Source organism: Triplophysa dalaica, chromosome 10 (assembly GCF_015846415.1).
Source record: "Triplophysa dalaica isolate WHDGS20190420 chromosome 10, ASM1584641v1, whole genome shotgun sequence".
NCBI classification, from domain to species: Eukaryota; Metazoa; Chordata; class Actinopteri; order Cypriniformes; family Nemacheilidae; genus Triplophysa; species Triplophysa dalaica.
In genome coordinates, this window is record NC_079551.1 from 6,399,003 (window position 1) to 6,456,728 (window position 57,726).

General features: G+C 37.6%; 1 protein-coding gene and 1 long non-coding RNA gene across 4 annotated transcripts; one reads left to right on the forward strand and one right to left on the reverse strand.

Moving 5' to 3' along the window:
* Positions 1–16,413: 16,413 nt before the first annotated feature.
* On the reverse strand, positions 16,414–36,278 carry LOC130430622 (glycophorin-C-like). 3 transcript variants are annotated; one of them, XM_056759781.1, is made up of 5 exons: positions 36,071–36,278; positions 34,867–35,010; positions 20,271–20,309; positions 18,171–18,215; positions 16,414–17,614 (listed from the first exon to the last, which is right to left on the reverse strand). In XM_056759781.1, the coding sequence occupies exons 2-5, from the start codon at positions 34,973–34,975 to the stop codon at positions 17,433–17,435; spliced, it is 375 nt and encodes a 124-aa protein (XP_056615759.1). In that variant the 5' UTR covers positions 34,976–35,010; positions 36,071–36,278; the 3' UTR covers positions 16,414–17,432. The 3 variants fall into 3 exon arrangements, with proteins under 3 accessions (XP_056615759.1, XP_056615758.1, XP_056615760.1); XM_056759780.1 differs by having other exon boundaries at positions 34,867–35,014; positions 36,071–36,272; XM_056759782.1 differs by lacking the exons at positions 34,867–35,010; positions 36,071–36,278 and adding an exon at positions 34,647–34,837.
* Positions 36,279–49,803: 13,525 nt separating this feature from the next.
* Positions 49,804–51,285, forward strand: LOC130430571 (uncharacterized). The gene is made up of 3 exons (XR_008907860.1): positions 49,804–49,870; positions 50,580–50,666; positions 50,788–51,285. It is a non-coding gene; the product is annotated as an uncharacterized LOC130430571 (long non-coding RNA).
* The last annotated feature ends 6,441 nt before the right edge of the window (positions 51,286–57,726 follow it).

Genomic DNA, 57,726 nt, shown 5'->3' on the forward strand with positions numbered 1-57,726 from the left:
GGGGTACAAACATATGCTCATGGAGTTGTGAGTGTCTGCGTCTAACGATATAAAGATGGAAACACATGAACATCTCCGAGTTGCTCTGAGAGTTTCCTTTGAAATGTCTTTGCAGCGGCCCACCGAAAAAAAATTCTGGTGAATTTGAACAAACTATGGCCCACACATAAAGAAACATAGTAGTACACTTGTAGCATAATCTGTATTAGTTACTATTAATATACTGTGGTATATCACAGTGATGGTATTGTATTGTATAGTATAAGTACAACATTATACTATATACAAGAATAATTAAAATAGAAAAAAATACTTTTAGAGAAAATAAATCAATTTAAACAGGTCTCTGCACGATTTATTCGTCGGGGTTTTGTATAGAAACACGAATTGGCTTTATTCCATTATATATTATGCAATTCCATATTATTTTCATCAAACATTAAGAGTTTAGAAACATTTAGGTGGTTTTTATATTTATTTACATGACAGCATTCTTTTAAAAAATGTGATGTTAACTTCAGTTATTTGATAACAGATTGATTGAAAAGTCTATTATACAGAACTGCGGGTCATTTTTACATCAGTTTTATTTATTATTATTTAACAATGTATTTTATTAGTTTGTTAAAAGTCATCATGCATTTATTTAAGCCAATGTTTTATAAGTTCATATAACATTTATAAACATCTCTTGTTAGATGTAAATAGACTAAGTCAAAGTGATATGATAAAAAACTTGATATAAAATGTCCCTTAATTAGTTGGGAGGTGGTGGGGGCCCACCTGAATATTTTTTCAGGGGGCCCAGAATTCTTTAGCTACAGCCCTGCTTGGCACAGTGGTGTTCTGTCAGGTGTGCTCTAAAGTAATATTAGTCTTCTTGCCTTTGATTAAATCTAAAGTGGCCCTGCAGTCCACTGCATAATTGGACATTTGGGTTGCGAGTTATCGGCTCCGGAGTTAATCAAAACAAACACAACCGGACAGGCGAGTTTAATTCTCCTCCACTTTGGGGCTGCTCCCAGCGTGAACATTTCCAAAGTAAATTTTCTCACGGATGCGGGGTGGGCCGGGGTCACAAACTGTTTTGGACTTAAAAACAGTCTCGATAAAAAACAATGTTGGAGTTGAGGGTCTAGATTGGAAATGGTGAGTTTGGTTTTGTATTTTGGAAAGTACAACACTCGCCTCTCTGATTGGCTAAAATAACCTGCAACGTGCATCAAACCATATACTGAAAATCTGGCCATGCAAAACTATAACCTTCCTAACAATGCAACTGACATACATAAAAATCTTTAGGGCTCTCTTTTCGACTTTTGTGAGCTCTATCAAAGTTTATGAGTTTTCAAGGACTTCGTCAGTCTGATGCCTTCAACTTCAAAATCTGCTACTTTTCACCGTTGTTTTATGTGCAAGACTAATGTCTTCCTGAAGTTTGTGAATCTTCCTGAAGTTTGTGAATCCTCCTGAGGTGAGAGACAGCAGTGTTGAGATGTCTCGATGCCTTGAAAATCTTATGTATCCTCTTTCCCTGCTGTGGCTATTAGTCACCTCCTAAGAGGTGATTGCAGAAGACACAACACACGCAACACAAGCTGATGTTATGAGTCGCGTCCCAAAATACCATGCATATATCATGAATGCTAACTCAATGAATGCAATGGAGACAAGAAAAAGGACGCCTTGATGCAAACACCCTTTTTAATGTTTCCAAAAAACTGTTGTAGATACATCTTCAATGAAATACGAATAACATTTTTTCATAACAGAGGTGACAAGTACTACACATATATGAAAAGTTTACTTACATTTAAAAAAAATCACATTTTATGTGATCGTGTTTTTATTGTGTTAGCAAGATGTATTGTTTTGAGTTATTATAACTTAATCGAAACAACCCGAACGCAGTTTGATTGATATTACTTGAAATAAAAATAACGGAGTTAATCCATTTTGCAAATGATCTCTTCATATGGTGTCCGTCAGTTGTAAATGGAATAAATAAACATCTGTAAAGTATTTTTGCAAAACGTTTAAGGCTGTATTGATCAAAACGTTTAAAGTTGTGGGTCCACCAGGCCCCTAATCAATTTTTGTAAATCTAAAAGTTAAAAGACTAAATATGTGTAGATCTAGCTTACTTGATCGTATTTTATCATTTTACACCCTAAACATTACTACCAATAAAGATAATTTACGTACACTTTCTAAATCTGTCTTTCAACTTTCTATGTTCTTTTTAAGGCAACAACAATCCCTCTTTTTTAACCCCCTGACTATTTGTAACACCTCTAGACCCAGTATAACAAACAAGGCTCAAGGCTAGTCCCAGACTAAAATGAATGCGTGACCTGTCTTAACTCAATATAACTTGCCCAGAAATATTTTAAAATATGTCGGTGCCATTGTTTTATCTCAAGATGCACACCAGTAATGTGATATTCTAAGGTATTTTTATAAAAGTGTCAAAAAGATATTAACTCAACAAATAGTCCTGGCTTAAGCTTAGACATGTCTGTGAAATCGGGCCCTTAACAGACAAAATTAAGTTATGTCCTAAATTTCTTGATTCAGAAATAATATCACACAAAATAATTGCAATCGCGGTTTCAATGATATTGCTATTCTGCTGCTTCAAAACAACTGTCAGTGTTTCGTGTCGCGCACCATACGGTGATCCAGGAGAGATATAAACTGTAATTTACCTTCCTGTGGTTAAAATCCCTCTATATTAGTCAGAGTGAAGACTTGCATGAAGGGAAAATGACACATGGCTGCAGGGCTTCATAGCATCACAGCGCCAAACTCCATCAGCCTGAGGTAAACACGCACCTGCGGGTGTCTCGCAGATGTAAACAAGCACCTCTCATACGGCTTTCTAATAATCAACAACAATCTACGCTACATCCTGACGACACAAGAGCCAATGAGAGTAAAGGAGGGAGTGGATAAACCAATGACAGTGAAGCAAGCCATCACTCAACGACATTCGCAGAACATCAAAAGAAAACTCAAGATTGAAGATAAATAGTTTGTTTTCTGCCACAGTAGGTATATTTCACAATTTATAATTCAAAGATCGTAGCTCATCCGACTATAGCGTCTCATCATGATTCAGCTTTCTCATATTCCTCCAGAGTCTCGCACAGGCCTACATTGACACCCGATGAGGCCACTCGTATACTCGAAAGATAAGAGGACATGTTGTAATTTTTTTCTTACAATAGGCAGAGCTAAAATCATTTTAAACCTACACTTATCTCACTCGCGTACTCCAAACTAATCTAGGTGATAAGAATCCGCAATGTGATGAGACCGAATTGAGGTGGCAACAGTAGCGCAGGCTTGTAGGAGTTTTCCACGGTTATTTTTAGATTAACCATAAATCATTAACATTCTGTTAACGTGAGTTAGAGAATCAGAATGTACATATTTGTTCATAACGGGTCGACTTATGAAAAAAAATGACTTTAAATGCTTATTTGCTGCGCATTGAATTCAAGATAAACAAAGGTCTGCTTGGACATTTTTGTATTTGATATATTTTGTACCAATCAAACTAAAGCTGCAAGTTTCAGCCTATGGGCGGGGCTGTGGGTGTGTCATCCAATCTTCTTGTCAACTCTGAAACAAAGTATTTGAAATAGAAATAAAACAAAACATTTCACCTTTTAATACGTTACACCGTTCAATCCATACGAGCTGACACACAATAAAATAATCGCACAAACATGCTAGCTTGTCTCCTTTGACCCTTCACTATGTTGTATTTCGATAGTCCAATCAGGGGCTTTGTTCTCTCCGTTTATGAATACAAAAAGACAGACTCAGGTGGATCGCTCCCAACAGGCCTTCGAAATAATCAGCACAGCAATGCCACGTGAAAATATGTAAATACACAAAACGGGCCAAAACAAGCAACAAAGGAATCGGCTGGGACTACCTGTTCGTATAATTACACACAAACACGAGCGAAACAAAACAGCTCCCAGCCGACAGAGTGAATTTAATCTTAAGGATCTAGCCATTTTGGCTGTCCAAGCTAATGTGGGAGGCGAGTCTGAAAGCATATTGATTAGGATGCTGGCTCCATGGTGGATTATTTTGGTCTTGCATCCTGTTACACTGGCTCAGGTGCACTAAAATGCCAGATGTGCATATTTGAAATATGGTTACGGGCAAAATCAATACGGGAAGGCGAAAAATTCCCTTTCTTGCATATTGTACAGTAACAGGGTTGACCGTTTTAGTTTACCAATACAAGCTTTGGGTTTGAGGTCGTGGAATTACAAAACCAATTTTATTCTGATGTTTTAATTTTTTTTATTATAAATATGATACAAAACTATGATAACACGGTTGACAAAAGTATATACAATAAATACGTATCCTGGATATATCCTTGGACAAGCTTTTTTTTTCTCACCAAAGTGATGATTTGTGGATAATTGCAGTCGTAGCTCGTGGGCGGATGCCCCGTGTTAAAATGCGTTCTCCCCCGGAGAGACCCATCGGCCTGCAGCAGACCCCGCCAAAGTAAAGCAGATTCATTCTTTTTCCCTATAGAGAGATTGGAATGGGTAGTCATGCATTTAAAGCCGTGGAGACAGCTTGGGGAATACGGCACGTTATCTCATTCAGAAAACAGAACAGAGCTGAAAAATGCTTCAGAGGAAATTGGAGGGGGGAGAGAGAGAGAATTTGTTGGAATAGTGACCTTGAAGGTGTGATTTGATAAACTGCGGTGTGAAGAGCATGTTTTCTCGACAACACACGCATACGCTGTGTTTTTTCAACCGTGGACACTTTTGGGGCCTGGGAACTTGCGGAAAATAAACTCCTACACCAGTTTGTTTACTAACAGTGTCCAACATTTTATAGGAGCAGTGCAGTCATTTTGATAGTTTGACTAAAACCTCATCTTCATCATGATGTATCTTCCACCTCATCTGAAGAAGAGGTTCCAAATTGTTAAATTGACATCTTTGATCATGTCGTTCCCAAAAAAAAATGTAAACACAACCTCTATAAATTTCAATAAAACCTCTAATTTCATTAATAACATTTGTTTCTTAGTTTTAGTTGCATAATCAATAAGATTGAATGTTCTTCGTACGTTATTAAATAATACACGATTTTACCCAAATCCTGTTTGATCCAAAAGTATTATTTTTGGTATTATGTCAGCAAGTTTAATTGCAATAACTGATGTGAAGAACTTCTGATCCACATTTAATAAAGATATCGGTCTATAAGATGAACATTGTGCAGGGTCTTTTCCCTTCCTTTAATATTTCGGTTATAATATAGATGTGCTCCATGTCTGTGGCCACTCCTCCTTTTCTAAAAACCAATTAAAAATCTCAAACAGAATTGGGGACAACAATGTTTTAAATTCTTTATGAAATTAATTTGTGAATCCATCACTTCCAGGACATTTTTCTATTTTACTTCCTAGTATAACTCTTAAAATGTCTTCCTGGGGAGGTTAACGCTTTATTTTGTTGACTTGTAATTGTAGGAAGATTTAAAGAATTCAATTTTTTTTATTTAACTAGTATCTAAAGTTTCAAAATCTGATTTGTAAAGAGAATGATAACAATATCCAAATCCTGAAACTATTTCGAACCTTCCCTTTCTTTAAACTAACCCTTCGTCCCTTATACTCAATATTGCAGATTTTTCTTTTTTAACTTAAATGCTAACCTACTTGGATTATAATCATAATGTTTCTGTCTAGTGTACTTTAAATTCTTCTCAATTTTTGCAAACTGTTAAAATAGTTTTAAATCTGTTGTCGTTTCCATTTTATTTGTCTCCTCTGCATGGGACAAAAATGACTGATTGTTATCCGAGATGTAGCGAAAAAAGTTTAACTTCAATTAGTGCATTTGCCCGTTGAGGAATGTCTTCCTCCGGGGTGCTGAGAAGATGGATCAGTCCACCTCTGAGCGATGCAGCCTGTTTTCTTCATCAAGCTGAGGAGGGAAGAGAAGGAGGGGAACTACTTTAAATTTCAAAAGAGCAAAGGTATTCATTAAAACTCCAGGCTCATTTATTTACATTGTTTCCCCTTGTTCGTGCATTTCTTCTCTGCAAATAGATCAACTTAAACTGCCTTTTTGCTTGTTAAAATGAGACCAATTTCAGATTCACTTTAACAATTAGAACCTAGACTAATGACTTATAAGAGTCTGCAGTCAATCCAATTAGATTCAAAAGTGTTATTCCAAAGCAGCAAAACATTGCATTAAAATATCCGAGAACAACACAAACCTTAGGTGTTGTCAAGCAACCAAAGGCAAACCTTCATTATTTTGGATTCCTTATTGTTTTGGATTGTTCATATGGTTCTGAAACTAATCTTGCATGGAAAACGGAAAATCTGCAAACCTAATGTCTCACTGATATATTGTGTGCTTGTTTAGCCACATTTTAGTCACATTAAATAAAAAGAAAATATATACATCCACTAACATTCTACCTATTCTATAATAAAGGTAAAAATAAATAAATAAAAAATCATTACACATCAATTAAGTGCACTGGGTATGATAGCCTATCTAAACTTAGCCTATTGCATCTTGGAGAATGACTTTATTCCAAATGCATAATCATGAATTTTACCATTAAAATTCACTATTATATATTAGAATAGTAAGGTAAATTTACACATAAACCTGGTTTTTTATGTGGGTTAATAACACGACGACCTGTTGCAAAGTCCACTGACTAAAGCCACTTGATGGTTTGCTTTGACAGAACTTAAAAACTCGTGAGAAATCTGGCAACCGGCATTACAATTCATCAGATGCAGATGTCTTAAAATCTTGCATAAATCGCTACACTACGACCCAAAAGTTTGCAAAGTTGCTCCAACTCCTGCCTCGTGAATTAGCTAACATTGATAGAAAATCCAAATGACATGTTGTTTAAAGTGAACATAATTAGGGATTTTTAAGGTCCTACTTTGATGGATTTTCCAACAACAAGTTTATGTACTGTACATAGAAGGTCTTAAAACACTATTATTTCATTATAAAAGGTAATTATTCTTGACTTACTTCTTGACTGACTCAAATGATTGGTTCCGCTATTCCGCTATACCCTCCTTTCCGCTAGCCTATTTTAATGTGATTGGTCAGATGGTCTATTCTGCTGTGATTGTAGCTCGTAAGCCTCATTGGCAATAGACCAGTGTTTGGGAGAGAAGAGTAAAGTTTTCGCGGTCAGACCTAGCAAATCGTAGGCGGGGACTATATGTAGTGACGTAAATCTGCGGCTGTTCCAAAAAACGGACTAGGGACGACTTGTTTGCATGATTCAGAATTGACTCCCTTTTTCCAAGCCAATAACTTTCTAATTCATTCACGTTCAGATTTACAACTTGGCAGACTGCTTTCTTTCAAACACGGCAACATTACACACGGTATGAAATGTAATCTTCTTGATCTCATGTTATGTACTCTTTAAAATCACTCTACCTTAAGTAGCGTCTCTACAGCCGTGAATCGGTATTCACGCTTGCGCATGCCGTGGGCAGGGCTTAATTTTCTCAGCCAATAGCTGTTGGAGGTCACCTGTTGTTCATCCAATCCTATTAGCTAAAACTACCACAGATTTTTTTTTAATGCCAATGAATCCCACTGGAATAACTAACACTAAACACCATTAATAAGCTTTAAAAGCAAGCTGATGGTTTATTATGAACTATTCGGATGTGTATTTTTAATTCTTAAACAGAAATAGCTTTTAATTTCATGGTTCTTGACTAAAATATCTATCTAATACACTTAAAAAAAACACTGGTGGTGAATAGCTTAAAATGCCTTTTAAAGCATGTGCTTCCTTAAAAAGTCTACATTTTCTGTCAAGCATCAGAAAGCCGCCGTTTATATAATACACTATAAAACTGAAAGGATGTATTTGTACTTAATAACAATTGCTCATACAGGAACTAAAACTCTCCCTTGTTTTCGCCGCACAAACACACACTCGACCTCTGTGACATTCAGAAGAGACATGCTGAGAGTTTGTGTAGCGTCTGGCATCCATCTCCCTGTGTGTTTTTCTCTTTGAACGACCACCACAAATATTAAAGTTTATAACCTACTGCCATGCCGGCTACGCTCCACTGAACAAGCGCTCTCTCTGTTGTGCAATTTGCGAAAGGGAAGTGCTTATCCGACACAACCTCGCACCCAGAGCTACCACATATCAAAGGCAGAATGGCTTTTCAAGTGTGGCGGCCGCTCAACCTTCTTTCCTTCAGCGTCATCGTTGCGGGACAATGTCACGGCGGCTCTTTCTGGAGGACGTCTTGATTACCGGAGCCACGCCGGATTCAGGTGAGTAAACGGGCAGCTCCGTGCCAGTCTTTCACCTTTTGTTTTACAATTATGTAAAGCCCTTCAGTGAGGATCCGGAAGGCCACCGAAGAGAACATTTCTAATTTAATGTCTCATCCACTTCACTTTGTTTGAACAGTTTCTATATCCGTTTCCCCCTCTCTTCTTTCTCATGAGACAGACTCACTAAGCCCAGATTACTTTGAGCTCTGGAGTGGAGTATGAAATGAACACATATCTATTCTTTTGATATTTTCAATGGACCCGAAATGGATTTGCTCTATCAGGAAGGCACGCGCTCACTGCAAGCGGGCTCAAAATGAAGTCCGCTGCTTCTTTTTTAGGTTGTATAGTGTTCACTTGCGAGTGGAACGAATTCAGATGTTTTTTCAGGGATTGAATGCATTTCAGCTCTATGTGAATGAGAGTGAATTTACCGGTTAGGTTTCAGAATAGAGTATTAAGGAAATTCCTTTAAGACCCCTGTCATCGATTGAGAGGAAAATGCTATCACCCTGAGGTTTCTCTTAGCTGAGGAGACACATCAGTGATGCTTTAACTTTGGGTATTTTCCCAACGTTATTTACAAGAAATTCCTGTAAAAAACAACATAGTGTCACTACCACAGTGCTGTAAATAAAAAATAAAGGGAAGTCAGCACAGGTGCGTCTGTAAGACGTCTGCTAAAGATCTGGAGATCCAGTTGCATAAGCTTCTTGGACTAGTCTTGGATGTTAGTCATCCAATTTTTTTCTTCAAGACATAACATACATAAAATGGTAGATTGGTCTAATTGTAATGTGAAAAGTAAGACTGATTAGTCCAAACTAAATGCTAGTCAGTGAGACTAGTGGTTAAGACGCTAAGTTTGTGCAACTGGCCCATGGAAACATCTGCGGTGTAAAAATATCTGATAAACGTCTTCGAAAAGGTGGTACATTAAAAATCATCAACATCTAACAGACATCTTCTAGATGTCTTTATGACATTTACGTCTTGCAGATCTAGAGTTCAACTTTATCCTGTTATTCATACATTTTTGTTTCTTGCTCTCATGGGTCATATCGTCCCTGATTTCAAGTTCCACAGTTGTAAGCGTTTTTGCCATTCCTCATGTGCTCATCTTTACGTTTGCTCACAGTCGCTGCTGTCCGAAAGTTGCTCTTGTCCATTAGCTGAACCGCACTGCATCTGTGTTTCCTCACTCAGCGAAACATCGCCGCCCGTGAGTTTTAATTTCCAGCATCCCTCACTGTCGAAGACTCGCGTAGTGAGCGAAGAGATCCATAATAAAAACTTTATTGCTCGTTGGTGAGGAAGGAAAGTAATTACAGACTTCATAAGGTTATCAATTCTTTGGATCTTTATCGATCGCTCCGAGGAACATTTTACACACTGGACAGATAATGGCAAGGGTCTCAAGGGTGTGTTTTGGAGACGTGTGTGTGGAATTCCAGAGACATCTTGTTGAGATATAAAGCCGACTTGCCTTTAATCTTCGCTTTCTTGACAGTGCACTTTCTTGGGCCTCGGACCAGGCGTGGTGTTACAAATGCTGACCGCTAATGACTTTAGAGTAGATGTAAAATGGTCTAGGGATCTATAGGGTGATTGTATCTCAATTAGATCACTGTTTGGGGTGTCACAATATAGCGGAATTGGCGATAACCGTGATATAAAAAAACATGATTATCGATTTTGTGTTAATGCTAACATGATAATATGTAAATAATTTGGCAAAAGATTATAAACTTGCCTTTAAGAGTCACAATAGTTACTCTCTCTCTGCCTCTCTATTTTTATATTTTGAGTGTGATTCATTGACAAAATGAAAGAGAAAACACCAAATAAACTAAAAATCGTTATTTATCAAAAAATATTATCGCGGTAATACCGTTGTTGTAAATTCTTTTGGTCGCGATAACCATGTAGTGAAAATGTGATATGGTCTAGTTTCAACATCAGTCAAAAAGAAAGCTTTTCTTTGAACGGATCACATTCTTATTTTTGCTATTACTCAAATAGTTTGATAAAGTCTGTAAAGATACCTTTGGATAAAGTAAGGGCTCATGGTTCATCTTCCCAACTTGTTGATTTAATTTGAACTTCAGGGAGATTCCTGCTGGTAGATGAGGTTACTACTTATTTAAATAAAGTTCATATTTAAGAGTATTTAATGAATCATAAAAAGAAAAAGAAAAATAAGCCGAATTTTGCAATATTCTTTTTCAATGGCAGCATAAAAAAATCCAAATTTTTAATAATGCAACCTGAAGTTATGACTTTTAAAGTTTGTCCGATGTAAACCAGAGCTGCAAAGCATTCATGACGTGTGTTTCTTGACCTTTTGCAGAAAAAGCAGCGCAGAGCCATAGTCATTACACAGATACACACACTCAATCAAACACATTCAGAATTTTTGTTTTCAATAACTATGATTTCCAAGTTTCAAAAAAGAAAAGCTATTCTTTGAATCGAGCAAGAGACAGCAAAGTACTTTAAAGCAATAGTAAAAAACGTAGAAACCCTGGAGGGATGCTTGCCCTAATAGCACAGTTGATTTTTGCATTATGAAGGTTTTCGCACTGTAATAAAAGGCCAGGGGAGAAAAAGAAACCTTTTCTGCCATTCGTACAAACTACAGACCACCTTGTGCCATTTCAAATGACATTTTGAAAATCCCGGAGCATCGAAGGAAAATCATTTCTGTGACAAAGGGACTGCATGAGGGAAATAATGTCCTTCTCTGAATTTTGCCCTTGATGGACGTACTTTTGCATGGTGCAAAACTGGCCGCAGTTCTCTGTATTACCTTAAAGGTGACTGGTGACTTGAGCAGACTAGCAAAAATAATGTTTGTTTAATCGTTTAATCGTTGTTTAACCTTGATATTTGTAGTTAAAGGGATTCATCCAAAAACTAAATACTGTCTTGAATTACTATTAGTTTTTGGGCAAACTATCCCTTTGAGGTCATACAAAACAACCAATCAGGTTTTGTGTATTTTAGGGGTGGTTCATTTAAAGCAGATTACACCACAATATCTGAGAGGTTCTTCTGCAGATCAGTGGATCGGTGAAATCAAGAATTTACTTCATGACAAATGATGTTTGCTTTTCGTTTCCTGCTGATGTAACCATGAGCCCACTAACTCTACCAGGAATATGAAAAACAGCTTATAGCTCTCTTGTTTATTCCAGCGTATCTAGTTTGAATGATTCTGGTTTTATGAAGAAAACCTCCTCGGAGGACATCAGCTGTTTGAAGACATTTGTGTCCTTTGATCAGCCGTCAAAGAGTCATCATGGAAATGATGGGCTGTATGTCAGAGTGGTATTTAAAAAAGTGCTGGTTTAATCTCAAGAAAACCATGTAAATAACATTTTTTTTTTAAATGACTCTTCGCAAGTAATTTGATTGACAGGCGATCTGACCAATCATAACGCTGATATTATGTGCCCCCGTGACTGACCGCCATTTTGGCGGACAACAGTAGTCCAACAAACCTGGCGTAGTAGAGCTTTGGTGATTAATATGAAAAAAATGCTTTTTAATTATTGTAAACGGAGAGATTTAATGGATGTTCACACTATAACGATAAATGACAATTATATTATAACTTTGAAAAATCATTCTAAATGAAGGAGAATAGCGGAGTTAACATCACAACTAAACCAATATACACACGAGACACGAAATCTTTGGAAGCATTAATGTACGAATTATAGATGAATTATAGGGGGAATATAGGCTTAATACTTATTGATATATTACTTGCATATTATATGTAAGAGCAGGCTGGCAAGATATGCTTTGCGTCCCTGTCATGAGCGCACCATCAGCCTTTAGAGAGCAGCATTTGTAGGGACATTTTAAAGCAAAGACGTTTTCAGCTGTAACTCGTAAAGCAACAGCTGTACTGTGTTTGTTTTATTGAACACAAGTAAAGATTAGGACACTGATGTACTGTTATTCTTTTCTGTACTGAGCTAATATTTAAAAGTTAACTTTTTTTCACAAACAAGGATCACGACCGACCAAAACTCTCCCCGAAGTTACTCTCTCTCTAAAATTGTCATTACTAAAAATTAAATATTACTACGTAACACACCACTTTCAGTTCAGCTATAGATCCATTTGTGTGACAGCCTACTGCATCGTGCAAGTTTGCACGTCTGCTGTGAACGCAAAAAAAGGTATAATTGTTTTACAGTTGTCTCAAATCCTGAATGTATCCCTCGATGGCATATCGCAGACCTTTCTGTTTGAAATCAGCAAGTGATTCAAAAATGATTCACTATTTACTTTTATATGTATTTTGCTTCAGTCTAAATAGTAATTCTCAGTATTGTACAGTAATTTTGTACTGTAATGCAAAGAATTTCAAGTGCAGTACAACAAAGAGTCCCATTTCTTTTCACATTAAATGAAAGTGATCTGCGTTCGGGGAAGCATAATTGTCATGACAATAACATCAATGATTCATTTCCTTTCTAAATATTATTTCTTATTTCAGTTATTAAGAAAGGGCTTACACAACATTTAAAGATGCTTGAATAAATGGAAACAGCATCATCTGCTTTCACAAAGCATCTTACAGCATGAACTTTCAACAGAAGCCCGTGCCAAAGCTTTATCACTAATTCTGCCGATCCTATTTGGGGCATTTTGGAAATGTGGTTGGCTCAGCTCCAGAGCGCAATTGGAGACAATAGATTCCCAGAGTGTGGGAATACTGTCGCCATTTGGATAATGATAAATGATGAGATAAACCAATATTTGCTCTCACCCAAACCTTTCGCTAATATCCGGTTGGCGTCAACTCTTCACCCATGGCGATGCGGGCAGAGATGGTTTTGGGGTGAATTATCTCTGGTTCCGCAGTGCTGGAGATGGAGAAATTGGATTAAATTCATGCCACTCAGAACTGTCCTCCGGACATGTTAACACACACACACACAAACACGCTCAACTTTGGCTTCATGAAAATATAGGACTCAAATCCACGCTAAGCTGCTTTGCGAAATCACATTAAGACATTATTTAAGGCTAAACACATTTAGCTTTTTTATCAACAGCTCATACACCCAGATGCTCTGATGAATAAACAACATCTTCCTTCCGTAAAATGAAAATTAAACATATTTTCCGATGGCTAATTTGTGTTACATTTAAGTCGAGTGACACAAGGCTTTGCGCATTAATAAATTATACACAACAATGACCTGTTTTAAGCCATTTTAACTGCGTTTTACATCATAATTGGGCATAAAGGTCAACATAGTTCTTAAAGGAACTGTTCACTCAAAAGTAAAACAACTCTGTCATTCACTTACCTTAATGTTGCTCCAGATTGATGATTCTTTATAAATACCCATTTACCTGTTTCCCTCATAGCACACATACATCTGGGAGACGTCAGTTTGATGTCTGGATTTACATGTGCAAGACGTATTTTTTATTGTTTGCTCATCTGCAATACGTCTTTGAGGTATTTGCTGTCAGATGTAATATAGACATCTATAAGACGTCTATAAGAAGCTCATGATTTACAATGTATGTAAAACAGCCTTTTCCAAGACGTTTTCGAGATCTTTAGCAGACATCTTACAGACGTACCTGGTTGTTTTTCTTAGCATTTTAGCAATGCAGCTATTGACATAAATCATTGATTGTCTTTCAATATTACAGTGATGTCTTTGTTTCAGAACCTCAGACGAAGCTTGACCTCTATAAACAGGCCTGAAACCGTTCTGTCATAGCTGTCGCTTTTATTCCCCCTAATGGTTTCCTCAGAGACGAGGAATCAATGCGAATTGATGCATTTGAAGATGATTCACGTCCAAGCCGAGATGAATCGCTTGATTCTCAATCATAATAAAGGTCCCATTCCCCCGCGACCCCATTTTCAACCTTTAGTTAGTATGTAATGCAGCTGTTAGAGCACAAACAACACCTGCAAAATGATGAAGCTCAAAGTTCATTGCCAAGCGAGGTATTGTCTTTAGCAGAACTTGCATGTCAAGGACTACAGAGAATGGCTGGATCGGACTACAGCCCTCTACTTCCGGGTAAATGATGTCACAACTCCAAGTGCTTTTAATAACCTCCAACCAAAGGAATACGGCAAAAAGATCAGAGATTGTAAACATTTGACTGAGCTACGCAACTAATCACTCATCACAGTCATACAGCTGGTAATAAGAATTCAGCTACACATTCTAAGATATCCAACGGTCAAATAACAACTTCTTTAACTGTAATATCGCCTGTGAATGCTGTTCTGTGCAGTACACTGATATTGTGTGTGTGTGTGTGCGCGCATACCTCTAAAACACTTCATTGAAACGTCCTTTGAAGTCCTGCATGCAAATGTCTCCTGGTCAATCTGCTTGTTTTATTACCAAGTAGGGTCCAAGAAAAAAAGGCAAAACTATCGCTTCTGTTGTTAGTGTTAATTAATATAACCGGTTTGACGCTATTAGGTACGGTGTCCTTCCCCTCGCCATAGTAGGAAAAATTGTATTAATAGTTGCGATCTCTTACAAAGATTGACGTTTGCACATGCACTAGCAGACCTCCGTTACACTTTGATCGATCCCCATGTTTTTAACTGATGAAGTGAAGTTGACGCCATTGTTACCGTTTATTTCTAAAAGCCAAAGTTTATGAATACACGTGCACTGAGAGGGGCACCGGCCAATCACAACAGCCTGAGAAGCGGAAGCTCGCTGATATGGTATGGGTGGGACATCTTCACACACACACTCTAAGGGGGGAACCAATCACAACAGACATTTGCTTACACATCTGGTTACGTCATTTACGCATGTCATTAGCTACGCTATTAGTTTTGAGACATTCAAATCGTATTCAATAGATCTGACAGGAATTCCCATGATTATACATCATTTCCATATGTTAGGTTCAACTGTGGTCTGGAAGCCGGAGAGCTCAAATGCGGAGTAAATAGCTTAGAAACACCCGGTTTTGTTTGATCATCCACTTTTTTGTTTGAGCGTCTCGGTCCTAAATTATATTTTGCACAGTTTCGAGCTTGGGTACGGGCTAATTCCCCCGGCGCGTATGCTATATCGGAGCTTTCTTTGAAAGTTTCCTGCTGTTGTTGACACTTTATTTCAGCTCAACTCTCGAAGGAGGTGACGCCGTTCACCACTAATTAGAAACTTTTTTCATCAAGCCCTAATCAGGTCACTGGCTTCCGTAGTACCGAGATGTACCAGTTTCCACAAATTGCTTCGGATAGAGAGTCTCGTTGCGTTTGTGCTGATCTGTGGATGTGGGTTTTAATTTGAAGGCTCTGGTTTCTAGTGGCTATTTTTGAACGTCTACAACAACAGTCGCTGTTTGTTTTTCTTTTGTTCCGTACGTGGAACGTCGCCGAAAGCGCGTTGTTTACGTTATTCAGAAGAAGCTATAGGTTGCGTTCTCCTCTTTGTGTATACTTAGAGTTTTGTGATAATACTGTCTCTACATGACATTCTGGTCAGCAAACACATTTAAGATGATTTAAATATGTGATGTGTGAATACAGACTTGAAGAGGAATTTAAAAGGGTTCTGCGCAAGTTAGGCGGTTCAGAAGATATAAATATCAGTGGGTATCAAAAGCCGTGTAGAAAAGATGGGGACTTTTTAAGCAATACACAATTTAGGCTACTTGAAATGCTCCCACATTCATAATCTAGACTCACAACAGTTTCACATATATATAATTAAATGTAATACATATAATTATATTTCAAATAAATGGCACAGAGGATGGGTTACGTTATGTGCCGTTCACTTATAAATATTCAAAAGGATAACCACGTGCGCTGTTGACTGAACTGCAGTGACATGATTCCTATTTTTGGCTTTAGTCAAACACGACACTTGTTCGATATAATATTACGTTTCTGCAACACAATCTGTTGAGGATTTGAATAATTATAAGAGAAGTAATAATTAAACTTCTCGGCATAGCGAAAGGGTCACAAATACATTAATGAACCATCACATCAGTATCTACTCATCTATAGATATTAATAACCATTCACATCTGTGGAAGGAAAACGTTTATTTTATCATTCACTTTCGCTTCTTTGTCTACAGCAAAAGTACATCAGATTGCTTCTAAAAGTAACACAAAACAGAAACTTTTTTATCTTATATACAATGTTGACTCTGCACATTTTAAAAATACACATTCGACATTTTGTAGAATTGACAAAATCAACAAAATGGCTCTTCGAAATAGACACCCAAAAATGACTCACAAGAGTACTTGTGTACTAACAAAGATGAATGTAAGGCACATAGTGAAGTAAAAAATGTAAGACTCGAGACCACTCTACATGGAAATGTGTTTACTTTTTTGGAATGGCTGAGGATGAAGCTGTCAGAAAGAAAAGGACATCTGGAGATGTGGATGTTATATGAGAGTGAAAAGCAAGGGGAGGCATGACAGATCCTTCTGTCTCGCACAATGATGCACTTCACACAAGAAACGTCCCGACAGACGTGCTGAAAGAAGATACTATGATTCCTCTGTAAAACACGTTTTCAACAGCAACATCGCTGTGAAGCAGTGATATGGACGTCTTTGATAACTTGACGCACACAGATTCTGTACAGTTCCACTTTTTCCTTTAATAACAGAAAATATGGGGAAAGGACAAATGGAGGTTGGTAAATATAGTAAACTTAAATGTGTTACAAATATGTTTGTCAATGTAATCTTTCATCATAACTTGTTCCACCCTCTGACACTACTTTTTTTCTGCTGTCACCAAGCTTTTTTATTTTTAGGCCTCACCCTTCCCATCATTGAACGACATCTTTATCCCATCCAATAAGCTCATGAAAAAAATTCAATGCATTCTTTATGGATTTTTTTAATTTGTTTAACTAATATATTATTTGTATATATAATTGTCAAACATCTTAATATATTTTTTATAACAATTTTTAGATTAAAACAAATTAAATATATTAAGTGTATTCATATATTTAACAATAAGTTTCAGGTCTATTTTTTTTCAAAATCTGAACTGAAGTCACAGCTGGAAAACTTCAGAAATTAATCTTCTTCCGAATCCTCCTGGAAGTCTTGGATATCCTGGACTATCTGCACATCGGGGTCACCTTCAAATGTTAAGGCTTGTTCATGAGTGTGGTAGGTGCCTTTCTGATGGGCCATGTACCGGAGAACCACTATCATCAGCAGCAAAATCACCACGACGACAGCTACAACCGAGACTCCTAGTTAAAGGAACAGCCACAATCAAATTAGATCATGTTATTTATTCATTTATTTATATACTAATTTAGGATCAGTCATCAAATTAAAGTTCTGCATGAATTATGAATAGAACGCTTGGGGAAATAATGTGTGCATGTCGAAAAAAGTTGCCATGAGGTCGCTAAGATGTTGCTAAGGTGTTGCTAGGCTAGTTGCTAGGGGGTTACAGGTCCAAATCAAAAGTATTCCCCAATCTTAAAAATAAACTAGTCTCTATAAATTGATTCAATTTATGCCTTCAAAGCAGGTTTAGACGTTTTTTTATTTGCTTGTTTCTTAAGCTCACTTGAAAAAGTCACGTGTGAACTTGTTTAATATTTAGTGTTGGGGTTTCGCTCAAATCACTAAACCTGAATGTACAAAATTGCAACAGTGATGCCCACTTAAACTAATTAAATATCTTTGTTCACTTTGTTCTTTGATAAATGTGATCTTACGTGTAAATGATGTGACTAAATGTATCACGTTTACAGTTGTATGAGAACTACTGTATGTTAGATATGATTGCGGTCTTACCCAACACAGCAGCATCCATCGATTCAAAGATGTCAAGAACCACAACTGAAACATAAGCAAACAACATTCAGATATGTAATTTCGTTGAATCGACTCTGATTGATTTTTTACTGGCTCCAGAAGCGTCTCGCTTTTCTACAGGAAGTGTGAAATCACGCCGTACTTGAAAACTATCCCAGCGCTGTATTTTTAGTGACAGAGCACATGTTGGCTAGGAAGGACCGTGAAGAGGATAATTTAGGCGATGAGTGATGAAGAAGTTGCGTGGAGTGGAGAGCAGATGTTTGCACTTGGTATTAAATAGACACATTGTCGTTCATTGCGGGGCTTTCTCTTTGAAAGACTTAAATCCCCTAAATGATACATTTCATTTACTCTTGTCATTCCAAATCTGTTACTTTCTTTTTTTAATGAAGGAGAAGACAGATTTTAAGGTCAAATTGTGTATTATCGAAATAAAATAGTAAGTGAAAATGAAAAAAACTTGTAGAAATGAAAATTTAAAATATGTATTGAGAAATGTCTCGGTGGTTTTGAGTCCATACGATGAAAGTCAACGGGAGCCAATGTTGTTGGGTTACCAACATTCTTCAAAACAGAAGAAAGAAAGAAAGTTTGACATGATTTGTGGGTGAATAAATGATGAATGAATTGTAAAGTTCTCAGTTATCCGAATGATGTCAGTCACATTCATTTGACTACTTTTGTCAACATCATCATCTCACTTGTGCCAACTTTTATTCGAATTTCATTAGGAACAAAGTCCTTAACTGAAACACAACTGAGAACTCAATTAAGTCTCCCGAATGATTGTAGAACAACCTGAAAGACCTCAGCTGTGTTTTGTCATTATGGGTGACGTGATCTCGGAGTGTGTGTGTGTTTGTACAGCTCCTCAATGCTTCATTACCTTCTACATCTAGGTGTTAGCCTATCATTACAGCATCATTAATCAGAGCTTAAAATGCACTGCCCACTCCAAGCCATTAAAGAGCAAGAGTCAATAACATAGAGCGAGAAGAAAAAAGAGAGCCCGGAGAGGAAATCACGGTAATGAAGCACCTGGAACTAAAGGAGAGAAAATTGAGCGAGGGGTGTCTGTGGCTGCCTTCCAAAAACTAGTGAGTTCCCTACGTAGGCAGCGTTTCAAAGGATACTTGGAAAAAGGTGAATAGCACGATTGTGGTGCCTTTTAAGATACACTTTAGAAAATTAAGGATCCTTAAAGTTTTTTGGTCAGGCATAAGGAACATTCACAAAACTTTTGTTTTATGGTTCGACTATACAAAGAAGACAGCTAACGAAGAACGTTGTCAAAACTTTAGCTAACATTCCCCAAAAGTTCTCTCGAAGTTGTCAAATAATGTACTTGTAGTAACATTAAAAGTGTGTATTATCAACAATATATTGTATGTCATTGCTACACATTCTAAAAACAGTGTAAAATATGTATTCAAATTGTTATTCATACATGGCTAGAGGAAAGTCGAAATATTTAGAAATAACGTTTCTATAACATTATTTATAACATTAATAATTAACATTCTTAAAACACATGGGAAAGAAATGGTTATTTTGATATGGACTTTTTAAGGAACCTACATTTTTTCTTCTATCGCTACAAAACCTTTTTACCAGTTTTATTTTTAAGACTCTACCTTCTTTTGGCAAACACTTGTTTGTGTGATGACAGCTTTGGGTGGCTGATGCCTACGTAGGCAGTAGGCTAGCTTTTGGACCGGAGCCTGTGTGCCTGTTCTTCATATTCCTCTCTCTATCTTCATGTTTCATCACTTGATTCCTTTTTTTTCATTTCGGTTCTATTTAGCATCTCCCCCCACACGCCACTACCCACAATTCCAAGCCTCATTAAATCTCTCGTCAGCGGCTCAACATTACATCAGTCACTGCCTCATTTACACACGTCCATCTGTTTGATACACACACACACTCGATGCATGACAAACCCGGCAGATCGCTTCTCTTCCTTTGCTGTTTACCGTTCCGTAAATTAGTTAACACTCAGCTGTGTTCTGTCGGCTAGGTTACATTATCTATGCATACAGTAGTACGAATTTATAAAATGATTCTTTTTCTTACCGCCCATGTGGTCCTCCGTGGTGACTGTGAGGTTGCTGACTGAAAAAAACAAAAAACAGAAAAAACGTATAAAAATATTGTTTTAATTATTTTATTTATGTAGCCTTAAACGTGTATAGTAATAAATATATTTTATAATTTTGAGTGAACTTTTCTCTCAAAACTATTAACTCTAAATTCACAGCGAGCATTTCCTTCTCTTAAAAAATACAGTAAAAAAAACGCAAAATGTTGGCAGCTGGGGCTCCCTTTAAAAAACATTGAATGACATGTTTTGCAAAGTAGAATTTCATGTATTTAATGTTATTTTAAACCAGACTCTTAAATTTGCTATTTATTTCTATTGGCTTATAATAGCTTACTAAAGGTGAATGTGTGCAAGAGTCCATGAAAAGAAATATATTTAATAGATTTTTGCCACAAGATAAATGTTTTACTTCCGTGTCACCAAAACTTCCCCCCACAACAAAACTTTCCAGTGCACACATACTTAAAAAAAAAACAATAAAAACCTCAAATCCACCATGAAAATCAAAGCAATAAACGTTTCTTTCTTGATTGTCGACTTAAACGTTGTTTTCAAAATCTCTCTGTGATGCAGAGTGACAAATAGGGCCCCAATTGATCCGCGCAATTCCCCTACAGAGTCGAGACCCTTCAGACTGTCAGTCGCTCCATCACTGTAACCCTACCCACCTGCCCCATATTCAGCACAAGTAAGCAATAAGACAAACAAACACCAGGTGCAGATTCACTCCCGGGGTTCCTCGAGGGGCACGGCTCTTAAAAACGGCCCAAATCTGTGGGCAATTTGTCGAAATAACAGCTTTTGTTTGTCAGGCCCGAACAGACCTTGTCTCTTAAAGACTGGCATGCTGATAGACAGCTCGCATGGGTCCTGATGAAGACTCTCTGATGGATTTCTGCTAAATTAATGGAGGCGAGAGGCGGCTGTTTGGACGGACGGCGGACGGTTTCCTCTGATTGTGAAGGCTGTTGGGTGGGATAGATTTTTGAGTGGTTCACAGCAAAAAACAAGGCATTTTTTTCAAGCTTTTCCAATACAAATCTCTCAAAAAAGTCAAGATGCATATTCATACGAAGAAAAATTAAAGATTAAATTAAAATTATTCAAATAAAAATTATTAAAATGATGCAATTTTATGCTTAAAACAAGCGAATGAGATAAGACAATTATATTTTATTTTCTTAAATTTTGTTTTAATATGTTCAATTTAATATCATTCATATTTATTCAATTTTATTCACTTTTATTTCATTTTATTTGAGCAATGTGAGGAAAACTCTCCTGTTTTGAAATATCTTTCACAATTGATCTTGTGATGGTTGATCAATCACTTTGAATACAAAGATTAATACGCAACTTATGACTTTAAACATCTTGTTCACAAGCTAAACACAAGCTAGCACTGCAACAAAATCTTCCTATTAAAGAAAACTATACTGTACAGGTTCTTTTTGGAAAACTCCACAAGCTTAGAGCTCGAGCACGTGACCTCACTCTAAACTTTTGTTATATGCCGCTGATGCAACTGTAGGTTTTGTTTTCCGCCGGCTTGGTTTTAATGGTGCATCAATTTAAAATGACCCAACATTTACAGAATTCGGCTTTCCTCACTGAAATCGGCTGCATCCGATTTTAGCGGGTTTGTTGTATTATTGATGAATTTTGCGGTTACCCTGGAATGATTTTTAAGCCCGGCGTCTTTCCATTTCTGGTTATTCCATTTCTTACATAAGAGTTGAAATGGAAAGACAAGAAAAACATATTTCTTATTTATAAAGTGAAGTAGGAATTGATAGATGTAAGAAACGAGGATGACAGCGGCCGTGCGTTGAGCAGTCGTGAAAGCGGCATGTTTGTTAAAAATATCACGAGAGAGGGCTGCTGACCCATTTGGGGTCTGAACCCGCAGGGGGAGGCCAATTTTTGGGTTTGTTGTCTAATGCACTTTATGGACTTTTTTAGGGGCCTCTTATGATTTTATGTGGGCTACAAGCCAATTATTTGTATTAGCAAGAAATGAAGTCCCTTGTTGCTATTTCCAAGGATATTTACAACAAATAACAGCATTTAAGTCATTATATCATGGTAAACAACAAATTTACACTCATGGTTAAGTTTCATAGAACCAATTAATTGATGTAATGCAAATGGTTCAAGGTCAGCATGAAGTGAAAGTTTTTATTATTGTTTTAAAGCAAAGAGCGCAATGATTGCTGCTTTAAGACGAAGATCGCTGACTTAAAGAGATACTTCAGCCGAAAATCATGTCATCATTTACTCACCCTTACATTGATCCAACCGGTATAGATTTCTTAGTTTTGCTGAAAACACAGGAAGAAATTTGGACAAATGTCAGATTTCACCCACCATTTACTGCCGTGATATAAATACTATGGGAGTCAATGAGGGTGAGATTTGACAATATTCCAGATATCTTTCTGTGTGTTCAGCAGAACAAAGAAATGTATACAGGTTTGTAACAATCTAAACATGAGTAAATGATGACAGAATTTTCATTTTTGGGTGAAGTATCCCTTTAAGCTCAGAACTGCAATGCATCATGCAAAGTCAGTGATGTAAGCCGAGATCTCTGGCACCCCGGGTTGAAACCGCCTGTTATTGCCGTCCAGAGTAATGAAAGTAAACAATCACCCATGAAGAGCACCTATGAATTTTAATGGATATAAAAGTATGACTCAGAGCAAGTGTGTGAGTGTATGTGTGTGTGTCCTACATTATAAAGAACCGTTTATTCTTTTAAATAAATAACTCCAGCATGTCTGGCTGTTGAATACGGACTGAACGAATCACATATGTTATGGCTGTATTGCTCCAAGAACTCTCTGTAAGTTGCTTTGGATAGGAGCGTCTGCTAAATGGCTAAATGTACTGTAAGAAAAAGTACAGTAAAGCAATACAGTATTATATACATAAGCGCTCTTTCAATAAAGCATACTCATTAATTCATATGAAAAATAGTAGCAATTTGTGCTCTGAAGTCAAGTAGTGAAGTAGTTTTCTAGATAAATAAATAAATAAATAAGTGCATTCTTTAAAAATAAACCACTTTATATAACTTTACACATATACAACTTCAAACGTATACAGCATAATGTCAGTCTCAAAACTGTGTATTTCAACCATCAGGTGGAATAACTTCTGCTTATCATCCATTGTAGAAACAATACCATAAAGGTGCATTTTGTTTATTTTTTAACTAAGTGAAAAATAGTTTGTGATAATTTAGTTTAAATTGCCTTTATTAGTGAATGAAAGGGAAATTTTGTACAGCGAGAGACTGCATGCATTTTTAATCAAACATGGATGAAAAATGAACCCGCGTGTGGTAATTGTCAGGTCTTTACCGAAGTCACTGCTTTCATTTAAAGCACATTAACGCAGACTTACTCCCTCTGTCTCGCAAGAAGACGAGAGCCAGAACTGAAATCGAGATGCGAGATCGAGCCATAAGTTCATCACCCTGAAAGTAGTTTGTACCCCTCTGTTCTGCTCATAAAAATCTCACCTAATAGTTTCTCGCTCTCAGACGCACGCGGAGAGATATACACTTCAGATAAATCAAAATGACAAGATGATTGGTTGGGGAAAAAAGCTAAAAGAGCCGTTAATATTTTCCTTGGAGGAACGAAAAGCTTTTTTTCCACACCGGCGCACACAAAGAGACAGCTAGGCAAACGTACGTCGAGCCACTCGCTCGAAAAATGTACGGCGAGGCCGCGGTTGGACGTTTCTGTCAGAGCTTGACTGGAAGAGCATGATGCTAACAACGTCAAGGTCACGGGTTCGATTCCCAGAGAAAGCACATGGCTTGCGAATGTACATCTTCAAACCACTGTACTGTAAATCTGTAATCTAAAAGCATCTGTCAGATTTATAAAGTGATGTCAGTAGAAATGTTCAAAACTTTTAACATCAAATGCTTTAAACAATGAAACACAAGTTTTTTTTTTACTAAAACATTTTTTTTCCATCATTTCATACAACATCTGTCCTATAGGCTATTTTAAATACCCTTAAAAAACCTTTAATACCTAATTTCTGAAAAAATATCCACCATCTATCTATACATCCTTGTTGCCAAGTAACTGGTACTGTACCTGGTTTATCAAGTGACAACAGCAGGGGCTTAGAAGCTGTTAGTGTAGATCCTACAAGTGTGGAGGGTAGGTGTGATGTTTCTTTAGCAGGTTCAGTTCAAATGTGCGGCCGCGCCGCAGGTTTCTCAAAGAAAGTCTGAAAATTTAATGGGAATCACGTCCGGTCAAAATAATTGCTTGGTGACTCTGAGAAAAAGTTTTATTTTTAAACATGAAAGTCTTTGATCAGAGATAAATGAGATAAAAAGTAAAGATGCGCTGACTAAGATGTGTGACGTATTGAGATGTTTGAAAAATTACAGATTGAAATCACATTCATGAACAATGAACAGTGCGGAGTCTTAATTTAGCAATAGTTCAGAAACCTGGAAAAAGGAAATCAGTTTTGTGCCAGAATGCAAAGCCATGAGATATGTTAGCATACTACTTTGGAAAAAATGCAAAATGCTAATTTAAAGGGATCTTTCAGAGGCTAAACAAAATTTCCCCATGTTTTACACACCCTCAAGGCATCCTAACTGAATGAGACTTTCTTCTGCAGTTTTTAATACCACGTATAATTTTCTTCCAAGCGGTAGAATAGCAGTGAATAGGAGGCAATTTTAGAAGCTCCAAAAAGTGCATCCATCGATCAAATAACTGCTCGACACGGCTCCGTTGTCTAAACACAGGTCTTCCGAAGCAAATCGTGCATTCGTGACCTGAACTTACGACACAACATGTTTTTTTTGTCGGAAAAACAAACCTTGGGTTCACGTGCAGCCGAGAAATAACGCAAGTGAGACACTAACATTCTCAAAATTGATATTTCCTTGAACAAACGCATCGATTCGCTTCAGAAGGCCTGTGTTAAGACCACAGAGCCGTGTTGAGCAGTTCTTTGATTGATGGATGCATTTTTTGGAGCTTCAAAAATTGCCCCCAATTCACTCCCATTCTACCGCTTTGATGAGAAATGATAGGTGGTATTATAACTCCGACTGCATTATTCTTCAAGAAGAAAGTCATATTCAGTCAGGATGCCCTGAGGGTCAGTAAAACATGGGGACATTTTGTTTAGCCTCTGAAAGATCCATTTAACGTTTTCCTCAGATAAAAAGCAAACCAACTTTACCAAATGTGCTGTATAAGCTAGTGCAAATTGTGACTATTTCCCTCGATGCTTTAATGTTAACAGCAAATGTTGACGCATTTTTATGCCAAACTGTACATAAGGCAAGGCAAGGCAAACTGTACATGAAATGCTGATACGATTTTGTTATCATCAAAATGTCCCACATTCAATTTAACATGTAAGGTTGCATGTTATTCGCATGTTAACAATTTTAACAGCCTCATCTACAGGGACTTTAACTATTTTACATGGTGGCTTATTTGCACGTTGTGAATTGTACAAAAGCAGACAAATCCCTGACTCTAACGTCACTGGCGCAAAAGCAAGTCGTACAAAAATGTGTGAATGAGATCGTACGAATTTCTACGAGCCACATTGTAAAATAGTTACGTTTTTGCCCTAGAGATTGTGTTGGAAAAACGTCATTCTGAAGCCCCTCCTTTAACCCCACCCCTAAACCCAACATCACTAGGGCGAAAGCAAATTGACTAAAACGTATGAATGAGATCGTTCAAATTCATACGAATTAGCCACCTGGTAAAATAGTTGCGAATTGTTGTGTGATTGTGTTGAAATGTATACTGTTTCTAAATTTAATTAAAATAAAAAGTAGATAGCATACATTAAATACACAACATAGTGAGCGGTAAAAGAGTATTTATTTTTCCAAACATAGCGTTTTATTTAAAAATGATCTATTAATTCCCAGCACTGTATGAGTCATACAGAAATATGGCCTTAGCTAAAAGAGTACACACCTTCAATCCTGAGATTTTAACATCCTGTTAAAAAAAAACTCACTTTAAAAGTCCCTTTGCACCCATGACATCACCAGAACACAACTGTTTTAGTTATCCGAGCTGTTAACCAGGCCCAGTGCTTTTCACAACAGAAGATAATGTCCTCAGAATGACATGTTCCACATTGACTCCTTGAGCTTCCTCCGTTAGCTGATGTCAAAAAAGCCATCAAATATTACAATGTAACATTTCTCCGTCAGCACCGTCGATATGACTCAACAGATGAGCTATGGAGGAAATGACTGGTAGATTGTGAATCAGTGAATCTTATCAGACAACCTGCAGTGCTTGGTTTTGATCAACAGAGCTAAGATGTTGACTAGGACATTATTGAACGCAGTTCTGGCATCAGCACATCACGGCGGAGATCCAGGTCTGTCGTGGATTGTAAGGATAAACAGACATGGATGTGACAAATTGTGACAAAAAGCTCAATTTGTGTAAATATCAGTAAATATCTTTTACTCATTCACACTCAGCTGGATTTTTACGTTTGTGCTTTCCTGTGCAAAACTCAATGGTACAAAATTTAGGTGTTGCCAAGGCATTGCTCTGAGGTTTTCGTAGGTGATCTGGGTGGTTGCTAGGGGCCTGGTTAACATTTTCGTTTGTTTAAAAATATTCAAGGAGTGTTCAGACAGGATATGCAAGCTAAACTAAGATTTAAAACTTCAAAAAGTACAAAAAAACAATAAAGTTGTGAAATTATTAATAAATAAATAAATTCAAAAAAAATTATTTTTTATTTTATAGATTAAAAATTTTTTCAATTATTATTTCTGTAAATAATTATTTAACGTTTATAAGTTGTATATTCTTATTTTTTATAAAAATAATATTTTATGAAAATCAAGGTATAAAATAATGATTTTTTTGTTTTTGAGGACATTGGTCAACACACCAAATCCCCGCCTTTCATTGGATTTGTGGGAAATCATGTTCGCTGTTTAAACTGCTAACAATTTAACGTAACCTCATTGTTAAATATTTTTTAATTAAATTGAATTTGAAATGAATCTCAACTTAGTGAACACAACGTGTTTTCACCCCAAGAGTTCATTTAACACAATAAGTTTCGATTGGATTTCTCATGTGCACAACTGCTATAGCGCACCAACGCTAACAGCTAACAGCGCTGTGTTTTGACATGTTTCAATGGGAAATGACAATTAAAGCTAGCTGGTGAAACTTTCAGCATAATGAGATCAGCCGACTCCAGCACTGAGAGATTTCATCTTCTATTCTGCGTTCATCTAAGTGAATGTGTGGTATCCCATGATTCCTCGAGGCTCAATGCAGCTAATAACTTCTGAAAAAAGCAACTTCCTTGTGACTTCAGATAAATCAAGACGAAGCAGATCTGAGCTAGAAACTGCAAACAGAAGACTTGGGTAGGAAACGTGTCTTGTGTCTGAAGACGAGAACAGTGCGCTTCATAAAAAGAATACAAGCTTATCATACAAGGCATGGCCTGATTTAGATAGAACATTCTCTTTCTTCTTGCATTTTATTTATTTATCTGAACCATCATTTCCCAGCTGTCACAGTGGCGTGTCGAGGCATCTCATTGGCTCTCCGAAGACCCAAAACAGTGGCACTACGAGTCTTAGTGGGACAAAGAGCTCTTACAGGCAAAACACACTCACATATACACAAACACGAGCTCTACTTCTGGGGCATGAAGCTCGCACATCTTACAGATGTTCTCCTTGTTCTCATTAACTCTGGTATGATCTGGAAGAAAGCGAGAGGGAAAAGAAAGGGCCGGACGTAGACAGAGGGTCAACGAGGACGTACACGGCACCCGATTTGGGACGATTATTTCAGAAGCAGTTCAATTAATAATAAGACACAATGGGTTCATTCGGAAATGAGAAAATATGAAAGGAAAGGGATGGCGTGCCCTCTTTTACACCTCAAAGGGACCTCAAATTATAAACTGGAGAGGCACCGATGTAAAAGTGACCCTAAACGGGCCTAAAGGGACTGAATTGAAGTGACAGAAATTAAATGATTATAAATGACCACCTACTTTGATTCAAAGAGACCATCTTAAATGATTCAAATTGATATGTCATGTAGGAGCTATAATACAATAGGTTCTAATACAAAGTTACTAGTTTCAACAAAAGCTAGACAACTACCCGTTGGGAGAAAGAGAGAGGGTTATTTCCCGCCCCCTTGCGTATACATTTGGGCGGTCTTAGTCAAATCATACCACGAACTGACGTAGATTTGTGGGGGTGTGGTTAGCGTTTCAGACAGGTCTGCGTAAGCATTTAAGACAGAATGTATCTTTTGTGTCCGACACTTAAATTTTTGCACTTATATGTCTAGTACATGCATGGGCAACTTATAACATACCAAAGACATGGAAAAACACGTATTCGCGCCGTATGACCCCTTTAAAAACGACTTAAATATCCTAATTTAACTAAACTAATCCCTCTCCGGGAAACCACTCCAAAACGATTTGATTTGACTGCCTTAAATGATTCAAAATGACCCCCTTCCATCCATCAAAGTTACAAACTTAAATGATTCAAAGTGACCATAAGTGATTTAATGTAACCACTTTATTAGATTCAAAGTGACTACCTTAAATGATTCAAAAATGACCACTGTTAATAATTAAATGTGACCAATTAATATGCAAATCTATTATTATTTTATAACAAATTACATTAAATGATGCTCAACTGATCAGTAATTGAGTGCATAATAAAATAAGGCACATAAATGTAGTCCCTTTTGTATTCTACATATGACATCTGATGATTAGAGGTGAAACTCAGAATCAAAGGCCTGATGATGATAAATCGACATAGACTGACTCAGTCTGTTCAGACTGTCAAAACCTCCCGAGCAGATAAGAAAACTGCGAGATGTCTCGACATGCGCGCACATGCAAACCAGGACGTGCCCTGTCAGAATTGACTCGCCATTTCCACTTTCTGTTGCATACGCGCTCTGGTGATCAAAGAATCAATGCTTTGATTCATCATTCCATTGGTCTTTGTCACATTTGCCGCGACAGTGGCATTATAAAGAGAAATACAAGATAGAGAGCAGAAAGGGTTTCAGGTAGGTTTGCATATTTGAGATTTTGTTGTCAGAATTGAGTTTACCAGTCAGAAAAAAACGGAAAAGTATGTCAAGTAAATGAACACCTGACTAATATTTTACAGTTTTGAAGACCCCATGAGATCAAAAGAAATACCGTTTTTGGCTTTTAGTCTTAAAGATATCAACTGTCCATTCAGAGAGCGTTTAGAAGTCTTAAAGGTACAGTAGCGCCACAAAGGAGCCATTGATTTCCTGTAGTCATTAAATGAATCAATTTATTTTTATGCCAATCAAACCAAACTACCTTAAAAAAACATTATCAGGAACTCATCTCTCTGTGTAGGTTGGTTCCAGAGGTGTGTTGGTAATCTCCTGAGATCAGCCATGTGCATTTCGGCGGAGGGGGACATGAAATTACTTTCCGGCAAAAACTACTTTTCTGGAAAAATAGAAATCTTGGGCACTGATAAGGCGGCTCGTAAAAATGGCCTCCGCACATCCACTCTGGGGAAGAAGAAAATTATTTTTCAAAGAATGGGAAGAATGGACGATGTTCCTCTGAAAGTGTTGAAAGCGTGTTTTTATAGAGCTACAGAAACACAACGTTAACAGATTTCGGGAAAATCAACCTGAAGTATGAATGATTTAAGGAGTCTCTTAATATTCTCAAGACATTGTCACAAACTGTAATCTATTCATTCGTGTTCATGGTCAAGAATTTCCCCCTTTTTCGTGTCACCCAGCACGACTTTCGATCCAACTTATGTTATAAATGGGATCTTTCATATATGATATTATTCAACGCAATCTGATGGGAATTCATACCTACTTTGCAAGGTGGCTTATTCGTGTCAATTCCTTTTTTTCACTTATGATCTCATTTAGTTATGACTTTGCCCCTGTGACGTTGGGTTTAAAACATTAAAAACTTATTTTGATATCAGGTGTGTTGAAAGTCGTGCTAAGTGTTACAAAGTAAAAAGTCGTGCTGAGTCCATGGACATGAATCAACAGATGCCAAATTTTGTGCCTATGCCACAAACTGCTTTGAGACTTGGTTGGAATATCATATTGAGATTCAAAACATATCGCATTAAAACAATTTTAAGCAGAACTGTTAAGTACTGCATCGTACTCAAAAATAAAAGTTGTGACATTTCTCCAGCACTCTCTATCACTTAATGCAGTACATATTAATATATGAATGTTGCAGATTTTCATAAACATTTAACTAGGTTAAGTCGCAATACACAGGAAACTATTTTATCTGAATTAATTCACATTTTGATAAGAAAAGAGTAGTAGCACAGCTCAACAACCTGTGTCCACACGTCATTCTCATGCTAAGCATGTTCCATGTAACCAATTCCATATTCTTTGCTGCCCTAGTTTGAAACAGACCAATTAAGATACACAATTCAGGAAGACAAAGTTACTCTAGAAATAAATTGGAAGCTAAAGGTGAAGAACATCTTAATTCCTGTGTGCTTTTGAGAAAACATGATTTCCATTAGATGTTAATGGATTGGTGGGCGAAACAATGCTGTAATTGCACCTTCCATTTTTAGATAATGAGACAATTTCTTTTTCCAATTCATTTTCAATTAAAAATTTCGTTTGTGGGATTTTTAGTCTCTCTAGGTAAGAGGTCATCTCATAATGTACCTCCATAAACCAATAAACACAGCAACTTTCAATTTTACTTTACACACAAAGAAATCAAAAAGATGAATTCTAATGTGAACTTCAATGCTTTTTGCAAATAGAAACTACTAAGAATAATAAGAATAAGACTACTGTTTTTAATTCTATTAGTGCTGTTATTATTAATATTTTAATATAGTTAATGTTATGAATAATATATCATTAAAATAAATAAATAAACAAACAACAACAAAACCTATAATATAATATAATAACAATACTACTTCTACTACTACTTATAATAATAATAATTATTATTATTATTATACTAAAACTATTAGTATTAGTAGCAGCAGTAATGGTATTATTAGAAGTATTATTGATTTTTCATTATTGTCAATAAAATAAGTAAATTCCATTTTATTTAAATATTTATTATTATAAATATTATTATTGTTAATGATGTGATGGTTATTAAACTTAAAATAAATACATTTGTAATTATTATTGTAATTATTATTATTATTACTACTATTATTATTATGTCTATCATTAGCCTTTCTCATATCCAGTGAGTAAAAAAACATACATTTTTTCTCTTTATTTCTTTAAAATGGCGATCTTATACCCTCCTGCTTAAAAGTGCACTGCACAGTCAAGCCAATAATTACTCCTTACACTCCTGTCTGCTTACATCCCAGACTGCATCGGAAACATGCCACTATTCCTGTGTCAACTTTATCAGTGATGGGGGAGTACAACAGTACAGTGGAATTCTGGGTAGAGGCTTATTTGCACACCTATTATTTTAAGCACAGGAGAGATGTAAGGGGTAATGGACTTTAGATTCTGAAAAAGTGGACAAACACTTCTATCCATGTGTCCATAATACATGTGGCATATGTGCTATATGATTTATAAAAATGTCGAAAGGAAATTTTCTGTTTGTGTTGTTCAACTGAAGCCAAACATCCAGTCAAATGAGTTTGTGCTTATTGTAGAAATAATAATACTCATGGCCTCACAATCAGGTTTAGTTGATTTATTTTTAAGAAAATATACAGTTAATGCCTTATAAATGTGCATTTGTTAACATCACTGAACTAAATTTGTTAATCTGAACTAACACTGAACAATACTTTATTCATCTTAGTTCACCTTCATTTCAGCATTTGATAAGATTTGGTAAACAAAAGTTGTATCTGGTAACATGTGTAAATGCACTTATTTGTATTGACTGAATAAAAATGAATAAATGCTGAAAAACTAATGTTAGTACAAACTTATTGTAAACTCTTATATCAGTTCATATGTGACCTGAAGACTTTTGTTGCATGAAAGTAAAGAAGAGTCATGCAAACAGCTTTTACGTGTGAAAACGTGATCGTCAAGACACATTTCCGAAGACATACAGCTCAGCGTCAGTGACTTTCTGAGCGTCCATGATAAAGTGACACTCCCTCTTAATCTAAAACCACAGTGTGTGTGTGTGTACGTGAAGCACACAGTGTATGTGTGTACGTGAAGCACACACACACACACAATTGTAGTTCAATGGAGTCTTGTAGCATGTTACTTGTTTCCAGTGTCCCCTGAGTAATACAAAACACACACACCAAACCTTTTCTGTACAATCTACACGTTTTGTCATATTTAAGCTTTTATGCTATCATTTTTTCCATGTAAGTGTGCACACGCATGAACACTCATGTTCAAATGCTGTGGATGTCATTCGCAATCACACTGCACAACCCGTCCACAAAATAGATACATGTCCTGTTCTTGTTCTCCCTTTCACACAGTAAAGCGTGTGAGTGTAAGCAATGCAAAGGTGCTAAAACCCACAATCTGATTCTTTCCCATTTCACTCCTTTTTTGCAATAAAGTGAATTCTCACTTTTAATGCATTTGGTTTGCTTTCAACAAACGTGTGAATCGTTCTGCCGTGTTCCTCTGTCACCTTTTTGTATATTTCAGGTTTCTATTTAAAGGTGGAGACTTTATATTCCCTCTGGGGTTTTATATATATTTTCCATCCCGTGCTATTTTAATAGAAAATGTGTGGATCTATTGTTTTTGCTTGTTATCCCGGTTAGATCAAACCAGAGGTTGACGATTGGATTATGTTGACTAAATTCTTTGGGAAATAAATAATTCTGTCAGTAAAATTCATCTTTAATTTGGTTTTGTGTTTTATCTCTCAATAAATAACACTGAAAATAAATATGTAGGGAGGAAGAGAGACAGTTTGAAACCCGTATCACTCTAAACGAAAAATTCGAATGGGTACGGAAAAGTTTACGATATTACGGTATGTGTAAAATGAGCTGGTGTGAGCCGGTTCCGATGTGTTTGAATAGATCGCTCGTCTAGTAAGTTGAAACCACAACCACAGAAAAGTACCACAATCACATTGGAGACCATAGAGACGGCAACCATGGAAACCAGGATGAGCCCATTTGACATCTATCCCACAATTCCCTGTCCACATTGCATGTGAGTTAAGAGCTCTCCTGTAAAGGGTTTCCTCCATCAGGTGACTTCAAACATAAGTGGTTTATCTGCACAAGGGCGGGAAGTGAAAACTAGAACTCCTTTAAGATCTAAAGGGCAACCAAAATAAACAGAAGAGCACAATTAACCATAAATCTCAAGAGATGCTTTAAACATTACTTGAAGATGAAATGCATTTCTAAAGAGTTAATTGTGAATCGTGTAGAACATCAGATTGAAAACGTTTTTTTTGGGAGGAAAAAACAAGGCCAGAAGTACAAAACAATGCTTTATATATGACGTCATTGCCCTTTATTTAAGTAATAAGTATTCTCCCTCATTCTCTCTTTCTGTAAATGGTTGTAGGTATTGCAGCCCAATAATATAAAGCTTTCAAAATATTGCTCTCTCATCGGTGGTCTGTGTGCTGAAGTGGTGTGCAAATTGTTTACAGAGAGACACTCTATAATGGCTAAAGTGAGGACCGTCACTGGAAGAAATGGCTTTTATTGCTCCGAGATCTTTCAGACAACAGCAAAATATACAGCCACTTCACTTTCCTGCCAGTCACTGCAAAGCTCAGACTTTCTCTAAAGAGTCGCTGTGCTCAATGTACGTTGTTTGCATGAAAAGCGAGTTGACAGGTGCTGAATCAATGCGTTCCCTTTGACAATGTCTCACGCTGTCAGTCGTGGCTTTTATAGAGGTGCAGTCACGAAAGAAACTGGATAAACATTATACATTATGACCTAAAACAGTATATCTTATATATGAACCTATAGTAGTGCTGGAAGTTAAAAACCACAAATATGATGTCAATACTACACATATGATAAAAGCCTCGCAAACTTTCTCTCCATAGATTTCTACCTTCAATGTGATTCACTGGGCAAAAAAGAGAATTTAAAAAAATTCAATGAAAGATGAATTATTTAGTGTATAGAGTTTTTATCTGTAAAAAACCTAGATATTATGATGATATCATTCACCTATATTTGGTCAAGAGAACCATATAATGAAAATCTGATTTTGTGACAGTCCTAGTTATATACAGATATTTCTCTCTTTCAAACCTGTTTTTTGTCATGTTACTTCGCTTTGACTATTGTTCACCTTGATTCGAGAAGGCTTTCTCTGAACGTGCCATTCTGCTCGCTCAAGGTTGGATTTTACCAAAGGCCCTCGTGTACGTACACGATCCGTGCACTTTTCAAAGGCGCGAAATCAAAGGGCAACCTGAAGAAAACATTACCAGCCCGGAATCACAAAAAAGGGAAACGCCGACCACAAAGAAACATGTGTGGCTATTCAGAAGCAAGAGATGCACACTTACAGGTGTCATTAGGTGATATCCATACTGGAGGACGTGTAGCGTTGTCTACATCTCTGTGGGAGATGTAGGAAGATACTTCCAGTGAATGCGCTTGTGTCGCATTCGTCATGACTGAATTGTAAGTTTGTTGTCCAACAGCACAGACTGCCTGAGACAAGAAAAGAAGATTAGACAAACAGTGCTTTTCTTATTGAAACGTGACTTCGACTGTGGCTTGTCTATGCATGAATTTGATCAGGACTTGTTGTGTTCAGTAAGTGATGACATATATCAGCCTGCGGACCTATTGACTCTGGCTTCTGATTGGCTGTCACAGCACCCCCCCATTTTTTTTTTATTGAATTGGTAGATGAAACACAGACGACAACACTTATCAGTCCAGAACACATTCAACTAAGAAGAAACTGAGTCAACTTGAGTCATTTTAAAGAATGTTTCTGGTTTTCTTTTTTTTTTACTGATTTTACGAGTATAATGTAAAAATCTGAGTTTACTGCCCCAGCTGCTTTTTTTTTACAGTTTATTTACAGAATTTATAGAAAATGAAAGATAATTTTCGAGAAAAAACAGGAAAGCAAACGATTATATTCTGTAATTTTACAGGAAAACTGTTATCTTACAATATACAGATTTTTTTTTTTTTTTTATTATTTTTCAAGTGTAGAATACAAACTATACAACAGCTAATAACAATTATATCCATGCATTTTGCGGACGCTTTTATTTAAAGCAACTTTGTGCATTCAAGCAATACATTTTTCACATTCGCTAAAGCAATGCTCTACCAGCGGAAGTACAGCAACATTACTTTTCTAGACACTTTCTGTGCAGCATGTAGCATGTCAACAACTTTTGTTACAGAATCCTTCTAAAAGGTCACGTGAGACACAATACGGTACATGCGCTACTCCGCTAATTACAGCGCCGTGAATTTACTTCAAACTTTTCTCAGGGAACTCTAAAAATGACACCAAGGACTAGCAGTATATGATGTGTCTTATTTGTCAAATCGAATGCATCACCGATGACAGAATGAGACCGGCTATTAGATACATTGCACGTGTCGCCTCGCACCCAAATCTAACACGTCCTGCCTTAGTGAGAAGGCTGTGTGTCCTCACAAAGTCAAAGTATGGTCCGACGGCATAAAAAAACGACAGTTTTCAGCCTCTTGCATATTGTAAATGACACAGCAGAAACTTACCAGACACAAGTTGTCTTGTGGAAGACCGTCTTGTTTATGCCTGATGTCCACTGAAAGCAAGTTTTGCAAAGTTGGTGAAAGTTCTCACAAGTTTGACAGCGTTCGTGGCTGTAGGGCTGTGGGCTGAATGTGACTGCTTTTCTGCATGACTCACTGACTCGTCTTCCAATATGTGGGTTGCGAATTTGGTGTTCGTTGGATTATCTGAACATGTGCAGCCAATGGTTTATCAGGGCCCACCCTTTGAATTTAAATGAGTCGCAGTTGCTTTCTGGAGCAGATATGACAAAGGTCTCCAGAGAGGACGACCCACACCCAAATACACGTGTTGGAGGAAGTAGAGGTTGTGATGCAATTGTCAGTAAATTCAACACAGATGTTAGTTTGGCCTTAACTTTGCTCGGTTAACATGAAGTCAAAATGTTGTTCCTCTTAAAAACCGATTGAAATTAAATACATGTGTCTTAATATGTTTTTAAACTAGTTCTCAAGATCAATGATCCAGAAGAGTACATTAGTTGCAGTTTTTGTTTTGTTAGGCTGATTGTTTTCTGTATAACAATTCAAATTTAATAGAAGCAGATAAATAACTTATAAAAACAGACTCAAAGTTATGTTAAAAGCAGAACGCTACTGTATGTACATTTTAATAAACAGTACATTAACCAAAGACAAGTATTTTAAAGTCCCCAAAACTTCACACATTTCCGTTAAACAATGTCAATTTTAAACCCATCTGCATTCATCACCAAAATTCTTCCCTTTTCAATAACGCTCTTCTGAAAGTACAAAAAGCCCCAGATTCAGGAATCAAATGTTCACACATCACTGCAAAGAACTGACGCTTTCAATCCAAGCGTCATTGAATTCAGCAGCTCATCTTTTATAACTGTTCTGTTCCTCTCACAACACTTGACTGTAAAAACTCTCAAAAAGGACGTTTTATTCTACACGGCAGCGGAATAGAAATTCGGTCCTCACTCACCTATGAAGCAACACGTCTGATAGAAATGGGGCAGAATGGATAGGCTCTGGAAATGGTGAGAAACTGTTAAATAAAACTTGTGGTTCAAAACCGGTTTATTGAGCACAAAAGCAGATATTTTGTGAAATGTCTCTGTGGTTTTGTGTCCATATAATGAAAGTCAATGGGGACCAAAGATGTTCGGTTAGCAACATTCTTCAAAATATCTTCATTTGTGTTCTGCAGAAGAAAGAAAGTCATGCAGGTTTGGAATGATGTGAGGGTGAGTAAATGATGAAAGAATTTTCATTTTTGTGCGTACTGTCCCTTTAAGATCTTCTTCAATGTCACTGTGTTTCTAGGAAATCAAACTGAGCTTCAGCCATCACCACATGATTATCATCTTCTGTTTTCTAAGTACTGATCCAGCTTGTTTTACTCAAAGGCGAAAGTGAGAGACAGAAGCCGATAGGGAAGCCGGAATGGTTTTTTAATTACTGCCATTTTTTGCCCAAAAATGAACTGATGCTGGCTGTCAAGAGCCACAGATGCTGCGCGGAGAGGAGAGGTACACAGCACCGAGTGGCACCCCCCCCCCCCCCTTCCGCCGGCTACAGCTGGATCATACAGGCGAGGATATTAATTACTGTGAAAACACACTGACCGACCAGCCAGATTCGGTGTGAATGACCGAAAAGTAAACAATGATCTCGCCGACTCGTGTTGTTTATGATTGCGTGGTTTTTGCTAATTGTGTTTTCAAACAAACATGTTTACTGAGAAATTAATTACCGTGGGTGTGCGTTTCTCTGTTAAATGTCTTTGTTTCGATGTGCAGGCACACAGCGTTCTGTTAGTCTGTAATGTCATTGTGGATGTCACGTGACCTGGTGCTGTAGCGTTAAACATCTGCTGGTGTCAGCTTCTGTTTCCATCTTTCCAGAAAAAGTAAAAGGTCGAAAATGAGAAAGCGTGTTTTCGTACAGTACATCTTTTGAAATGTAAGATCCTGACGTGATTTGAAAATGTTGTGTCAAAAAAGAACATTTACATAAAGGGATGCAAAATGTCTTGTTTTAACGTTGTTGACGTTTTGGCAACGGAAGCTGAATCCATTCACTTAACTGCTTAAACCTTACAGCAAGTCCGAAGTTGCAAAAGTAGCACAATTTTGCATTTCAGATGATTAGTTACGACAATTTCAATGCTTGACTAACATTAAATAGACCTAAGATAATAATAATAATAAAATAAGTGACCCCATTAAATTAAGACCAAACAATTGGCATTTAAATGTTATAGCCAAGCCGCATCAATTTGTAATGGATCCTCTCTAAATATCAAGATGAAAAAATGCGTTTCGGGAAATAATATAATGATTTGATAACTGTTAAATCAAAACTATCCATGCATGGCTGTTGTACTTTGAGAGTGTTAAAAACCATCAAAAAAATATGATAATGGTCAGTAAGCGATATTTCACCAAGAAATTACCTTTGTCCTAATTTCCTCACATCATGTCATTTTTTTGTGTAGATCACAAAAGAAGATGCTTTGAAGAATGTTGATAACCAAACAACACTGACCTCCATTGACTTCCATTGTATGGACACAAAACCCACAGAGACATTTCTCAAAATATCCTTTTTTGTGTTCTGGAGAAGAAAGAAACGTATACAGGGATTGAACCACATGAAGGCGAATGAATGATGACAGAATTTTAATTTTTGCATGAACTATACCTTCAGCTCTAGATATTGTTTGTTTCCTGAGGAGAATCTGAACCAAACATGCGTTTTTCTGGCACATTCCCTGAATAAATCAGAGTAAATTACCCACCACTTCTCAGTTAACTGAAGCATCCACTAAAAAAAATCTAATCTCACCCGGACAGGAGTGTCCGTGATTGTGGTATATTGTTTTTTTCTCCATGTTTCTCACGTATTCGACATTGGCAGAAAACCATAACTGAAGCAAATTTTCCGGTTGCACTTGTGCACATTCATTATGGTTGTACATGTTTTTGCCAGTTTTCCTAAAAAAACAAAAACAAATTCAAGTGCATGTCAGTGTGCCATTTGATCGCAAACAGTTTAGAACGACCATGTTGGTAGAAGTGTCACACATTAACCAACGTTCAGTTTTTCATTTTTAGGGGGATCTATTGAAAGAAATGCAATAAAATATACATATAATATATGTGCATAAAGACTTTACATAAAGAAGCATTGTTTTTATTATATTAGAATGAGCTATTTCTATCTACATACACCGCGGGTCTCCTTATATGGAATTCGCCATGTTGTTTCTACAGTAGCCCTAAAGTGCCCTATTACTACAGATGGTCGAATTTCATCAAACTGATTAGAGTGCTGATAGATGTCCTCTTTATGCAAACGCCGGCCTCTTTTCGTACCTGCGCCGCTTCTTCGTTGGCCTCCCTGCGTTGTCTTTGGTCGATTACATTTTTTTCACTTTTTGGGGGGGGGGCTTTTGCATCATATATAGACAGGACAGTGGAGAGTGAGACGCATTATGGGACGAGACTCGAGAGAGAGGGATGTGAAACCGGGAAGGACCACGGGATTCGAACTCGGGTCACCGGATGTGCTACTGCACAACATGTCGATGAACAGTCCACTGGACGCCAACGTGTTTGGTCGATATTAATCAATGTTTCATTTCGACAAATAAGAATGTCCTAAACTTAAAGCCTTTAAAATAATCTCCATGCACATGGGACTGTTTAACCTGGTGCTGTAAATGGACTTGTTGCGCCGAACCTAAAGCAGTTGTTGATAATGTTGTTGATGTGACGTAATCACCTCGGGGTCATCGACTGGGAGGAAATTCCTAAGGCTGCTGGCTTTTTATTTGCATGGTTTTATTTTTAACTTATCCCATATTTTTACATTTTGTTTCACTTATTGAATACATACGGTTTTTAATTATTTTAAGTTCTTGCGACTCTGTCCACGTGGCCTTGCGACTCCCCATGGGGTCGCTACTCCCATATTGGGAACTCCTGCACCAGAACACTCGGGCAATGTCAAGCAATGCTTTGGACGCGCCACACTCACGAATCTCAGCGGAAGTAGTAGACCGTCCAGGTATTTCTCGCCTACAGTTTTTCGCATAATGAGATACTATTCATAACTCATACTTATTTTTCGCCTACCATATAGTATGGACGTAAGCGGTTTCGGACGCAGCCTGTGTGATGATCGGAGACGTGTGCAACATTTACAGGGGCGTGCGCCCCTGAATATGCCCTACATACTGAAATCCCAACCTGAAGGAGCGAGAAAGAAAGAGATCAAGGCGGAATAAAAAGAAAGTGACCACAAAAATAAAAGTGATGAACTGGAAAAAGATTATGTTAAAATCTCAATTGCTTCTCATAGCAAGCAATGAGATTAAACAGAGAGCAAACTGAGACATATGTCTGTCTGTTTCTATGTTATTTCCTGAGGATTTCAGAAAGCTTATAATGTTTCGAAATACGCTCAGGTGCTAAAGCCTGTGATCTCAATATGAACTCAAGCATCTCATCTTCATCACTTATTCTTTCAAATTCAGTTCTTCACATACAAAAGTGATCCGCAGGCACATCATGTATAGTTTTATTCTCTCAATGTGTCAACAATGGTCTCATATGTGTCAAATATGAGCAATTTTCATAAGCAATTTCTGATGAAACTTCAATATAAACAAACGTGGACCTCGGTCGAGTCCCTTTTGTGATTTCTGACAGCAAAAGGTGCGTATCTGACCCACATCACAACTGTAAGTGAAAATCAGAGATAATTCCAGTCCGAGCCAAACAACAACCCACACGAGCGCCACACGGCAGTGCTTTCATTTCCGTTCAAATTCATTTCCCGTGTCCTCCGCCACCCACGGCCCCTTCACGCGACTCCTCGCCGCTCATTACCGCATCCAGAGCAGCCCGAATTAATGATAAAAAAGGACAATTACTAGAAAAACGCAATTAGCAAACGAACAGCCAGCCAATTATCTCTCTCCCACACAGCCAGCGAAACCTCCACGACTGCGGGGTCAACCCGGAGGATTTTACAGATTCAAACGCGCCGATCGTCGTGTGGATGCTTAATTAAACGGAAGCTTGGGCTCGGCTGTGAACTGTGAAATTTAAGCCAATCGTTGTTTTTAAACCGCCGTCGTTGTTCGGGGGATAAATATTTTTCTTTTGGAGATAAAAGGGATTGCGTAAGAAGGCTTTAAAGGAAATGCGCAAATTGCATGCAGGCTTCTACAAACATCCATGAAAAGAAGGAAAAAACACATGCTAATAAAACAGACTTCAAAAGTACCACAACAAAAAACAAAACTCTCCAGTAGGCGGTGCTGTTGACATCTCTACAAACGGAGGAAGCCTCCTGGTTAACACAGACGTGTATCACCGCACCCTTACCACTATTTCACTCTTTGTGGCTTTACAATCATTTTTTTTCTAACCACGAGGGCTCGTGTAATGACGGATGGTGTGTTTTATGGAGGATGCAGGAGGGAGAAAAGAAAGGAGAGGCAATGATGCTACAGTTTTCAGCAGAAGGGATTCTAGGACACGCTCTTCTTGTTGTTCTGACTCTCACGGCTCCTCCAGGAGCATCATTGTTACAGTAATAAATCTCTGTTGCCGGCTCTGCTGAATGACTGACTTACTGTCTGTCCATTTCTATTTCTCTCTCTCTCCATCGCTCTTCTAAGAGGGTGAATCAACTCGCAGCTGTGCTCTTCCTGTCTCATGAAAACAACTCCTCATCTTACACTGTTTTAAACAGATCAGGATAGGGACACCATGTCTCTACTCACTTCTCTACTGCTCTCTTTTCTTTCTCTTTCATTTGTTTTATTTTTCTCTCGCTCTCTCTTTCTCAACTTATAGGAAGGGGTACTTTTCTCTTATCTCTTTTTCTTTCATTTCATTCGATTTGAATTTGAGAATTTCTATCTCTTCTCATTCTCGTTCACTTCTCGTCTCTGCTCAGTCGTGATCACTTCTCTTCTCGGTTTCTTCTCATTCGCATCTCATTCTTTTCATAAACTTCTCAATCTCCCCTCTTCTTCTCTTTCTCTTTTGCATCTCTTCTCATTCACATCTCATCTCATCTCCCCTCTAATCTTATTTTGTTTTCATACACTTCTCAATCTTGCCTCTTCTTCTCTTTCTCTTTTGCATCTCATCTCCCCTTTCCTTTCCTTTCCTCTCATCTAATTCTCTTCTCTTTTCATAAACTTCTCAATCTCGCCTCTTCTTCTCTTTCTCTTTTGTATCTCTTCTCATTCGCATCTCATCTCTCCTCTCCTCTCATCTAATTCTCTTTTCATAAATTTCTCAATCTCGCCTCTTCTTCTCTTTCTCTTTTTCATCTCTACCCATTATCATCTCCCCTCATCTAATTCTCTTCTCTTTTCAAAAACTTCTCAATCTCCCCTCTTCTTCTCTTTCTCTTTTGCATCTCTTCTCATACGCATCTCATCTCACCTCTACTCTCATCTTATTCTCTTCTCTTTTCATAAACTTCTCAATCTCGCCTCTGTTTCTCTTTCTCTTTTGCATCTCTTCTCATTCGCATCTCATCTCACCTCTACTCTCATCTTATTCTCTTCGCTTTTCATAAACTTCTCAATCTCGCCTCTGTTTCTCTTTCTCTTTTGCATCTCTTCTCATTCGCATCTCATCTCACCTCTACTCTCATCTTATTCTCTTCTCTTTTCATAAACTTCTCAATCTCGCCTCTGTTTCTCTTTCTCTTTTGCATCTCTTCTCATGCGCATCTCATCTCACCTCTACTCTCATCTTATTCTCTTCTCTTTTCATAAACTTCTCAATCTCGCCTCTGTTTCTCTTTCTCTTTTGCATCTCTTCTCATTCGCATCTCATCTCACCTCTACTCTCATCTTATTCTCTTCTCTTTTCATAAACTTCTCAATTTCGCCTCTGTTTCTCTTTCTCTTTTGCCTCTCATCTCATTCGCATCTCATCTCACCTCTACTCTCATCTAATTCTCTTCTCTTTTCACAAACTTCTCAATCTCGCCTCTGTTTCTCTTTCTCTTTTGCATCTCTTCTCATTCGCATCTCATCTCACCTCTACTCTCATCTTATTCTCTTCTCTTTTCATAAACTTCTCAATCTCGCCTCTGTTTCTCTTTCTCTTTTGCCTCTCATCTCATTCGCATCTCATCTCACCTCTACTCTCATCTAATTCTCTTCTCTTTTCACAAACTTCTCAATCTCGCCTCTGTTTCTCTTTCTCTTTTGCATCTCTTCTCATTCGCATCTCATCTCACCTCTACTCTCATCTTATTCTCTTCTCTTTTCATAAACTTCTCAATCTCGCCTCTGTTTCTCTTTCTCTTTTGCCTCTCATCTCATTCGCATCTCATCTCAACTCTACTCTCATCTAATTCTCTTCTCTTTTCATAAACTTCTCAATCTCGCCTCTTCTTCTCTTTCTCTTTTGCCTCTCATCTCATTCGCATCTCATCTCACCTCTACTCTCATCTAATTCTCTTCTCTTTTCATAAACTTCTCAATCTCGCCTCTTCTTCTCTTTCTCTTTTGCATCTCATCTATTCTCATTCGCATCTCATCTCACCTCTACTCTCATCTTATTCTCTTCTCTTTTCATAAACTTCTCAATCTCGCCTCTGTTTCTTTTTCTCTTTTGCCTCTCATCTCATTCGCATCTCATCTTACCTCTACTCTCATCTAATTCTCTTCTCTTTTCATAAACTTCTCAATCTCGCCTCTGTTTCTCTTTCTCTTTTGCATCTCTTCTCATTCGCATCTCATCTCACCTCTACTCTCATCTTATTCTCTTCTCTTTTCATAAACTTCTCAATTTCGCCTCTGTTTCTCTTTCTCTTTTGCCTCTCATCTCATTCGCATCTCATCTCACCTCTACTCTCATCTTATTCTCTTCTCTTTTCATAAACTTCTCAATCTCGCCTCTGTTTCTCTTTCTCTTTTGCCTCTCATCTCATTCGCATCTCATCTCACCTCTACTCTCATCTAATTCTCTTCTCTTTTCATAAACTTCTCAATCTCGCCTCTGTTTCTCTTTCTCTTTTGCATCTCTTCTCATTCGCATCTCATCTCACCTCTACTCTCATCTTATTCTCTTCTCTTTTCATAAACTTCTCAATCTCGCCTCTGTTTCTATTTCTCTTTTGCATCTCTTCTCATTCGCATCTCATCTCACCTCTACTCTCATCTTATTCTCTTCTCTTTTCATAAACTTCTCAATTTCGCCTCTGTTTCTCTTTCTCTTTTGCCTCTCATCTCATTCGCATCTCATCTCACCTCTACTCTCATCTAATTCTCTTCTCTTTTCACAAACTTCTCAATCTCGCCTCTGTTTCTCTTTCTCTTTTGCATCTCTTCTCATTCGCATCTCATCTCACCTCTACTCTCATCTTATTCTCTTCTCTTTTCATAAACTTCTCAATCTCGCCTCTGTTTCTCTTTCTCTTTTGCCTCTCATCTCATTCGCATCTCATCTCACCTCTACTCTCATCTAATTCTCTTCTCTTTTCACAAACTTCTCAATCTCGCCTCTGTTTCTCTTTCTCTTTTGCCTCTCATCTCATTCGCATCTCATCTCACCTCTACTCTCATCTAATTCTCTTCTCTTTTCACAAACTTCTCAATCTCGCCTCTGTTTCTCTTTCTCTTTTGCATCTCTTCTCATTCGCATCTCATCTCACCTCTACTCTCATCTTATTCTCTTCTCTTTTCACAAACTTCTCAATCTCGCCTCTGTTTCTCTTTCTCTTTTGCCTCTCATCTCATCTCATTCGCATCTCATCTCACCTCTACCCTCATCTAATTCTCTTCTCTTTTCACAAACTTCTCAATCTCGCCTCTGTTTCTCTTTCTCTTTTGCATCTCTTCTCATTCGCATCTCATCTCACCTCTACTCTCATCTTATTCTCTTCTCTTTTCATAAACTTCTCAATCTCGCCTCTTCTTCTCTTTCTCTTTTGCATCTCATCTATTCTCATTCGCATCTCATCTCACCTCTACTCTCATCTTATTCTCTTCTCTTTTCATAAACTTCTCAATCTTGCCTCTGTTTCTCTTTCTCTTTTGCATCTCTTCTCATTCGCATCTCATCTCACCTCTACTCTCATCTTATTCTCTTCTCTTTTCATAAACTTCTCAATCTCGCCTCTGTTTCTGTTTCTCTTTTGCATCTCTTCTCATTCGCATCTCATCTCACCTCTACTCTCATCTTATTCTCTTCTCTTTTCATAAACTTCTCAATCTCGCTTCTCTTTTCTTTCTCTATTGCATCTCATCTCATTTCTTCTCTTTTCATTCAGATCTCATCTCCGCTCTCATTTGATTCCCTTCTCTTTTCATAAACTTCTCAATCTCGCCTCGCCTCTTCTTCTCCTTCCTTTTCGCATCATTACCATCTCTTCTCATCCTCATTTCTTCCAGGATATTTAGGTCTTATCACTTCTATATGCTCTCTTTTTCTTCTCATCTCATATGCTCTTTTCTTACCTTGTATACAAAATACTTTTCTAATGTCATTTCATTAAGCCTAATCTCTTACCATCTCATGCTCTTTCATCATCTCATCCCTTCGCTTCTCTGCTCATTTTCGTTTCATTCTCTCACTTAACCTAAAAACTTCTCAGCTCATTGTTCTCTCATTGTCTTATTTAATCTCTTCTGTCGCCTTTACACAGATGAGGCCACAATCAGAACACACCCACACATTTGAGTTCGAGAATGTGAGAAGAGCAGGAGCTACCAAAGCAAAGTTCAGGAAACTTTGCACGCCTGAGCCTTGCAGGGAATATAATGATATTCTCTATTGATCGAGAGAAGAAGAACAAATGCTGGTATTTACACCGTTGACATTTCCAGCGCGCGCACTCCCTCTATAAGTTCCAAACAAATATAAAGATGCATTTCTCATGGCACCTCCATCTGAATATCAAAGATTTGGAAAAAAGAACGAAAGATGAGTTTCTTTGATGGTTAACTGGAACGACTTCAGAAGTTTTCCTCCGCCATTTTATTTTTCTCACTGATCTTTAAATCCAGAACTATTGGTTAAAAATAAACAGAAATCAGTTGCTGTTCAGAATGAACATTACTGGTAGATTACTAATATAATTCATAATTTTAGATGAGTTCTGGTAAACGTCATTTGACTTTTACACATGTAAAGATAAGTATGCAAAGTAACCTGCAATATTTGATACAAAAAGAGATGGTGACAGAGAGACAAAAGTTAAGGATTGTATTTTCTTTCTTAGAAAAGGTTAAAAAAACATCTCAGGGTTTTCACAATGAATGTAAAATTAGCAGCATTAGCGTTGTGTATTGTGAACATGATTCAGATGGAGTGAAAATGCTGCATACACTTATTACCTCCATGTCCTCCTGGGAACTTCTTACATTTGGAAGTCATAATAACAAAATGAGTGCAAACTAAATTGTACCATCAACATTAACCAAATTACAACCAATAGCAATAAGCCATGATGTACTAGACGCATCTGCATTAGTTGCTTCACATCTCAGATGACAGAAAAGAGATTAAACTGAGACCAAATAGCTTTTAATTATTCTGTTTTTCTGATGTTTCTCCTGAAGGCGCCTTCTGAAAATGTGATATTTTGGTCTCGGTGACACTATGGTAAAATATAACCGTATGATATAATGAGAAACCTCAGCAGTGTCATACATCAAGGTAACAATGGCAGGAGGGCTCTCGCAGGGCAGAAGAATGAACAGATAAAGGGGATTCTCCTCCGTTTTATCTTTTGCTCCATGTCTTATCTCCAAGCTGATCTTCCTGAAGTTCCTAGCCTCCTATTCTTGTTTTTGCCCTCCAGATTTCTCTCTCCGAACTGTCAGGGGGCTCTAATGAGCATAAGACAACTACAGCGCCTCTCAAACTGATCAGGGACCACCTGTAGAACCGACAGGGTTCTTAGCTGCATCCTTTGGCTCTTTCAATCTGGATTTCTCTTTTCAACACAGAGGAGCCAATGGGAGAAAGGCAGTGAGCAGCAACGCATGGATCCAGTCCAGAGGACGCTGCCAACCTGAACCATCAAGGGGATTGAAAAAGGGGCAATGGAATGAATAAAAAAAATACAGACTGAGATGGATGAAAAGTCGTTGGTGTACTTGATAGATCCAGGCGGACGTTTTGAGAGGTTGCACGTCACGGGAGTCCCGTAGGGAGAGAACATGCACTTGAAAATTTCATCCCTGCCAACGTGACCAATATAACTTGAAACGGATAGTTCATCCAAAAAAGAAAATAGAAGATTTTTTAAAACCTGTAAAAAATATAACAAAAGGGTAACTTTACAATAAGTAGCTATTTGTAAACAATTAGTTAATGCATTAGCTAACATGAACTTACAATGAAGAAAACTTCTAAAGCATTTATATAAACACTTTTAAAATCAAACGTTGTGTCTGTCAACATAAGTTAATGGCCCATGAACTAACATAAATAACTGTATTGACATGAACTAACATTAACAAAGCTTAATAAATGCTGAAAAACGAAATGTCTCTTTTGCATCTCATCTCTTCTCATTCACATCTACTCTCTCCTCTCATCTAATTCTCTTTTCATAAACTTCTCAATGTCGCCTCTTCTTCTCTTTCTCTTTACATAAACTAACATGAATAACTGAATTGACACAAACTAACATTAACAAAGATTAATAAATGCTGAAAAACGAAATTGTTCATTGTTAGCTAACGTTAGCTAATGCATTTACTTCTTTTGACAAATAGCACTTTGTTGTAAAGTAAATAAATACTATATATACATGTACTACAAAAAATACTACATTTACATTACTCACTTCTAATCTGTGTTTTCAATTTTGTGTGTCTGTGTGAGTGTGTGGGAACTTGCAAGACACACGCATGTTGCCAATGAGGCAGCAAAACCTTGTTACCGAAATAAACAAACTAATGTTCATCAATTAAAATCACTTAAGCTTAAACAATCAAAACACAAGCTAATTATCCTCTTGATACTGTGCCGAGTTACTCGGCAACAAAGACATATGGCTTCTTAATTAAAGACCCTTCCAATGACGGCGCAAGGCAGAGGCTCTTGACCCAAAGTCTTTTCTCTAAATTATCTTTTCTTTTAATAACTACCATTCCTTTCTTCCTTTTTAATTTTTCATAGTATGCAACCGAAGTGCACAAAATCCCTCAACAAAAACCCTTGCCTTCCTACGATGTGGTATTCATGTCTCTTACGATGCACTCGTATCTTCCCTGGTAATTTAAATGGATAAACTTTGTAAATGTCATTGTGTACTCTGAGCTGTGATATTTGCAGACTTTTTTTTTTCACCAGGAAAAGCAGGTGGCCCTATTTAGCTCACCAAAACAAACTTTGCACCTTTTTCTTTTCCACTATAGGGGGTTTTGACAAAACAACCTCTTAGACAAGTGCATTAGCCGCACACCGACTGGAGCTCTTACCTGCAATCATCATTCATCAAGTCGGAAATGAAAATCCCTCCCTAGAAACTCTCAACGGCGGAGGAAGCACAACTGTGACTATGGGCTGTTTTCATGGAGCTACACGAACCGGCCATCGGCAGGCGGTGTCACTTTCTCTTATTTATTTGCAGGAAAACACATGCAGGAAAAAAATTTTTATTAAATATTTTGCGTTTAGACGGTGAAGCCTATTTTAAGTGCATTCCCTGCTTAAAATAACAAGAAACCCAATAAAACCCACCACAGACATTCTAGTGGTTTCTATTAAAAAAACACCACGAACCTTTGACTATCCATGAAAATCATTACAAAATTCCTATTTGTAGTGTGTATTTTGTAAGTAATAGGATCATTTGCCAGATGACACCCCACCAATAGAGTCAATCACATACCAGTAGACACCTTTATAGTTTCCATTAAAACCTATACAATTCCCATTATAACCATTAAATCCATTACATTTTCTATCAAGTTTTTGGCAGGGTTCTGTTTGTTTTTCTATTGGGTTATCCTTAATTTAACTGAACTTAACTATTTTTATTTATTCATTAATGCAAGATCAACACAACATGGCTCCTGTGTAAGAATTCCAAAACACACAAAAAAATAATATTTAAAAAATAAATGTGAATCTACAAATATTTTTTTACACAATACTGTTTTTATTTAGGTTTTCTGCAATTTCTCCTATTTTTGGAGGTGTCCCTTATTAGATTATAAGTCTTTAATACAGTGTTTTTGTATTGTTTAAATCTGCTGTAATACAATTGCTTTCTTTAAAGGAGTCATATGACACGGTTTAAATGAATATTATTGTTTGATTTTGATTTAATGCAATGTGTATACACAATTTATGGTTAAAAAACGTGTATGAACCACATACTGTGCATGTTTGTCTCTCCAAACTGTGCATGTTTGTGTTCGCGCTATATGACCCCTTTAATTTAATCTGTATTCACAAATATTACATTGATTTATAAATGCATAAAATGATTTAAATGTGCACATTTTTCTTATTGTAATACTATAAACTGAGAATTACGATACACTCTAAAAAATGCTGGGTTATTTGTTTAACCCAACAGCTGGGTTGAGCCTGTTGGGTCATTTTGTTGGGTTATTTTCTCAGTGTTGGGTCATTTTTTGAGTAACCCAAACGCTGGGTTACCAGTCGGGTCCAATTGAGTGACAGTTGAGAGATTAAACCCCTCCCACTCCTCTACGCATCAGACAAACTTTACCTTCGCGGGCATTTTGATCCACTTCATCTCGGAAAGCTGTTATTCGGAGAATAAAAGGTATGTTTACGAGTTTTTAATGTATAAAACTATTACTGTAAAAAAAATGCAAAAGTATGCAAAATTTGGCTGTTCGCATTAGGTTTGAAAGTAACGTTACAATCTAGCTTCGTTAGCTTTGTATAGCTAGTCTGTAACGTTATGCCCACGTTATTCTAATTTACAGCTTTTTAATCATTTAAACTTCATTTTTGGTGAACATTTCCTCTGAAATGTGTGACTTGTGTGAGTCAGTAACTTACGCATCTTGATATTAGTTTAAGGTCGACACGAGAGCGTCGTGCCAAAAGCAAACATCCAGCTCATTTTTTTATAAATACCGCTAATGTTCGGTGAGGGAACTTAGATTTAAGAGTCTTTTAGACGAGAAGGTTGTTGTTAAGAACTCAAATACGTGATTTATATATAAACATAACGCCTCTTTGAGATTTTGTTAAGACGCTGTCAGCGGTCGTGGCTCCGTGGAGAGCAGCTCTATCTCGGCCATTGCCTCGGGAGTAGCCGCTCTTATAACGTTAGTGGTTAACCGTGAGATAAAATTAATTTTGGGTATATGAGACGAACAATTGGTGCTCTTTTTAGACTTAAACTTATTCCCGAGTGTGTCGAATTAGTGAAGGGTTGTTTTAACGTTTATAATATTATTTTTTTAAGACTGTATTTCACTTTCTGTACTATATCCCACTCTTCTTCTTTCCCCCACTGACAGGTTGCAGAATAACAGCTAATATTAATGGATCATTCCAGTCAAGAGAAAGTCAACTGGAACTTGGATGTTTTCATAACAGGCTTAAAGGTAAACATTATTTAGGTAAAATGTTAATGTACTTCTTTATATGTTTATTATAATCCATTGTGCTCTGGTTAGGCCAGTTTCCTTACATTCTTCTCTTGTCTCTTTTCTTGTCTCTTTATAGATGAACAAATTGATAAAGAAACCCTCCTGCTGAACATCCACTTCCAAAAGTGCACGCCACACTGTTGTCTACAACTCCCAGGAAAAGAATCCTCTTTAGTAAGACTGCTCCGTGGATATTTTAGGTTAAGCAGTGCTAAAACCGAAAGAACTAACCCTATTTAAAATGTTTTGTGAGTTTATATGAAGAGGAAAGTTACGGTGTCCCTTTTTCACATCCATAACGCTTGTTTATTTCTTTTTTTATAGAAAACTTGTGCATAGATTTATATTTTATCATATAAATGCGGTTCTATCAACAAGGGTTTAGTAAAATACTTTTTATAGTGTTTTGAAGTGTTAAGTTGTCTAACTATTTATATTTACTTGTGCCACTTTAATAACCTTGTTAAATGTATATGTTAAAATCTAAACTAATGTAATTTATTGAAGTTAATTTTCTTTAAATATGTATAAACATACATTTCATCAAAGTGTTTTATATGCCATTTTATTGTTCATTGAGCATAACATATTGCATGTTTTTATGAATTCCTTTTGTCTTGCATTTTGATCCTTAATAAAACTTTTGATTCTTACTGATGCCTCGAGTATTCCTCTGTGATTTTGTTATTATTATTTTTAAACATTTCGGGTTTGTTTTAAACCATCAATGTAATTTTTAAGCAAAAGTTGATTTAAATAAAACAACCCAGCATGTTGGGTCAAAGATTTAACCCAACTGGCTGGGTTAAAATAACCCAACGCTGGGTTTGTCCATATTTGACCCAACGTTGGGTTACCAAAATAACCCAAATTGGGTTGTTTTAACCCAGCCTTTTTTTAGAGTGTAGATGTGCTTCCTTTGCAAATTTGTTTCAATGCAAAAAAAGATCTGATTTAAGAAATCAGATTTAAGAAATCAGATTTAAGAAATTCAAGAAAATGCTTAAAAACGTGCAGCATTTTCATTAAACAAATCCTTATGTATATTTTATTCCTTTTTTATTCCTTATAGTGTGGTAAAACATGACCTCATTCTTGACAGGTATCATGAGAACTACCCCACTACCTTTTCCTGCCATCTCTGCTGTAGTTCTTAGGAGATTTCATTTCTTTTTTTCGAGCAACTTTGAGGTGAGAGCAAAACTAACCTAAGGCACGAGTTGTCAGATAACAAATGCAAACCTCTACCGTCGAGCAGGTACCGTGAGAAATGTTGCCTCACAGATGCAGTATCGACAGACACCGAGAGGTCAGAGAGAGGTTGACAGTGGATTTATGAAGGCAGAAATAAACCTCCAGAACCTCCGGCTGCACCCTGGGGTCCCCCCTCTCTACCTCCCTCCCCTGGGAGGGCGTATCAGGGGTTAGATGAGGTGCCTTCCCTGCTGACTGACAAGAGTGTCTGATGCTCAAGCGCTTTAGAGAGAAGGTGAAAGAGATAGAACAAGAGGGGGACAGAGGATCAATGGAGTCAAGCGACAGCACTTTTCCGTCACAAGGTTGCTGTGTTTGTGTTTTTCTTGGACAAAGGTGTGGTGTGAGTTTTTGCTTGTGGACATCTCCTCTCGGGAGTTTCAAATCAACATTAAAGGACACTACTTGCATTATTATAATGTGACGTAGCAAGCTGTAACACATCTCAATAAAATGGAAGGAAGGAGGCGGGAACCGGAAGACATTTTAAACATTTAATAAATTAATATAACAGCTGGCGGCCCCTCACGGACGACCGCCGGCGAACAAAACATGAACATAAATATAAATACAAACATAACATAAGTTCGGGCCCGGTCCTCTCTCCTCGTACCTTCTGTCAGCTCGTTCTTTTATGCTTCCGATCTCCACCGTCAGAAATGCGGAGCCGGTGTGCGCACAGCTGATAGACATTATCACTCACGCCACCGGCCCCGTCCCTTTGTCTGACGGCTCTCGCCACGCCTTCCTCGCTACATACCCCCATCGCCCTTCACAGGCCGGGGGGTACCACCGAGACTGTGCTTACTCCCCCCCGGGGAGCCAGTCTCGGCGTCCGCCGACCCTGGGGGTATGCACTGACGAGACGAGAGAACAGAGACGGAAGCACCAGGAGCGACAGGGACGAGAGAGGGGAGAGAGGAAAAACAAAACAAAAAACAATCTGGTCCGGTTCCCCGACATGCTGCCACTCGGTCCTCAGCCAGCCGAAAGGCTCTTCCTCGCGGTGCCATGCGATGGTACTGGACGCTCGGTGGACGCCTCGATCCTCCGCCCCCTGGCGGCCGGCGATGGCTCCTCCAGCTGAGGGCAGCCAGTAATGAGTCTCCCGTTTCCTGCTGCTCCCGTTCACGGCGGACGGCAGCAGGCTCTGGCCAAAGGCAACGACTCATTCGCTCCCTCCTGGATGGCAGCCACCCCACCTTGACCCAGGAGCACGTCAGCGAGCTTCCGTCCCATCCGAATACTTATTCCAGCACCACCGCCTCGGGCAGCCGCTCGCGGACTTCCCTCGTCCTCGCTGCCCGAATTCCTCAGCACCGCGATGTCCCTCAGCAGCGAGAGCTCTCCGACAGCATGTCTCTCCTTCCTCCCGGGTTTCGGCACCAATGTAATACGTCTCAAGACATGGAAGGAAGGAGGCGGGAACCGGCAAACACCCCTCACGGCCGACCGCCGGCGAACATAAAACATGAACATAAATATAAATACAAACATAACATAAGTTCGGGCCCGGTCCTCTCTCTTCGACGGTCCGGTCGCTCGTTCCTTTTATATGCTCCCTATCTCCTACGTGATTCGAGGCCGGTGTGCGCACAGCTGGCGCTAATTCACAATTACTCACCGGACTCGAACCACGGTCTCGCCCCGCCTACTCTACCACACAAGCAAAACATTGAGATGAATGTAAATGCTAATAGATACCATTCTCCATGTTTTACCCTCTTGACTCTATATCGCCATCTCTGTTTAAAACAATAAATTGCAGGTGTACTTGGGTTGTTGCAAATAAACCTCAAAGATTAAATATCAAAGATTATGAAGATAGTTTTGCAAGCATTCAGATTAATATGTGTTAATGCAGGTAAGGCCAAATTTGACTTCATGTTGACTTTAAACGTGAGCGTTTGTGAAAAAGTGCTTTTTTTACACGTTCCCTGACCCCGCTCCGCTTCGGTCGACCTGCACGCTCCGTCATCTCGGCCGTGTTTGATGAGTCTGACCGCCGTGAAACCCCCGGAGCGAAAAGGTCGCGGGATGATTTGGCAGAAATCTCCTTCATTGTCTCGCTGACAGGTGAATCGTTCATGTGAAGAGACAACAGAAACAAGGAGAATAAATGAAAGTTTTTATAACACAAAAAATGTAGACGTTCCTTTGTATCCACTCTTAATACGTACAAATAAAATAAATAAACAAAACAAAATCATTTTATATGCAATGTTGTTCGCATGCCACTCAAATGGGAAAAAAAAACATAATAAGTTGTCCATGTCGCTGCCATCGTTCTGACACCGTATCTCCATATTTACATTTTTTGCCATAGATTATTATTATCATAATTAAAATAACAGTCCTCTAGACATTAAATCACACACACATGATAGCAATAGCTACTTCACCCAGGTGTTAAAATCTTCTCTGAAATCTTTTATAATCTGTGTGACTTTTGACGTGTAGAAATCAATGACCTGACACCGGGTTTAATTAAACTGTTTGTACCGGCATAGCACATCCACTCGCTTTCTGTTCACGGTAATCGCCTGCCATTCCCACAAAAGTCACAAGCACGTCAGCTGTATTTGGATCTATATCGCTGTTATTGTGCAACGTCGAAGCCTGATTACTCGACTTAGTCAGGCAGATAAAGAAACAGGCTAAACCGCGTGATAGGGGAATCGATATCTGTTTGTGACGAAGTGAAAACTTTCACAAAACACGCTGAGCTATAAAAATGTGAGAGCTTCTATAGAAGACAACAACAACAATAAAAAACAAAAACAATAGATGACTAAACAATGCAATATTCGTGACGGCGGAACAGAATTGTTTTTTGTGATTGGCATGCTAGTTGTTTATAAAACATGACTTCTATAATCAGTCGTCTTTTATTATTTTTATAAGACGAGGTGCACAAACCTTGAAAGGCCTTCTGATACGCGTGAAATTGGTTGATTTTGTTTTTTGTTTAAGTCTGAAGCAATTAATTTCTCGCTGTTCTTGAGGGAAAGTTATAGGAGAATACCCCCCACACACACGCAAGAGCCGTCCCTGAGACGCTGCCGTGAAGGAAACAAAAAAAGAGAGAGAAGAGACATCTAAAAAGAAGTTGGGAACATTACATCCTGATGAAATGAAAAACAAAAACAGGAATAAGAAACGGATAGTTCAGATCAATTCAATGTAATTGCGTGGAATAATCTTAAAGGGATAGTGCACCTAAATAATAAAAAATAAATAAAATAAAATAAAAAAATGAAATAAAATAAAATAAAATAAATGAAATTAATAAATAAAAAAATAAGCAAACAAAAAAAATATGTAAAAAAATATGTAAAAAAATAAAATAAAAAAATAACACAACACAACACAAAAATAAACCAGTTAAGTTAAGTTAAGTTAAGTTATGTTAAGTTAAGTTAAGTTAAGTTAAGTTAAATTAAATAAATGAAAGAAAATTAAATAACAAAAAATAATATTACATTTTACACGCCGTCTCAAAACATGTTTCAAATCTCAAAATAATGTCAAAGGTCACTGCTTACTCACGAGTGAGTGTTTTGGTTGCACACATGGGCCAACTTTCACACGGAATGATGATCGTTTAACACTCTTGTGTTCCCTCTCCACCTCCCTATCCTCGCTAAGCGACGACAAGCAATTTGCTTCACGGAGACAATGAGAAATAGAGCCGAATATTATTATCTTCACACATGGGGGGTAGAGACAGCCTAGAAACACGGAGGTAAATATATACGGTGGAGTTTAAGGATCGCTGGTACCTCTACAGAAGACCTTGAGATCTAAGCTGCTCGGAGGAGGACAATACCGCTGGGAACCAAGTCAGGCGAAAACTCCCTTTGAAAAAGAGCAAGGGATATACGAGCATCTCATGTTTGCAATGAAATATCAGAACCTCTGATTTTTAAAGAATGTAGAATGTTGTGTGCATTCTCTGTATGACTTCACGATATTAGCGTATGCAAGGAACGACCTACTACATTTGTCAGAATGTGCAGTATGCGAGTGGAGTACATTATGTCAGAACGATATTCCACAATGCAATGTGTTTAGCATGACCGTTATCATAATTAGATTATTTTGGGAATGTAAAATGAGATTAAAATGCTAAATAAATCTATATATGTATGAGATGATAACCGGACCCCGCTCGCTGAATTAAACATGCTACGTGGTGAAGTTATCCCTGTAGACGGTTGCTCCTTCATGATGTTAAGGTTGTTCAAGTCTCAACTTTGTCCTGAGAAAAGAAACAAATTAAAGGATTATTTTGTATTTTCTATGAGCATTTCCTGGAGAATTGTCCAATAAGGGACTAAAAAAAACGTTGTCACAAAATGGAATTTCATGTTCGAAAAAAACGTTCAGAAACCTACATGAATGCTGGGGGGTGTATTGAGCACATAAATATTACGTCATACGTCCAACACGCTTTTTGTTGACCATGTCAAGCATGAGAAGCAAGCACATTCAACAGAAGTCAGAATGCATGAAACATCTCCTTTAAAGAAATTGAAATGCTTGCGCTCATATTGAAATCTGTTCTTTGATACAGTATTTTGTCAAACCTGAGCATAGTTTATATATATTGTATACAGTTTTATATATTTTTTGTTATTTTCCATTAATCGTATATCAAAAAATATAGTTTTGAATATCACTGTAGAAAGTGGTAAAAAACTGTAATATTCATGCAGCGTGGGCGCAATAAAAACATTTTTAACCGCATTTCAAATGTGAAAGTGGGTAAAAAAAAACAGGAAAATTCTGTAGATTACAGTTTTTTACAGTGTACTGTATACTATACTATACTATATACTATACTGTGCAGTATGCAGAGTACACTAATATTGTGTCCGAAACACCTCGCACATTTCTCTCCTTCATTTTCCTTCTGGTTTTCATTGTTTATTTGCCACACAGACACCGACTATCTCAGACTCTCTTCCTCCATACACCCTGTCTCAGCATCTATCCAGAGAGTATTACCAAACCCAAGGGCCTGGTTTCCAAGACTGGCTTCTCAATGCAAACACATTTACCGTAAACTCCTCCACCACAGGTTTGATCAACACACAACAGTTCAAACAACCCAACAACAAAACACACAAACCGCCACCAACGCTCCCCGTTTAATAACAAAGCGAATCGCAGTGCAACGCCTTCATATCGTTGTGTTTCCAAAACCTTTCCAGCGCAAAATCAGCAGTGAAAGGCAATATATTCTGATTTCCCAGGACACTACGAGCTATTAAAAAGAAAAACAGACAAAGTTTTTATCATTTCAAGTCTTCCCGACGCATTCTTCCTCATCTTCGGTTAAAAAACTCCCTTTGCTTCTTGTGTGTGCATATATATATGTGGGTCTACATATGTGGTAGGCAACATTGTACATTTTTCCTATGCATGTTCGGTGTCTAAAAAAACCTTGACTTTATTTTATACCCCCAGAGGAAGAGTAAAGCTGTGAACTTCAAACTGCTAAACCTCTGCACAGCTCTGATGGGCTGCTTATCAAGAGCCAACAGTAGAAAACTGACAGTCTTTGCTGCCTTTGAGTGTGTGTGTGTGTGTGCGTCAGTGTGTGTGTAAGTGCGTGTGTGTGTTGTATGCTGGGATATTTTCAGCAAAGAGGTGCCTGAGAGATTTCCAGCATTTCCTCACGGGGATCTACTCCACATGATGAACGGAGAACCATTGCCTTCCAAACCTCTTGAAGTTCCTCACTGGAAAAATAAAT

What these genes read in the sequence shown, in the direction of transcription:
- LOC130430622 (XM_056759781.1), bottom strand. Translation starts at nt 34,975, where the DNA reads ATGACGAATGCGACACAAGCGCATTCACTGGAAGTATCTTCCTACATC. An exon ending in GATATCACCTAATGACACCT is followed by an intron (nt 20,310 to 34,866) that starts GTAAGTGTGCAT and finishes TGTTTTTTTCAG; the next exon opens with TCAGCAACCTCACAGTCACC. An exon ending in CACGGAGGACCACATGGGCG is followed by an intron (nt 18,216 to 20,270) that starts GTAAGAAAAAGA and finishes CTTATGTTTCAG; the next exon opens with TTGTGGTTCTTGACATCTTT.